At 35.5% G+C, this 72089-nt stretch overlaps 1 protein-coding gene and 2 long non-coding RNA genes across 3 annotated transcripts; 2 read left to right on the top strand and 1 right to left on the bottom strand.

The window, feature by feature from the left end:
• The first annotated feature begins 13837 nt into the window (after positions 1–13837).
• LOC127076366 (protein MAIN-LIKE 2) lies at positions 13838–17718 on the top strand. The gene is made up of 7 exons (XM_051017993.1): positions 13838–14030; positions 15376–15548; positions 15712–15819; positions 15923–16558; positions 16638–16802; positions 16880–17272; positions 17356–17718. Exons 3-7 carry the CDS (start codon positions 15730–15732, stop codon positions 17563–17565), a joined length of 1494 nt encoding a protein of 497 aa, XP_050873950.1. The 5' UTR covers positions 13838–14030; positions 15376–15548; positions 15712–15729; the 3' UTR covers positions 17566–17718.
• Positions 17719–20532: 2814 nt separating this feature from the next.
• LOC127076368 (uncharacterized) lies at positions 20533–22473 on the bottom strand. The gene is made up of 5 exons (XR_007786805.1): positions 22222–22473; positions 21925–22134; positions 21639–21767; positions 20903–21012; positions 20533–20796 (listed from the first exon to the last, which is right to left on the bottom strand). It is a non-coding gene; the product is annotated as an uncharacterized LOC127076368 (long non-coding RNA).
• Positions 22474–24711: 2238 nt separating this feature from the next.
• On the top strand, positions 24712–31929 carry LOC127076367 (uncharacterized). The gene is made up of 11 exons (XR_007786804.1): positions 24712–24825; positions 24946–25165; positions 25580–25679; positions 25773–25831; positions 25920–25983; positions 29260–29575; positions 29749–30950; positions 31054–31137; positions 31220–31380; positions 31483–31589; positions 31676–31929. It is a non-coding gene; the product is annotated as an uncharacterized LOC127076367 (long non-coding RNA).
• Positions 31930–72089: the final 40160 nt, after the last annotated feature.

Below are 72089 nucleotides of genomic sequence, written 5' to 3' on the forward strand. Positions count from 1 at the left end.
GTTGGGAATATTAGGGCTCAAGGTTCAAAGATTCCTTGATTCCTTGGCGCACGTGTGTTCTTGTCACTCAGAGATTCCTTGATTCCTTGGGGCATGTGTATTCTTGTCACTTTTTTCACTGCATGTTAGATTCTTTTTACTACATGCATGGTCAAGTTTGTACAAACAGTGACTAAGTTATCAATGCAACACTATTTATGCTGTGCAGATGAGCAACTTATCAATGCATTCAATTCTAGTAAAGCTATTTACATATTTAATATTTGAACAAAATATCTTCCACACAACATTACATTATCAGTGCCCATGTCGAAGGTGAAATATTTGATCATCAGTTGTTCGATTTTTGTTTTCGAAATACAAAGGTAACTCGGTTTACGACAACGGTCAGCGTTGGGGCCACATGATAACAAATCTTGTGGAATCAATGAACTCTGTCTTCAAAGGCATCTGTAACCTACCAATAACCGTTTTGGTGCATGCTACATATTTCAGGCTAGGGGCGTTGTTTGAAACCAGACGCTCAAAATGGAGTTCAGTGTTGCAATCTGGACAGTTGTTCAGTGATGCTTCAATGAAATTCATCAGACATGAAGCTGCCAAAGCAAACACACACGTGGTTACGGTCTTTGACCGAACTAAAGGTTGGTATAGTGTTGTCGAGTCCATGGATCACAATAAGGGCATGCCGGTAGGGCATTACAGAGTCAAACTAGATAGAGGTTGGTGCGAATGCGGAAAGTTCCAAGCCTTTCGTACCCCCTGCTCCCATGCCATTGTGGCATGCTCAAAGGTTCGAAGGGATCCATCCTACTTGCTATTTGAAGTTTACAAATTCGCCAGCCTTTCAAATGTTTATAAAATTAGTTTTTCCGTAGTGGCAAAAGAGGATTATTGACTAGAATATCAAGGGGACATCGTCTGACACAACGAAGTTACGCGAAGGAAGAAAAAGGGTCGCCCAAAAAGCACCCGGATTCGAACCGAAATGGATATGGCGAACAAAATGGTTAGACTATGTAGTTCATGCCGTCAACCAGGTCACAATCGTAATAACTGTCCTAGTGTTGGAACGAGCACAACCAGATAAATTTACATGTACCTCTATTGCAATATACGAAAAACTAAATTTATTTCATATTAGACGTCTGTGACGAAAGTACAATTACATAAACAGTAACACAAATAATTATAACAAATACAATATAAGAACTATGCAATTACAACCATCAAAACAATTTTGATCATGTAATGCATCATCCTACGAGCGTCTTGGTCGGTCTTAATATCCACTCATACGCGCACTTCTCCGTTTTGGTTGAACGTGGACACAAGCCATTCATTCTTCTAATTCGTTCCCTCTCTCCAATTTCTCCCTCTAACCAATTGTACAATGTCCGATTAAGACGTTCAAACATATCTGTGTTCCAAAGTTGAATTTGTATCGGAGACGCAACAACAGAAAATATTACATCAGCATTTCGTTTCTGAATGTATCAGACATTGTTGAAACAAAGAAAATTGAAATTGATGGTGGTTGAACTAGACAAATTATGGTATTATGAGATGAGTTTGAGTGAAAAAGATTGTATCCAAGGCGTGGTATTTATAGAGACGGAATATATTGTACAAAACACGTGGGCGCCTGAGGAATTGTCGCCCACAATGATATGCAAGTAGACGTCAGATGAATTGACGCCCACATAACCAAGCACACATAGGCGCCGCTAGCATTGGTGCCTCCTCATGAGGGCCAATGGAGACGCCACTAGCATTGTCGCCTCCTCATGAGGAGTCCAATGCATGCGTCAATGCTATTGGCGCCTCCTATTCATGCATTGGGGATGCGTTAATTCATCTGGCGCATCCTCTATAAAATCTGGTTATTTTTGTATTTTTTTTTAATTTATTAGTTATTTTCGATTTTTTTTTGTTTTAAAAATGATTATTTTGAAAAAAATTCTGACATTGATAATGATTTTTAGAAGGTCTCTCTGGCTCTTCCTTTAACATAAATAATTATTCATCATCTAGAGTTACCAAAAGAAAATGAAAAAAGAACAAGAATAAAAAGGCAGCACCTAAGGCTGAAAATGAGGCTCATGTTCCACGAGAACAGCAGATGGAAGAAATGAAGTAAATTCAACAAGAAAGATAACAATTTTTCTGAAGAAAATTATATAAAATGCATACTGAAAATGACCTTTATTTTTTGAAAAATTAATAAATATGAAGACCTTAAGTAGGCTAGATTTAATTGTTGATTCATCAACTTACTATGGAACATATTGTACATGCAAGATTCAACTAAATTAATAAATTTTTTGTTTAGATCCTTTTAGTCATTTTCATAGAAAGAACTGAATCCACTAAGACATTTGGAATTCCTCCATTCACATCCGTGAGCAAGTAATAACCAGAAGGTGGAACAGCATATGCCAGTGGAAGAGTCGCTACATTTTGAACCTTTTCCTAAAATCAGAGGGAACGTCTTGATTACTCTATTGCATCTCAAGTTGAGTAAAATGGAATTGTGGTCGACGAAAACGAACAAGTTTATGTCGGATGAAAGGTGAGTGAAGGGATATAAATTGTTCCCTTATGAGTTTTTGTCATTAGTTTGAAAAGATTTTTCATTAGGAGGTGTATTCTTACAAGTTGAGTGGAGGGCATGTATTCTATGCTTTATGTGTTTCTCACAAGTGTTAGCAATAGCTTTACTCCATGTCAATATTGAAACAATTATGATCTTCTTCTTTTCCCTATTAAACTACTCAAATAAATCATGTGTTATGACCATATATTTTATAACAATTATTTTTTACAAGAGTAGATACCTCGCATATGTATTTTTAGATATCATCATTATACTTGAAAATCTTACTTGTAATTCAAATTCAATTTCATTTGTTTTTAATTTGGTTTGTATATAAACTAAAATTTAGTTTCAGTTTGTAACAAAATTCATCGTAACCATTTTTAGTTTGAGAGTAAAAGTTAGTTAGAATTCTCTCTGTTATTCCATCATCATCATCTTCTTCTTCTTCATTCTTGTGCACAAATAATTGATATCTAGAGTTCCGACTCTGATTCAGAAATGGGAAACACGAGTGTACGTGAGACGTGTGTGATTGATTATGTTCATTCAATTCACAGTGAATTGAAGATCTGAATCGAAACAAAATCACACTTCTTCATTTTGAGGGATTTGGAAACATGAGTGTTGGTGAGATCTGAGTGAATTTGCATAAGAACAAAGATGAACAACGAAAACGGTAGCTTGAACAAAAAGCTCCCAATATTTGATGGAAAAAATTGGAATTGGTGGATGATTCAGATGCGTGTGTTGTTTGGCGCTCAAGATGTTCTTGGTCTCGTCAATGACGGCTACACGGTGGTTGCAGCAAATGCAACTGAAGTGCAGAGAAACGTTCATAGAGAAATGAGGATAAGAGATAAGAAGGTATTTTTCTATACTCATTAGTGTGTAGATATGAATGTGTTTGAGAAGATCGTTGATTCAACGACAGCAAAGACTGTGTGGGACACGTTGGTACGATGCTACGGCGATGATACATCAGTGAAGAAGGTGAAGCTTCAATCTCTATGTAAGTAGTATGAGAATCTCAACATGATGAACAATGAGAAAGTACCTTAGTACATCTCTAGAGTGATTCATAGAAACTTTCTCTAAACAAGTAATCATTGAAAAGTTACTGAGATCACTTACTCCTTAGTTTTATTACATTGTTGTAGCAATTGAACACTCTAAAGACCTCAGCACCATGAGAATTGAAGAGATGTATAATAGTCTAAAGTCACAAGAGCTGCGTTTGACTGAGAGAAACTCCGAAAGAGAGGTAGGACATGATCTGAAAGCGTCTTATGATAAGAAGAATCAGAAGCAGTCTCTGTCAGAAGCCAAGAAGAGACATGGTGGTGGTTATAAGAAGTCAGAAGCGTGTAACTCTAATAAGAAGAAACATCAAAAGGAAAAGGAGAAGTTTGACAAGAAGAAGGTTTAATGCTATTGTTGTAAGAAGTTTGGCCACTTTACTGCTGACTGTTGGTCAAACAAGGAAAGGAAGTCAGAAGAAGCAAACATATCCAAAGGAGAGTTTGATAATGAACTTGTGTTATTGATGGCTTTTGAATTTGATGGTGGATATTTGGTAGACTGGTGGTATATTGGCACTGACTACTCGAATCACCTATATGGAAACAAACAATGGCTGATTGATTTTGATTATAGAAATAGGACAAAGATCTGATGTACTGATGATAAGTACCTTAATGCTGAAGGAATGATAAATGTCAAAGTCAGAGTGAAGAATGGAAAAACTGTTCTGGTCAAGGATGTTTGGTATGTTCTTGGCATGAAGAGCAATATAATAAGTGTAGGTCATCTAATTGAGAAAGGTTTCTCAATTACTATGAAGGACAATCTCTTAAAGTTGTATGATTTTGATCAGAAGCTGATTATGCAATCTAAACGTGGAAGCAACAAAATATTCAAAGTGAATGTGGAAATAGCTGGAACTAAATGCCTTAGTGCAGAAGATGTTGATGGTGACAGTGAGTTGTGGCAGAAGAGATTGGGGGAATCCGAGCTTCAAAAGCTTAGGGAATATGAGTTCTAAGAAGATGGTACATGGTATTCCTAAGATTGTGAAGCCTGAGAAGTCATGTGAGATATGCATGGAAAGCAAGTAATCTAGATTTCCATTTGCATCAGAAGTGGCTCCAAGAGAAAAACATGCTTAGGGAGTAGTGAATTTTGATGTATGTGGACCATTTGAATTACCTTCACTTGGAGGAAACAAGTACTTTATGTAATTTATTGGGTTTTATAAGTTCAAGGCGAAAGCTGAAAAACAGAGTGGTCAGAAGCTGAAAGTTCTCATAACTGATAATGGAGGTGAGTACAACTCATGAGAATTTAGAAGGTTTTATGAAGAGAATGGAGTTTAACATGAGGTGACTACTCTATATACTCCATAACACAATGATATTGCTGAAAGAAGAAACATGACTTTGCTTGATATGACAAGGAGCATGCTGAAGGAGAAGAAGCTCCCTCACACCTTATAGGGAGAAGTTGTTGCCACTGCAACATATGTGCTTAACGGGTGTCCAACAAAGAATTAGAGATAGGCAAAGTGTGAGTCATTTCAGAATATTTGGTTCTGATTATTACAAACACGTTCCAGGTGATACTAGAAATAAGTGGAATGCTATAAGTAAAGTAATGTTACTGATTGGGTACCATAAGACATGTGCTTATAAGATTTATTATCCAATCACTAATAAGGTGGAAGTCAACATAGATGTCATTGTGAAGGAAACAAAATCATGGGATTGGAACAAGTCTCAATCCAACTCTGGTGCAATGTTAACACCTGAGTTAACTTCTGAAGATATTTCAAACTCTGGAGGAGAATCTACCTTTGAAGAAGACTCTGAAGAAGATTTTTCCTCTGAAGATGAGTCTGAAGAAGACTCTGAAGGTGAATCTGATTCTGATCCAGATTTTGATGGTAATAAAGACTTTGCTGGTAGTCATGCTTTTGAAGGTAGTTCAGCCTCTGAAGGTAGTTCAACATCTAATGTTGTTCTAGCATCTAAAGAAGTTTTGAACAAGTTTAGAGGCCACAAAAAATCAGACAAATACCAAGAAGATTTGCAGAGTTTGACATGTTGCAATATACTGAGATAAACTTTGAAGGGGAAGTCATTCAGTGTGCCATGTTGGTAGACTCTGAACTAGTTAGTACTAAAGAAGCTCTCAAGAATAAAGTGTGGCTAAAGGCTATGAAAGAAGAACTTGAGGCTATAGAAAGAAACAAGACTTGGGAGTTGATTGAACTTCCAAAGAACAAGAAAAATGTTAGCGTGTGATGGGTTTACAAGTTGAAACTGAAGCAAGATGGATCAATTGGGAAACAAAAATAATGGTTAGTAGCTAGAGGATTTCTATAAAAATCAGGATTAGATTACTTTGAGGTGTTTGCGCTTGTAGCTAGGCATGAAACAATCAGATTGGTGATTGTTATAATTGTTAATAGAAATTGGCCTATGGTGCATTTAGATGTGAAATATGCATTTCTAAATGGTCATTTATAAGAGGAAGTTTATGCATCACAACCTCCTGGATTTGTGAAAACGAATCAGGAAGGGTGGTGTACAAGTTGCATAGAGCCATGTATGGACTGAAACAAGCTCCTAGAGCTTGAAATCTTAAAATTGATTCATTTTACAAGCTTCAAGGATTCAGAAAATGTGAGATATGGTGTTTATGTTCAACATATATCTGATAGAAATATGATTATAGTGTGTCTCTATGTTGATGACATATTTCTAATAGGGAGATATTCATATGAGATAGTCAAGTTCCAAAATGTGTTGATGAATGAGTTTGAGATGACTGATCTAGGAAATAAGGTATATTTTATAGGGATGGAGATTTTTTATTCTGATAAGGGTATAACTTTGCATCAGCTGAAGTATGAACTTTAGCTTCTGAAGAGATTTGAGCTAATAAATTTTAAGTCTCCAATCACACATGCTGAAACAAATCACAAGTTGGATTCTAATGTTGAAGGTGATGATGTAAATGCTACAACTTTTCAATAATTGGTGGGCTTATTGAGATATATTTGTAACACCAAACTTGACATATGTTATACAGTTGGAATGATGAGTAGGTTTATGGACAAACCAAAGTGGTTACATTACCAAGCTGCTGTCAGGATACTGAGGTATATTAAAGGGACTATGAGGTATGTAGTTTTGTTTCCTTCTGGTGCTAAATCTGATTCATAGCTGATATACTATTCAGACTCTGATTGGTGCAAATACAAAGTTGACATAAGAAGTACTTATGGATATTTCTTCAAGTATCTGAAAGGTCTCATTTCTTAGTGTTTCAAGAAGCAACCAGTGGTTGGATTGTCAACCTGTGAAACTGAGTACATTGCAGGTGCTTTATTTGTGTGTCAAGTTGTTTGGATTATGAACTTATTGCAGGATCTGAATATCAAGGTGAGAAATATTGTGAGGTTGATGATTGATAATAAGTCAACTATAAGTCTTGCCAAAAATCCAATTCTGCATGGAAGGAGTAAGCACATTAACATGAAATTCCATTTTTCTACGTAATCAGGTTCAGAGTGGAGAGCTTGAAGTAGCTCACTGTAGCACTTAGAAGCAACTTACATATGTTCTGATCAAAGTAATCAAGACTGAACACTTTATCCATTTTAGGGATGGAATTGGCGTTGTTGATTTTAACTAGCTGAATATGAATTAAAGGATGGTGTTAGTTGTAATTCAGATTCAGTTTCATTTGCTTTTAATCTGGTTTGCATTTGAATTGCATTTAGCTTGGGCTTGTATATAAGCTAAAGCTTAGTTCTAGTTTGTAACATAATTCATTGTAACCATTTTCAGTTTGAGAGTAAAAGTTAGTTATAACTTTTAAGTGATATGCATTCAAGTGATAATTTTTTTGTGACTGTCTCAGTATTTCAAGATTTACTCTTGATCTTTTATATTTTAATTGATTACTCAAAGAAGCAAAGCGTAAGATCAATGGAGCTTTCACATTTTCATAACTTTTAATCTTCAAGTTCCCTTGATTTATATAACAATGACTTAACCGTTTAACTAGAACTTAAATCTTCTTACTAATGAAACTTGAGATATTTTCTTAATCAAGTGTTATCATTATAAACTTTTACATGATAATTGAAATTAACTTCCATTGTCACAAAAATTTTAACATCCAAAAGTTGTTTGACTTATAGAGTTGTTAATCTCAAAACTACCTCATCAGTTGTCAGCGTCAAAACCAATTAATGGTCATACCTATGAGCACGTGGATCTATAATAGTATCTGCAAAATGCATAAAACAAATCGGTCACAAGAACAAAAAGTTGGCAAAAAAGTATAACAAAAATGTTCATAACTTTTTCTCACTAAAAAACTCCTCTCCTCTCCTCCCTTGTACCTAGCTTATCTAATAGGCGGGTTTCAATGTAACCCTTCTTCTATTTGGGTCGGTTTGCGCCTGAAGGGTCCACTTATTTGACACTCCCAAGGTCTACCTAGAACTTCATAATATTGTTCTTTAATTACTCCTCATTTTCAAACAGGTCATTAATCTTATATATATAGGCCAATGGGCATAATAAAAATGATTTCCCCCCATAAATTTAGGAATCTATCCATGCATGATGAAAAGGGATAAAAGTATGGTGTGGGGAAAAGAAGTACCCCGATAAGTAATCACTACAGTTAACAAATTCGTATAAAATATTGTAGAGGCTCTTGGAGGCGGTGTGATTAAGTGGGGTGACAAAATAATATTTATCCTTAAAGCCCTTAAAGTTTTCCATATAGACATCAAACATATCCCTACCTTTTTTTGGAGTGAGATGCTCTAGGTCAAAAGCACATTTCCTCACAACTATGTATTTCTTTATCTGCATGAATTTTTTTACGCTTGCTTCTGTTGCAAATAGATAAGAGGGGTATGTTGAAGCAACTTGAGATGGTTATGAATCAGATGATTGTGATGAACTAGAGGCACGACTTCTCTTGGGTTCCATAGTTTATGCAAATAAGGTAAAAAAAAAAGAAATTGCAAGAATCCTAGAGAAGGATTAGTGAGAAGAAGAGAGAGTTTAAGTTGGAATGAAAACATAATGGTTGAAAAGCAACTTTTATAGACCTTCCTCGCGCCTAACACGCCCGCGTTGGCCAATGGTAGGGCAAAGAGTCATAATCCAATAGTCAATATCACCAATAGTCAAATGATCTAACACACCTGTGTTAGAAGGCCACATGCCCACGTTAGCATCTTGGCGCACCCATATTGAACCTTAACACACTAGCATTATTTCTAGTGACAAGACTCTTTTTCTGCACACAATTTTGCCCTGTCTCGCTTTCTTCTTGATACTTGCATCTTCCATTGCCATTTTTATCATTCTACACGTTCATTAAACAAATTAAAAATACCAACACAAAAACATTACGAAACACGCAGAATTTTAAAATTAATGGAATTTAAATTTAACTGGTCTGAAATTAAAATAAGTTACCGAATCGTGGGTTGCCTCCCACACAACACTTGTTTAAGGTCACGAGTCTAAATCTAGAGCCTAAGGTTCTGCGAGCACCAGAGATACCATCTGCGATGCTTTATCAGTAACTAGAAAGGCCCTCGGCTCCTTACTTTTAACAACAAAAACTTTTAAGTCTCTAGGATCTTTCACTACCACACTTCCATCTTCATACAATCTTTGAATTATGTAAGGCCAAAACGCCTTACCCATAAGCACACCCAACAATCCTTTTATCCCGGAATTCCTCCAAATAACTCTATGTCCCACTCTCAATTCCGATTTTTATGGCTTCTTCTTCTTAAGTGATTTTAGCATTTTACTTACCTCGTAGAATTGAGGATACTTAGTGGCTTTAAAGACATTGAAAACCACTTGTTCCTTATTGAAACTTAATGCTAACTCACCTAATTAGACATCAATCAAAGCTCTTCCTGTTTCCAGGAATGGTCTTCCCAGAATTAGAGGAGTCTCATCATCTTCAAGCATGTCCAAAATTACAAAGTCTTCCAGAAAAACAAGGTCATCCACCTTTACCAATGCATCACCCAAAATTCCATATGGATATGTTACCGAATGCTCAACCATGGTGAGAGTAATATGAGTAGACTTAGGATCTCTACAACCCAACCTCTTCATCATTGAGAGTGGCATCAGATTAATGCTCGCTCCCAAATCATAAAGAGTTTACTTAACTCTTACAGGTCCAATAGAACATGGGATCGTAAACCTACCAGGGTCAATAAGTTTAGATGGAAACTTCCTTTGGATGATAACACTACACTCTTCACCCATAACAATATTTTCATCATCTCTCAAACAACATTTTCCAAAGAGTAGTTCTTTCATAAACTTAACATATAATGACATTTGGTCTATGGCTTCACAAAAGAGGATGTTGACTTGAATTTCGCATAACATCTCCTTAAACTTGCTGAATTATTATTATTTGTCATACTTATTCTTAGATTTCTCTTTCAAAAAGGGGTAAAGAGCCTTGATATAGTCAGGAAGAACAAGGTTAGGCTCAGTGAGAATCATTTTCTTAGTCCTCCTCAATGGTGAGTTTTTATCTATAAATTGGTCAAGAGTCCAATCCTTAACCTCATCATCACTTTCATTCTCACTTTTTTCTCCCTATTTTTTCTTATCATATTCACTTACCACCTTCTCCTCACTCTTTTCTTCTCATCATTAACTCTTGTGGTTGTCTCTACCACTATACTCCTTAACCTAATAACACAAAAAACTTCATTCTTCGGGTTATCCACAATATTATCGTTGAATCCCCTTCCTGCATTCGCTCGAGTTGCTATTTGCTTTGAAAATTTCCCAATTTGTGCCTATAAATATTTTATGGAGGCCTTTGTATTCTTATTTATTGTTAGCTGACTTTGCATCATTTCTTGTTATACCTAACTTATCTTTTTAAAGCTCTCTTAAGTGGAAGCATGAATCCTTTGAGCGTTTCTTCCAATATTGAGGGCTTTCATTTGGGGCACTTGAGTTTCTTGTTGTGCACCTTGAGTAGGATTTAAATTTTGGATATTGTTGCTCCACTTGAAGTTAGGATGATCTTTACAACCTAGGTTATACATATTTGAGTAAGGATTGTTCCTTTAGAAGTTGGCATACTAAACTTACACACTCTTTACGTTAGGAACACAATTACCATTAGAATGCTCACATCCACAAAAATCACATTTCAAGGTCTGAATCTGACTCACATTACCTTGAGTCAACTGAGAAGAAACTAATTGCTTGGTGAGATTTATTAGTTGGGCAAGTATAGCAGTTTGTATGTCAACAACTAACACACCTTTTCCTTTCACAGGTCACTCATTCGAGCGGTATTTGTTTCGACACATATTTACAATGAGTGTCTTAACTTCTTCATTAGTTTTTTCTCTCTAAAAGTACCTCCAACTGAGACATCAATGAGAAATATGGTGGTGATTGTCAAACCTCTCATAAAGTGTGACAACTGGTCCATTAGACTCAGGTTATGATTCAGGAACTTTATGAGTAACAATTTGAATCTCTTCCATGCATATGACAAATACTCACTATCATCCTGTCTAAAATTCATAATTGTAGCTTTTCTTTCGATAAACCGTGCATTCGAATAGTATCTTTCTGAGAATAACTTATCTTCTAATTCTTTCCATGTTTGTATCGTTCCGTTGGGAATACACTCCAACCAGTCTTTAGCTCTACCAATCAAAGAAAATCCAAACAAATGCAATTTTCACCTAATCATTAGTGATATCTCCTGATGGTTTGCACATGGAACATGTCTCTTAGAACTTGGCAAAATGTTCCCAAGGATCACAAGTAACCTGATTGTCAAATGAATTATCTCTCAGGCCCTGCAACACAGAATTCTTAATATCAAACATCATTGGGTTTGCCGGTTAGAATCTCCTTGAAATTTGACCAGCATCGGTATGCCTACAGTAATCCCCAAATGTCTGACGTGGTGGATTTTCCATTTTAGGTCCCTCCTTATGCTATTATTCTGTTAACAAAACCTTTATTTCCACTTTATGGATTGCTCGTGCAGTTCTCTCAATCTCTAAATCCAACGGTAAAAGCGTCGAATTCGAACTTCACATAAACACATAAAACAATACCTTAGTAGCATTGCTCAATGGAGAACAGAGTAAAAATAAAATTCAAAATGATAAAATACCCAAAAATTAAAATAACTAAAAGTCAATAAAACAAAACAAGTCGCATGTTATGCCTTATTGAAAATATCAACAATCCCCGATAACGGTGCCAAAAACTCGATGAACAAATTTACTAGTAAGTATACACGTGTTGTTATCGAAGTAATAAAAATAAATTTGTCTCCACAGAGATTGCAAACTTAAAACAAGGTACGTTGTGCATTGTAATTAAAAGCAGTAACTGAGGGGTTGCATGTTGTTTTTGTCGAAAACACAAGAAATAAGTTTTGATAACAATAATGAGAAAAACGGCCAGGTCGTATTATCAGAATCCCCTATTTCTACTTGATTGATAAAACACATATTAACATACATGCAATGACTACAAAGTTACACGACAAATTAACTTAACCACTACATCAAATCCCTTGGTCTGTAACTCACTAGCCTAATCGTTAATTCCCTGATCCCCCAGGTCAATTATACCATTAAACCAGACAACACAACACATTAATCCCTAAGTCACAATTCCTAATCACACTATCCCTAGTCAATTATTGAATTCGATAGTTAAAGTAGTTCAGATAGATAACCCTAGGGTCAGTAGTCACTATTTATCAAGATTGATTCGAATGCCATAACAAACAAAAAGCAATGCGCAAAATCAATCACTGAATGATAACAAAGAGTTAGAACAATAACATTAACATCATCCGATCATATGTCCTAGGCTTATGAAGACTCGTGTGTGGTTACATTCTCCGAGGCTTGTGTGCACTTGAGTGTCGTCAAATAACCGAGGCTTCATCTTAGCCGATGGCCGTGGCTTCATCTTAGAACAATAACATTTACATTCTCCTAGGCTTGTGAAGACTCGTGTGTGGTTACATTCTCCGAGGCAAATTTCCTACGACATGATGGGCATTAAATATGAATATTCTCAATGCAAACTACTTCCAATCAACGTCACATTGATCCTATTTCTTCCAGAGGTCATCCTTTCAACGAGCCTATTTCCTCAACAAAATTCACACTTAGATCGGTCTCAAAGATTTCAACACTAATACTTCTCACTACATTACTAATAGCAAGGACTTAAGGGTCAATTGTTATGGGTAGCCAAAGGTCGAATAAAACTTGCCCAACTACATGACCATATCTAACCAAACCTCACCATTAGCTGATGAATAAGTGGACTTTCACTATCGACTCCCATATAAGAGTGTGCTTCAATTTCTCCTATCCACCACTGATCCTCATCCAACAACTCTTTGCATCCCATGTCGAATTACCCAATGATGATTTTAACCGTCAACCCTATATAAATGTGATTATGAGACACACCCATGTATTATTCTCATTCACACTTGCATAGTTCTCTCTCTCTCTCTCTCTCTCTCTCTCTCTCTCTCATGACTTGAGCGTTTGAGAGTTAACTTTCAAGTTACTCATTCTCTGATCACCGAAGACTTCTACCACCATACCAGAACGACAATGTGAGAAGTCACGTAACAATTGAATCTATTCTATTTCCCTATAAATGATCATTACACCTCAATATATGCATAAACCATTAAATGCACACTTCACCCTAAGTCTCATAACAACTCTTCACGCCCTAACAATACACATCATTAAAATTGATTGACGACTGAGATCCATCTAATGAATGACTTAACAAAGTTCACTTATATTTATTTTTGGAGACGAGACATATGTCATCGAGGAAGATTCTAGATCCATTAAACTTTAGAGCACAAATATAATATCTTAAAGCACAGATATAACATCTTAAAAATGATTCAGCATAATGTATATAATATTATAAACCCTAAACCAATTTTTTTTATATCATTAAAAAATTTCTTTTTAATGTGAAATCATTAATAGATAAAATTATTTTTTCTTCTCTTTATGTGATTGAATCATAAACCTCTAGCTCTTTTTAACCAACTATTGTTTTTAAAAAAAATGAAAAAATGAAAAATAATATTAATAGATACCTAAAAATAAGATTTCGCATGTCACATCTCATTTTATTATCCAACTTACAAATCAGCAAAAACAATTTCAATGAAAAATTTGAAAAATCGAATCAGCAAATAGTTGAGAAAACAAATCATTTTAAGCCAACAACAGAAAATTTGACCCCCAAATCGTCGCTCATCTTCTCCGGCAGCAGAGCCACCACTGCTACTCTACTCCGTCCCTAAAACCTCCATTTTCCCTCAGGTTCCTTTTCTATCTCTATAACTATACTGGATCAATCAACGCTCTTTCACACTCTAACCGTTGTTATCAAAACTTTGTATTTTTGACATTTTCTTTATGAGGATTATTTGATTATATCTAATTTTGTAAAGAATCTAGGAACTGTTGATAAGTTCTTAGAAAGAAAATGCTTTGAAATTTATGTCTTATGCAATTTCAAAGCTGTTGTTCTGATTAGAAGACCTTGTGTGGGTAAAAATTTGTGGTCTCCATTTAGGGTTTATATTGCGAGAAATTGCGGTCAAATAAGACTGATGCGGATGCTTTATTAGAATTGCTTTCATAATCAAGATAGAATTTACTAAATGCAGTTTGGAAAATATTTTATCTCTAGTTGAGAAAGTGGCTAGTTGTTAAGATTTCTGATGTCATGTTTGAGCTAATAGTTATAGAAGTTGGATTTAGGAGTTATGGAGATAATGCTTTGAATTTGAAGGGTTTTCTGTTTTACACCGGGGTAAGATAGAGGATATGGAATGTTTGCATTTGGAAAGACATGAATTAGATATGTTTTGGAGGCCAAAATTGGGGACCACGCCATACCATAGGCTTGTTAGGCTGCCCCGTTCACTTTTTTGGGTATACCTTTCAACGGGGCTTAGGCTGAGTGGATTGGATGGATATATTGGATAACTATAAGACTTGTGGTGCTCCATGGTAATGAAGGTTTTTGTAAAAATGGAAAATGGATCCTTGGGGCTTTATGGTTCTTCTGTAGGTGAAAGGAAAGCAATAATGCCCAACAAGAGTTTGAGTTGTTAAATCATAAAATTAAGAGTGAGAAATAAAATAAAGTTGTTAGGGTATAGAATAAATGAGAATTAGAGTAGTTAAGAGTTGTTAGAGGATTTAGTTAGTTTGGTATGTGGTTGTGCAGCCTGTTAATAGTAGTATCCTATTTCTATTGTTATTCGGGTTACTCTTTGCACGTCTTTATAAATAGCGCTCAATTGGTAGGAGAGGAGGATATCTCGGAATAATTGAGTTTTATGACGAGTCAAAGGAGAGTGCTCCTTTGAGAAGCTTGTGTACTTTTCTTTCCCTATTACTGTTGAATAAAGAGAATTCAAGTCATTCTTCTGATTACTCAATAATGTTCTGTTCTGGGAATTCATTCTTGCACAATGAAAGGATCCTAACAACCTTATAGAAATTGTCGTAATTCAAATGCAGTGAAAATTCCATGGTTCATATTTACAGTATAATGTATATTTGCGAAGCATAATTTGTAATTGCTTAAACTTTTAGTGAGTGATACTATTCAAAGGTTTATATCCTAAATGTGAAATTTCTCTTTTTCATCAAGGTGGTGCAAAATAGTGGAATAAGTTGGAAGAACGACCCTGGCTTTAGGTTTTTAAGAGGCAGCTTTAATCATGATTTGACTATAGGTTAAACATGGCTCAGCAGTTTGTGCAAGTGAATGTGATGCAGTTTCGAATTGGCAAAACAAACATCAACCCGACACTTAATCTGAAGGTCAGCTATGAAATAATTAGTTTATGATGTTGAATGCTCTTGTTATTTGTTACTTTATCTTTGCTGGAAGCAGAACAGCAGTGAGTTCAACAAGATTCCTTTCAATCTCAAATTCGGGCTGATCTGTAATTATGTGTTTCTGCGATTCTTGTATTTTGAACAGTTCTCATTACTTACCTAAATGGAGCTCAATGAAGATCCTGGGCCAATTGATAATCATGTACTTTATGATCAAGATAACCATGTTTCTTCAGCAGTTTGGGATGGACAGGTGGGTGCATGCATTTTCCCTACCATTTGTAATTTCTGTTGAGTCGCGTTTCTCATTATTCATACTATTGAATATGATAACATTTTTCATACCAAATCCACAGGAGCGCGGTGTTCTTAGATGCCATGAACACACTTCAATGCTTGATCAGTGGAAGCTCACACCTAAACAGATTAAGTTGGTTGAAAAGGCTGGTTTTGGTTACCTACGATTACTTCCTGCTATGAGTCTTGACAACGCACTGATAGCAGCTTTGGTTGAGAGGTGGAGGAGAGAAACAAATACTTTTCACTTAATCGTTGGAGAATTAACAATAACCCTGGAAGATGTAGCATTGTTACTTGGACTAGCTATTGATGGAGAACCTGTGATAGGACCAATAAGTGCACCAAGTGCAGCCTGTGAGAAACTACTAGGGAGAGTACCGGATGATTTGAATGGTGGAATGGTGAAGCTTACTTGGCTGAAGGAATTCTTTTCTGAGTGTCCTGAAGATGCATTACTGGAGGAAACTGAACGTTGTACCCGTGCTTACCTTCTATACCTAGTAGGCAGTACAATATTTTCTACAACAACTGGGAACAAAGTCCCTGTTATGTACCTTTCTTTGCTTGAAAACTTTGAGGAGGCTGGGAAGTTTGCTTGGGGTGCAGGAGCATTGGCGTTTTTATATCGATCACTTGGCAATGCTTCCCTTAAATCTCAAAGCACAGTTAGTGGCTGTTTAACTCTAGTACAGGTTAAAAAATTACTTCCATTTACTCTTTTTTATAATCTGTTGGTTTCTGTTTGACTGACTGAATAATAGTTTTTTATAGTGTTGGAGTTATTCCCGCCTCAATGTCGGACAGCCTAAATTTAACCAAGACCCTGACAGTAATTGCTTTCCCTTTGTGCTTAAATGGAAAGGGAAAAGTGGTTGTAGGACGAAATGTAATGTAGTTTCCTACCGAAAGGCTTTGGATTCTCTTAATCCTTGTGATGTAAGTGCTGATAATGTGACTTATTTGATGAATTCGGTAAAAGAAATTAATAAATTTGCTTTAGTATTAATACACAGGTCCAGTGGCTTCCTTACAAGGATATGGACTATGCAGCCATACCAGAATATATACAAACTAGTTTGGTTTTACGGGCATCTAGGACTATGCTGTTGTGTTTTGACAAGGCGGAAAGGCACCTTCCCGATCGCTGCTTAAGGCAATTCGGCATGCATCAAACCATCCCAAAATATGTGGAACGGTGGGAGAGGAAGAGTCGTATAGTGGATCATGGGGCAGACTTGATGGGAAAACTGGACACGGCTCTCAAAGAATGGTCAGAGCGTTGGCTTCATATTGTTGAAGGCGGCAACATTTTAGATGAGGATGAGTACATGCAGTGGTACCAGAAGATAACTCGAAAATACATCGGGAGAGTTACATCATCTGTAGAGTCAGAGTATCAGAGAGCAGTACGTCTTCGCCTATTTTTTTATACTTATCTTTCTGTTAGATATGCTATGAATACATACATGACTGCTACATGCTGTTACAGGTTACTGCTATGAGGGAAATTGCGAATCTTGCTGATATATTCTCAACAGAAGGGTTGGATTCTTATAACAGAGGCTTAATTGATGAAGTGAAAAATATTGCACACAAGTGTTTAACAGAACAGTTTGAAGAAATACCGAAGGAGAAAGTGACTAAGAAGGGTAGTAGGAAACGTAAGCAAAAGGATCATCCGAGTACAGAGTACGAATAACAGCAGACTAGAGAACTAACTGAAGCTAATCCTGACTTTACCCCCTGATAGTTATTGTAAGTTTTCTTTATTACTTTCATTGTTCTTGATGTACGATGACCTTGTATTGACATGTTTATGATATTAAATCTAAGGGCTGGTCATCATTTTACATGTCTTGCAACTTGTTTACTTTTTGGTTATAGATTGGAAATTTCGTCTCAGATGACAGAAAAAAGAACAAAAAACAATTATTCATAAGCCCATCAGACACTGAAATTTATCTACCTAAACAATAGTATAAAACAGACTTCAAAAATCTGTTGCAGCAGTTTCAAAAGAACAAAAAACAAATGGAAAAGGTGTTGTTGACAGTCACAAAAAACAAAATCACAACAAACATTTATTTTCCCTATCTTTTTACCAAATTATATAAATGACATGAATGTTAATTTTCGTTACATACTAGAAGAACTCAAAATGAAGTTTCACTATATAATCCATTATTCCACACCTACTTTCTTGCTTATAATTTTCCTTTTCACTGTGCTTTCTTCATGCTCCAAGCATTCAAACTTGTGATTTTGATATCAGTAGATCCATTATTGAAAGCATAAATGAATGCTTTATCATTGATAGCCAATGTGGGATAAACTCTAATCGTAATGCATGCCTTTCCTTCTCCACCAAAACTCTCTACCACAGAGTGATCAATAGGGGTGTGAAAAAAACCCGTTATCCAAATTGGGATCCAAATTGTTCTATTTTTAAAAGACCAAACCAAGTGCTAAAATAAAAATTTGGGTATTCATTTTATTATCCAAATATAAACCTTAATCCAGAAAATTTTACCTTATACCCCTACATTTATCCTTATACCCCTACATTTTATAAAAAATATCAATTTTATCCTTATATATTTTTAAATAATTTATTATTTTATTTTTAAAATATTTTTTAAATTTTATTTTGCATACCGGAAGACTTTGTAAAAGAATTTCGGTAGTCATTTTTCACGTATTTTTTAAACTTTTTTTTATGTACCGGAAGACTTTACAAAAGAGTTCCGGTACACAAAAATTGACTACCGGAACTCTTTTACAAAGTCTTCCGGTATTAAAAAAAAAAATCAAAAAATATTTGAAAAATGAATACCGGAACTCTTTTGTAAAGTCTTCCGGTTCACAAAAATTGACTATCGGAACTCTTTTGCAAAGTCTTCCGGTACACAAAAAAATGTTAAAAAAAAATTTGAAAATGACTACCTAAACTCTTTTGTAAAACTCTTTTGTAAAGTCTTCCGGTACATAAAATTTGACTACCGGAACTCTTTTGCAAAGTCTTCTGGTACACAAAAAAAAATGTTAAAAAAATATTTGAAAAATGACTACCGAAACTCTTTTGCAAAGTCTTCCGGTACACAAAAATTGACTACCGGAACTCTTTTGCAAAGTCTTCCGGTACATAAAAAAAATATTAAAAAAATACTTGAAAAATGACTACCGGAACTCTTTTACAAAGTCTTCCGGTACACAAAAATAAAATTTAAAAAATATTTAAAAAATAAAATAAAAAATTAATTAAAAATATATAAGGATAAAATTGATATTTTTTATAAAATGTAGGGGTGGAAGGATAAATGTAGGGGTATGAGGTAAAATTTTCCTTAATCCATTATAAAAATTTGGTTTTGTTATTGGGTATCCAAATTTTAAGATTCGTTAAATTTTTATATTTGTCTGTTTTTATGTTTTATCACATTAAAAATCAATTTTATATTTTAAATATTTTTAAATTTCATAAAAAATTATTTTAAAAATAAAATTCAGATTTTTTTTTTCTTTTCACGAAAAATATTATATTTGGATGTTTTTTTTTTCAAAAAAATTATATTTGATATTTTTTTTCAAATAAAATTATTATTTTCTTCTAAATGAAAAAGATATTTTTTATCAAAAATATTTTGTATTTTTTTAAATAACTTTTTTGATAATTTTTTTAATTTTCAAAAAGGTTATTTTTTCAAATTTTCAGAATAAAAAAAACTTTTATTTTCAAAAAAAAATAATTTTAAAAAATTTTAATTTTTTATAATTTCAGAATAGAAATTATTATTTTATTTTCAATTTTTTTTTGTTTTCGATTTCCATTTTTTTAAAATATTTTTTTGTCAGTTATTTTTATTTTTTGGAATAATTTTTTTTAAGATTTTTTTTCAGAACATAATTTATTATTTTCATTTTTTTTCTTTTTTCTTAATATTTGGTATTTTTTTCTAAAAAAAAAATTGTTTTTTTTATGTTTTTTAAATTTTTAAAAACAAAATTATTTTAAAACCTCATAAATTTTGTTTATGAACAATTAAGAGAGATTTTAGAAGTTTGAACAATTTTTTTTATGAATTATTTATTTTATTAACAATTATAATTTATAGAGATATGATTCATAATTATTTTATTTTATGACCGTTTTTATGTAACACACCATACTTGAGATTATTTTTAATCAAAGATATTATTTGTGGTAATTATAAAAGTCAAATTTTAAGTAGTTTTTTAAAATAAATATATTTTTTTCATAAAATAGTTTTATAACTAGTGAAAATAAAAAATTTAGTTAAAATAAAATAAAATTATTTTTGATATAAAATTGATTTTTTAAAAATATAGTTTTAAAAACTGTTTTTTTTATAAAATTGATTTTGAAATTGATTTTTTTTAAAAAATAAAAAATTAATTTTAAAGAAATTGATTTAAAACTGTTTTTTTTTTTTTTTGGTGGTTAAAAATCGGTTTAAAACCGAACCGATCTACTTATAAATCGGTTTTAAGAAAATAAAAATGATTTTATAAAAATGGTTTTAAGATCCAAACCGAATCATAGGTTCAATTTGGTTTGGTTTATGATTCATGCTCACCCGATTTAAAATGCCATATTTTTTTATTAAATAAGGTAAGAATAGAATGCAACATGGAATTCACACAAAAGTAGCATAGAACATGAAAGGATTAAGGTAACAAATAATTGTTGCATCTTATGAAATGATGGGCATGGAGTTCATGGACCAAAAAAACAAAAACTGAATACAATTTATTTCATGTAAGAAAAGACACAAACAGCAAAAATAATCACCTCCCCTCTTTCTGTCATAAATGAATCCGCCCCTTCTAATAAAGGCAACAAAATGGAGTGTACATCAGATGGTGCTTTGTTGATATCCTCAAAAACAATCCAAAATCCATTCTGCACAGCCTGCAATAACAAAGATGACAGAGATGAAATTCTTGTTAAGTTGTCTTGGGACAGATATCAAAATATCTGCATGAGTTAGATATGAATGCAATAGTCATATCTAAACCTGAGTAAGTGATCCAGGCTGCCACCTAAACTCTCCAGGCCTATCCGTACAGACATATCCCCCACCCAATGTTCTACCATCAATCTGATCATCCATCTGGATAGACAGAACTGCATAAGAAAATAAGAGCATAAACAATTATTGACATAAACTGATAGGAGAAGAAGAAACTTATTGAGTTGAAGAGAAAGAATTATGAGGACTAAAGAGGATAAGAAATCCTCATAAAAAAGAACAAGACATTAAAGATGAAAACAAGCATTAAAAAGGAGAAAGCAGTGAAAAAATTTCAACTCCTCACGCCCTCAGCATATCTGTTAGAGAAACCCCGTAAGAAAGACCATGAGCATTCCACACCTTTTTATTGCACCGTGAATTCACAAAATGAAGAATAGTTTCCAGAAAGAAAAAAAATACTTAAGGTGGTTAAGAGGATAGCGCATCTGCTTACAACCTTTTTTTTTTTCTGTTACCTGTATTTGAATTTTATTTGACTGAGAATTAAAAAAAAAACGGGTTTGAACCAATTCCACCATAGCATGTGTATAAAGACAGACATTATTATCATTTTGGTGAAAGATATCATGACTAGCTAGCCTTCAAAAATTGAGGAAACAAAAGGAAAAGTAAATCTAAGAGATATGATCTTCCAACTAGACATGCTCAGTCAAATTAAAGCCATGGGCAAACAAGAAATAGAAACTACTAACGTTAAAAGGTAAATTTTATAATGTACCTTGGTTATGACTATCCTCAGCCAGCTTAGCTATAAGAGCAGATTTTCCAGAACCAGAGGCACCGTATAAAAGAACCAGCCACTTCTGACTTGCAGCTAGTAGAACTCCTTCATAACTTTTCTTTACAGCTGATGTCAATACGAATGTATAACTTACAGATATATCATCCCTAAAATTATACTACTGAGTAAAATTATACTACTGAGTAAAATAGTTAAGGTGTACTACTGAGTAAAATTACACAAAGCAGAAATAGACAAAAATAGAGAGTAAAATAAGGTGTACCTTGTGACAGCTCTTTTGGTCCTAAGAGGCGGTTGCACCTCGCGTACCTTTGGCGAACCAACAGGAAGATAATTACGTCTTAAAGAATTTAAACAGTTCTCTTGATTGAAATCCATGTTTCTATTAGGAGAATCAGACATGTAGTCTGCTGTTGCTTCAACCAACCAACCAGCTCTCTCTAGTGTTGTGTCCCCACAAAACTCTTCCTAGCTGAATAAGGCAAGTTGAAAATTGTCATTGAACATGCGTTGCATTTTGAGTACAACATCAAAGCAAAAAGAATTATACAATACTGACCGCGATAAATAGGCAGATGCTTCCTGAGCTTCAATATTCGAGCTTTCACTAGCTCGGGAACCTAATTTGAACACAACTCTTAATATATGAAACCTGCACCATATCAGGTCTGATTCGCAAGGCTTTTTTAAGGGTTCTAGAAAACAAGACCAGTCCCAAAGCTTTGAGAATTTTTCAGGTTTCAAAAGAAGGAAGCGGTGTGATATGCGAGCAACATGCAATCCATGGGGCTCAACCTGAAAAGAGCGAATATTATTGGGTAATACAAAGAAGCATATCCCAACCCTCTTTCTCAAAAAAAAAACATCACTGATGTACTGACCATAACTTGCTCCCCTGAAAATCTTTCAAACGGAGAAGGTGCAAAATTGAAATAGCTTAATACAGAATTGCACAAAGCAAATTAATCACAATTTTGTAAATTATTAACAAATAACAAATTAATTAAGAAATGGTATATTCGGATCATGATCAATATATACACCAGTTCTCTGAGTCTCGTTCTCTCATTTCATGTCAATCATTGTATTCATTCCCTAACCTAAGTCTCAAACGATTCATTTTCCCAAATTCACATCTAAAATAACACATTGTTTTCATTCCCTAACCTAAGTCTCAAACGATTCATTTCCCCAAATTCACATCTAAAATAACAATCTCCTTTTACTTTTACTCTAATAGTTCGTCAAGGATCGATTTTGCAAGTTCATCCGGTTTAGCATTCCACTTCTTCATTTTCACCGCAAAAGTAAGCTTCATATCTTAGTTGCAGGTATCAAAGTAGTGGTGAATTGCAGCGCAAGAGAAAGGGTTTCAAAACGGGTTTCTATATATCAAAGTAGCGGTGAATTGCAGCGCGAGAGAAAGAGTTTTAAAATGGGTTTCTTTGTTTTTTTATTCATAATCACGTTGAATATAGAGAAAGAGTATAATAACCATTAATTTTGAATCTTATTTTAGATCCGAGCTGGGTACCAATTGACAGGGAATCCAACCATTTCTTTAAGGCCGCATCATCAAAACTTGTTTCTTTGTGCACATCATCCAGCACACTTGTCGTAGCTTTCTCCATCTTCAAATCAATTGGTACCCAACTCAGTAATGAATCTAAAATAAGATTTAAGATTAATGGTTATGATACCTTTCTCCATATTCAACCTGATTATAAATAAAAAACAAAGAAACCCGTTTTGAAACCCTTTCTTTCGCGCTGCAATTCACCACTACTTTGATATATCGAAGTTCTCAATTATCACTATCAACAGATTTCATAAACCCTAATCAAGATTTGTTATATTAGATGTGAATTTGGGAAAACAAAGTCACATTAGTCTATCAAACTAAATTCACTAAACACCATGATTTGAAGTCTCCTTTATATACCTTAAAATACCTTTAATGATCTTAAAATACGATGATATAGAGGAAGCTTGGAATTTAGCACAAATACAAACACTAAACATAATATTAGGTGTACATTCATGTAAATAAATAAAGGAAGAACTAGATTAGGACCCGGTAAAGAATTTTTTACAAAAAATAACCCACATTTTAAAGGAAATTTCTAAAATATTTCTGTTTTCAAAAAAAATCTCAAACTACCTCACTTTTAGGAGGAGGCGCCAATTCAATTGGCGACTCCTCTTAAAAATTGAATTTAATCTCAAACTATCCCACTGTTTTTTTTAACGATTTTTTTTTAAAAATCGATTTAAAACCGAACCGATCCATTTATAAACCGATTTTAAGAAAATAAATTAGTTTTATTAAAATGGTTTTAAGATCCAAACTGAACCATATATATGGTTCAATTTGGTTTGATTTATGATCCATGTACACCGATCAATATATTAAAAAAAAAAAAGTAAAAACTCAATTATTAAATGACAAATAAATGAAAACATAACTAAGTAAATAGTTTAATTTTAAAACATTTTTAGTGTAAAAAGCGACAAAAATGTAGCCTTTCCTTCCACATATATCTGTTAAATTTTAGATGATGGTGTTTTTTAACAATATTAATATTTGTCACTTGAAGTAGATTTCACGTACATTTTTTTTATATAAGTTAAACTCATGCATTTTTTTTTTGATATAAGTTAAACACTTCATTGTTGTGTTAAAACAAACTCATGAAAATGATATTTTTCAAATACTAATATTAATAAAAGTTGAATTATTATGTTTCATGAAATGCATCATAACATCCCATCTCATGAGTTTATAAATTATATTCTTTTTTTTCATTTAATATTATAATGTCATGATTAGGGGTGGACATAAACCGCCAACCCGGCCCAACCCGGTAAAACCCGAAAAAAAAAAGAATTTGGGCGAGTTGGATCGGGCCAACGGGTCAACCGGGTTACCAAACCGGGTTACAGGGGGTTCAAACGAACGGGTCGGGCACCAAAAATGGACCCATGGGTACCCAGACCCGCCCATCTACGAAACACAACGTTTTGTCATTTCTCTTCATCTCACTTCTCTCACTCTCGTTTTTCCTTTCCACATTCTCTCACTCTCTCGTTCCTTCACTCCACCGTTCCAGATCTTTCACTCCCCTCACTCCACCCGTTCCAGATCTTTCACTCTTTCATTCCAGTTAGTAACTCTTAGTTTCACACACTCTCCGTTAAATCACTCTTAGTTATGATTTTTTAATTAGGGTTTCTGAATCTAAGGTTTTTAATTTAGGGTTTATGATGATTGTTGTTGTTACAGGTGATTAAAGGCTTTGGACCAGTTCTCTCACTCTACAAGTGATTAGAGTTTGTGTTTTTTTGCTTATATTGTTGTTGTTTCGACGAATCTGTTTGTTCTCTCTAACTCTCTAACTTAAAAACTTGATTTGTGCATAATATTTGATTACTTTGGGTTGATCTTTGGAAACTGGAATGTGACTTTTGCTACCCCTGCATGAACCGTGATTTTTGGAACTTAGGTAAAGACACAACTCATGATTTTGCTCTGTTTTCACTCTGTTCCTTCATCTCTTTCCCGCAACATAAGCTACTATACATTATGCTTTGTTAGTTGTTTGAAATATTGAGTTTTATGTCGGTTTCTTTTTTGGTTTATGTTAGAAATATTGAGTTTTATGTCAGTTTTTTTTTCCTGCTATGTTATCTGATATTGAGTTGAAAATAGATGAATTAAATTAAGAATTTTTCACTTTATTATAACTATATAATAATTTTGATTTAATTGAATAATTAAATTTACATGCTTGTTTAGGCACAAAACTCCAACATCCATGGCCATATTTTGTTATATGCCTTAAGTAATTTTTCCAACATCCATGGCCATATTTTGTTATATGCCTTAGTAATTTTTCATCTTCTTCTGGTGACCATAGTCCCTTCCTTAGCTTGGTCATAATGACATTGGTCGACTTAGCCCATGGCAAGCCTAGACATGTTCCCTACAGAGATTCAAGACTTACATTTCTTCTCTAGGTACAGTTCTACAAAATGTGATGAATGTTGCATACCGTTTAGTGCATTATTCTATGTAGTAACATTACTTTACTCCCAAAAATGTATGTGCAGGATTCTCTAGGTGGGAACTCAAAAACAATGATCATTGCAAATGTCAGCCCATCCATTTGGTTTGTATAATTCATTGCTTGAAATTTTGACCTTCTTTACCATTCTTTGTTTCTTTTATCACTAATATTGGTTATTCTTCCCATGCAGCTCTGCTAACGAAACACTAAGCACTCTGAAATTTGCCCAGCGAGCCAAGCTCATTCAAAACAATGTACTGGCCTGTATAAATGCATACTATGTTTTAAACATTTTTTAATTGACATAATTTATGAATTAATTGATTTTTCCTCTAACTCTTCAAAGGCAGAAGTGAATGAAGATGCTTTTGGTGACATAAGTGCACTGCAGTGGCAAATCCAACAGCTGAAGGCATTGGAATAAGAGTTTCAAAATTATTGATGTTTTCACAATTCATACTAATGATCTTAAAATACGATGTGAATTTGGGAAAACAAAGTCACATTAGTCTATCAAACTAAATTCACTGAACACCATGATTTGAAGTCTCCTTTATATACCTTAAAATACCTTTAATGATCTTAAAATACGATGATATAGAGGAAGCTTGGAATTTAGCACAAATACAGACACTAAACATAATATTAGGTGTACATTCATGTAAACAAATAAAGGAAGAACTAGATTAGGACCCGGTAAAGAATTTTTTACAAAAAATAACCCACATTTTAAAGGAAATTTCTAAAATATTTTTTGTTTTAAAAAAAAATCTCAAACTACCTCACTTTTAGGAGGAGGCGCCAATTCAATTGGCGACTCCTCTTAAAAATTGAATTTAATCTCAAACTATCCCACTGTTTTTTTTAACGATTTTTTTTAAAAATCGATTTAAAACCGAACCGATTCATTTATAAACCGATTTTAAGAAAATAAATTAGTTTAATGAAAATGGTTTTAAGATCCAAACCGAACCATATATATGGTTCAATTTGGTTTGATTTATGATCCATGTACACCGATCAATATATTAAAAAAAAAGAAGTAAAAACTCAATTATTAAATGACAAATAAATGAAAACATAACTAAGTAAATAGTTTAATTTTGAAACATTCTTAGTGTAAAAAGCGACAAAAATGTAGCCTTTCCTTCCACATATATCTGTTAAATTTTAGATGATGGTGTTTTTTAACAATATTAATATTTGTCACTTGAAGTAGATTTCACATACATTTTTTTTATATAAGTTAAACTCATGCATTTTTTTTCTGATATAAGTTAAACACTTCATTGTTGTGTTAAAACAAACTCATGAAAATGATATTTTTCAAATACTAATATTAATAAAAGTTGAATTATTATGTTTCATGAAATGCATCATAACATCCCATCTCATGAGTTTATAAATTATATTCTTTTTTTTCATTTAATATTATAATGTCATGACTAGGGGTGGACATAAACCGCCCACCCGGCCCAACCCGGTAAAACCCGAAAAAAAAAAGAATTTGGGCGAGTTGGATCGGGCCAACGGGTTAACCGGGTTACAGGGGGTTCAAACGAACGGGTCGGGCACCAAAAATGGACCCACGGGTACCCAGACCCGCCCATCTACGAAACACAACGTTTTGTCATTTCTCTTCATCTCACTTCTCTCACTCTCGTTTTTCCTTTCCACATTCTCTCCCTCTCTCGTTCCTTCACTCCACCGTTCCAGATCTTTCACTCCCCTCACTCCACCCGTTCCAGATCTTTCACTCTTTCATTCCAGTTAGTAACTCTTAGTTTCACACACTCTCCGTTAAATAACTCTTAGTTAGGATTTTTTAATTAGGGTTTCTGAATCTAAGGTTTTTAATTTAGGGTTTATGATGATTGTTGTTGTTACAGGTGATTAAAGGCTTTGGACCAGTTCTCTCACTCTACAGGTGATTAGAGTTTGTGTTTTTTTGCTTATATTGTTGTTGTTTCGACGAATCTGTTTGTTCTCTCTAATTCTCTAACTTAAAAACTTGATTTGTGCATAATATTTGATTACTTTGGGTTGATCTTTGGAAACTGGAATGTGACTTTTGCTACCCCTGCATGAACCGTGATTTTTGGAACTTAGGTAAAGACACAACTCATGATTTTGCTCTGTTTTCACTCTGTTCCTTCATCTCTTTCCCGCAACATAAGCTACTATACATTATGCTTTGTTAGTTGTTTGAAATATTGAGTTTTATGTCGGTTTCTTTTTTGGTTTATATTAGAAATATTGAGTTTTATGTCAGTTTTTTTTCCTGCTATGTTATCTGATATTGAGTTGAAAATAGATGAATTAAATTAAGAATTTTTCACTTTATTATAACTATATAATAATTTTGATTTAATTGAATAATTAAATTTACCTGCTTGTTTAGGCACAAAACTCCAACATCCATGGCCATATTTTGTTATATGCCTTAGTAATTTTTCATCTTCTTCTGGTGACCATAGTCCCTTCCTAAGCTTCTACTTGTAGCAGCAAGAGTGTCTTCCCATTTGTGAGTTTTCAAGTTTGTTTAATGAAGCAATGATTTAGTGATAGAGAGAATTGAAGGAAGGAAAATGAAGTGGCAACTAAGAAAATGAGAGAAAGATTCTAATAGTTGCAGGTTGAGTGAAGCATCAGAAAGATTCTACAGTGTTTTCAAGGTTAATATTGAAAGCCAATGGGAGAAAGATTCTATAACTCACATTAGGTTTGCAAGGTTAAATTTGGTAGATCTGGCTGACTCTGAAAGGTAACTACAATGAACATATTCTTTATATATTGCTGTTTTTTTTAAACACGTGTTAACTTGCACATTCATCTAGGCAGAAAAGCTATGGAGCCGACAATGAACGTCTGAAAGAAGCTGCAAATATAAATAAATCATTGTCAACTCTTGGGTAGCTAATTATCAAAGACCTATTCTTTAATTTACTTTCAATCAAATATGTTGCAGTTGAATGTTACTAAACACCAAATGAAGAATACATGATTATTAATGAGTGACTGTTATTTTGTTTTTCCATGTCCTTAGCTTGGTCATAATGACATTGGTCGACTTAGCCCATGGCAAGCCTAGACATGTTCCCTACAGAGATTCAAGGCTTACATTTCTTCTCTAGGTACAGTTCTACAAAATGTGATGAATGTTGCGTACCGTTTAGTGCATTATTCTATGTAGTAACATTACTTTACTCCCAAAAATGTATGTGCAGGATTCTCTAGGTGGGAACTCAAAAACAATGATCATTGCAAATGTCAGCCCATCCATTTGGTTTGTATAATTCATTGCTTGAAATTTTAACCTTCTTTACCATTCTTTGTTTCTTTTATCACTAATATTGGTTATTCTTCCCATGCAGCTCTGCTAACGAAACACTAAGCACTCTGAAATTTGCCCAGCGAGCCAAGCTTATTCAAAACAATGTACTGGCCTATATAAATGCATACTATGTTTTAAACATTTTTTAATTGACATAATTTATGAATTAATTGATTTTTCCTCTAACTCTTCAAAGGCAGAAGTGAATGAAGATGCTTTTGGTGACATAAGTGCACTGCAGTGGCAAATCCAACAGCTGAAGGCATTGGAATAAGAGTTTCAAAATTATTGATGTTTTCACAATTCATACTAAATCATAGGAATGACTTATATATACTGAACTGGAGCAGGGTCAACTATCCTTTCTGACAAAGAATAAAGTTTTTCCACCACTGGTATCAAATTTGGAGCCAAATTCTGATAGTTGCAGGTTGAGCGAAGCATCAGAAGAACACGATTCTATGGGAGAAAGAACGACGGCAGATGGCAAGCTGCATACTCCAAACAAAGAGGTACGTCATATGTCAGTAATGGTGAGGGTATTGTATTATGAGTAGTCATGTGAGATTATCAGGGAACTTTATCCAATCATGAATTGTATAAGATTGTCAAGGGATTTTATGCAATAATTATAATGATCATCACGGTAAGCCTCACTAATAGTTTGAGCTGTTATATCTGGCAGATTAAACGCATGAAAGCTGCTTTGGTTGGAGCCTTGAGGAGAGAAAAAATGCCCGAGACTACAATCCAGAATTTAAACATTGAAATTGATCGCATGAAATGCTTGGTATGCATTGTTTTGGCTGAACAATAGGTTGGTCATGTGAGTAAGTTACAATATTTTCAATATCATGAGCTGGTAATAGTTGTATCACATTCTCTGTAGGCTCAACAAAAGGAAGAAGATGCTCAACATACTTCAATTATGTTGAAAATAATAATAATAATAATAACAATGATGATCCGGGCATTCTTATTCTGCAAGTTCGTCTTCACTCCTTGCATTTGTTTGTTTTCTGTCTTTCCTTTTTTTCATCTTAAAATGCTGTTTATATCTACCTTCTACATGTTGCAGCTTCTAATTGACAACATCAGCAGGCCAGCAGCTCCAAATATCACTCACTACTTAAATTTGATCTAGACACAAATCAAATACATGGTTTTAGTGCTGATTCCACATTAGTGCCACCACAATTTGCCTGCCAAATTTATGTCTAAAGAATTAATTTGTTAGTTATTACCCTATGCACAATTGCAATTATTGATAAATTTAAGCAGGTTGTTTCAAAGATTATAAGCCTGCTTAATTCTCTTTTCTCGTATAGTTTTCTTTGGTATAAACATGCACCAAAGATTAACACATTCAGACCAGTCTATTGTGTTGGCATAAAAGAACTGGCATATTGAACGTAAACTTTACGGATACTGCTGTCATTCTGGAATCTTAGATGATTACAACATGTTTTGTTTTTCATCATGTGCATGAGTACTCTGAACATTCTATGAGTTACATGTTCTGGCTTATCTTTTTGGGGTATTTCTCCATTACAGGTTTGGCTCGAATTGGATCAAGACTGTCCGAGACTGAAGTGAAGCAACTTATGGAAGCTGTAAGTCGTTACAAATCCGTTACAAAAGCATAACTAGTTGAACGCATGACTATTATCTTAAACTCAACAAGAATTGTCTTACTTGTGAGTGGAAATATGTTGCTTTCTAATGGAGAAGACCAGACTCAGCTGCTGCCTTCAGAAACTGAAACTCAGGTTTCAAACTCTGATTTAGTTGAAGGGTTATTACCGGTTTCAAAAGTTTACACTGATGTGGCTGTTGTTCCTAAGCAACAAAACAACGAGATTCAACACTTGATATCCAATTTACAAAGTATAGATAAATTAGAAATCTTTTTATTTCCTTTTTTGGTTTTTGTTGAATTAAATATGTGAAAGTGAAATAAATGTTGCTGATTTTGTTTTGTTTTATGCAGGAGAGGTTGAGGAACTGAGGCTGAAGCAGAGAGTAGTGGATGGAAAGAGGAGACAAGCATTGAGTAAGATATTGGATATCAAAGGTAGAGTCTTAATTGGGGTTTCTATTATATGTTAATATGTTATTTTTATTAGAGGGTTGAAAATTTTCATTTTGTTATTCAGGGAGCATTAACTGTTTTGTAGGATTCGACCGAATCTTTCGAAAGAGAAGAGAAGAAATTATGAACCTGTATCAGCTGAATCAAAGAGAGTTCGAGTTAAGTTTGGTGGGACAAGGAAAGAGTATGCGTTTGATAAGGTTTTTCATCAAGATACAACTCAAGGTTAGTACTCTATCAAATTCCATTTTGTTGTGTTACCTAATTTTAATTATTTGATATTTGTACCAAATTTTACTGTGTTTACCATTGTATGAACATCTGTAGAAAGTGTTTTTGTTGAAGTGGAGCCAATTCTAAGATCTGCAATGGACGGGCACAATGTGTGCATTTTCGCTTATGGTCAAACCGGCACAGGCAAGACATTCACCATGGTCAGTGATGTCAAAATTGTGTTCATCTGCTAATTAATGTTATCCAATGTATGTTGTGGTTTCTGATTGTATATGATTAATTTTAGGATGGCACAAATGAGCAGTTATGGATTATTCCTCGAGCTATTGAAGAACTCTTTCGTCAAGCGTCAATGGATGCTTCGTCCTCTTTTACTTTTTCAATGAGACATCTGAATGAACCAATCATGTGCAGATGTAATATGGACAGTCAACTGTTTGATATACTTTCAAAAGTTCTCTTGTTTCTCATGTATTTTGAGTTTTTGTATATGATACAGTGGTTGTAATTTATTAATTTCTTTTTAAGGTCTGTGTGGAAGTAGCATAACAGTTGTTATTTTGGATTGAAGTTTTTGATACTTTGAATTTATTTTGAATCTAAATTGTAGTAATTTGTAGCTCAAAATATTATCAAAATGTATTATTGGGCTCAAAATAATATCAACCCAATAAAACCGATTAAACTGATTGCATAACCCGCAACCCGTCCTAACCCAACCCGTCCAAACCGATTATAAAAATGGGCGAAAATGGGCTTATATGGCTTAACCGCGGGTTAGGATGGGTGAGGCTTTTAGGCCCGAAACCGCCCAACCCGGTCCGTTGTCCAACCCTAGTCATGACTTTCCTATGCAAGTTTCATATTGGTTGATGGAACGTTTGTGGACCACTACAATTAAAAGAAATTGACATTTATGTTTGAAAAAGTACTATATACTACATAATCTATAGAGTGGAAATTGTCATGGAAAACTTTACCCGTACCCATACAATTGTACCCACATCTCTACATTTAATTTTTTTGGACCAAAATACCCTCATATAAATAGGGTATATTTTTCATTTCTAAGTTTTTTTTACCATTTTCGTCTGAAGACTTCCGGAAACCAAATTTTTCATTTTTTGGCATTGTAAACCGGAACACTCAGAGTAAGTCTTCCGGTTCACGTAATGTATACCAGAACGCATGTCTAAAGAGTTCTGGTTTGTTGCCTTTTGGGGGCATTGAACCGGAAGTCTTTTAGAAAGTCTTCCGGTTTGGTTTGTTGTATACCGGAAGTCTTTCTTAAAGACTTCCGGTTTGGATGATCTAAACCGGAACTCTTTTAAAAAGTGTTCCGGTAGTCATCCTTTTTTTTAATTCACCGGAACTCTTCTTTGAAGTGTCCCGGTGCGTTTTTATTTTATTTTATAATTTTTAATAATTTTTTTAAATTTTATTTTTGCAGTGGTTCGAAGACGAGGTGCAGATGGTAGGATTCCAGTCCGCACGTTAGACCGGGGCATATCTTCATTTGCAGCTGAGCCGGCTGGATATCCAGGAGGGCCGTACGATACGTCTCTTTTGGTGAAGTACGAGCATCATGTTGCTCGACATTTATGGTTCGGTGAGGTAAATAAACGGGACATATTTGAAAATGAATAATAGTTGAATATTTTATATTGTGTTTTCTAATATATGTTTTAATTGTTTTTAGGAAAGAGGTCTAAAGAAAGAGTTGAAGGTTGCTGGACATGGACTGAAGTTGACATCTAGGGTTCCATTGGCTCTTCCACCACAGATGGAAAGTTAGGTATCTAGATCTGGTTTATCTTCACTTCAGAGAACCAGTATGAACAAGATAGACACAAATCTTGTCTCTGCATTTGTGGAAAGATGGCATCTAGAGACATCTTCATTTCACATGTCGTTTGGTGAAATGAGCATTACTTTGGATGATGTCTCATGTCTGCTTCACTTGCCCATCAGGGGTATCTTCTGGAGTCCTCAGGATGTGACGGAAGAGGTAGCTGTTGAACTTGCTGTTGACTACTTAGGAGTGTCACAGGGTGAGGCACAGTCGCATGTCTGTAGCTGCAGGGGTTCGTATTACAAGTTGGAGTGGTTATACGATTTATTCGTACAACATATAGCTGCTTCCAGCTGGGCATATGCGACCAGAGCATATCTGTTGATGTTGGTGGGTTCCACCATATTTGCCGATAAAACCTTTACACTTGTAGAGGCACGATACCTCCTCCTGTTTACAGACTTGGATAGATGTTCAGGATATAGTTGGGGAGCAGCTGCACTAGTTACCCTATACAGATATCTTGGAGATGCGTCCATGTACAGTTGCAAGCAGCTCGGTGGATATCCTACTCTCCTACAGGTATATAATTTAATTTTGTTTATTAGTATTGGATTCATTTTTTAAAATATGTTAACTTAATTTATTTTATTTATTATGTTTGTATTTTGTAACAGTGCTGGATTCACGAATACTTTCCAACTGTTGGAAAAAGAGGGGAGAATTGGAAACTAGCTGATAACTGTGGTCTTCCCCGAGCGATGAGATGGTCGTATAGGCAAGGAGTCCTGAAGGTTGGTGATTTACGACCTATTTTGGACGAGCTGACACCTATCGACGTCATATGGCGTCCATTTGAGGATCATAGAGCATGACATCTATTTGATGAGATATGTCTCTATAGGGGCTGTTTGAAGTGGGGTGAAACAGTTGTTCCATACTTTCCTGATAGATGTTTACGTCAGTTCGGGTATAGGCAGTATGTTCCATCCCCACCTCTTGATTGTATGATGGCGACGAATATTGATGTTGATTGGATTAGTTACCATCAGAGTGTTATCGCTGTGATCGGTCCATCTACCATGGCCACCACTCCATCTGATGTAGAAGATGGTTATCTGGAGTGGTATTATTGTGTTTCGCATCCACGGTTGGTCCCTCCCCATCGTGACGATCCAAGAGAGGTACCAGTTCCTGTATATGATGTCGGACCATCTGATCCTGATTGGGCTCGTGTATCTACATTGATTCATCGCTATCTAAGACAGGTTAATGCCGAAGAGGAAGATCCACAGTTTGCTGATTTATTTGAAGCTTTGCATATTTCTCGTTCACATTGATTTATGTATTAAGTTTTAGAACTGAATATAATAGACATAATATAAAATTCATGTTTTGATTACATATTTATGTTTTGAGTACATATTCATGCTAATACAAGTGTAAGTAATTACCAATGTTGCATACGTCCTGCAAATCCTAACATCCAAGTAGTTGCTGTATGAGAACGATATTTCCTCCAATCTAATGTGACCGGTGGCAATGGAAACCCCTATTTCATGTTAACCTAATAAAGTAAAATAATTAAAATATTTAGTCATATAAAATATTAAGTGAAATAATTAAGTGAAATAATTAAAATATTAAGGCATATAACATAACTTGTCATACAAAATACGTACCTGAACCCAATGATTGTGGTTAACAAAACCAATGCAATAAATAGAGACATTTGGTGAATGTGAACTTGTCATCGGAAAGAAAGTCATGCACAAATTGCCTAAACAAACAAGTACAACATTATAGCGATTCGCTATCAAGTAACCCATATCTGGTAGACTCAACCATTTTTCAGGTGGCTGTGAACCAAAGGATTCTATCATCAAAGACTCTCTCACTTCTGACAACCGATTAGAAAATAACTTGTCATACAAAGTTGACCTATCCTTGTCTATTATTTCCAACCCCAACTCTCTGCGAACCATTGGCCAACCATCTTCACCATATCCATGCAATGATGCAATGACTCTAAATCCACAATTACCATCTGATTCAACATTAACTACATCTTCAATGTATGACCTAATATGATTAGGAAATTGAAGAATGAATTGTGGTTGCTTCTTTGATAATTTTAACTTCTTCGAAGTCTGTGATGGTTGAGATTGCCTTTGTGAAGATTGAGATGCCTTATCAACATACTCATGATACGAAGGGTCCCTATAAACATCATATTCTGCTGGTTTTTTCCCTTTCTTCTTCACTCCTCCTTTGGTTTTTAGTTTCTCAGGTGGTGGACACAATGGAGTCATTGTTGGGTATGCTAGTTCACATACCCTACTCTTTAATGCCTTTTTCTCAATAACATCTAATGACCTAAATCGTCTCCACAATTCATCCATTGCACAAGTCATATCCACCTCTGATCCATCATCTTCACCTACCTCTAACTCAACTTCCATAGTTAGTTTCCTCCAATGAACATGAACAACATCAATGGGTATCAGTATACCAACTAGTGTGTATCTTCCTAACTCACAAGCACAAGGTAACCCATAAGATGTTCTAAGAGTACAACCACATATTTTCCTGTTAGTTCCAACATAATCAACTCTCAATAACTCTTTACCAATACGTCTCAAAGCAGCTCGAGATACGGAACCACGCAAATAACCATAAAAGGGACTTATGTGCGTGTGCTCAACTTCGTAAAAACTCTTTTGAAAAGAAGCTCTAATGTTTCCCAGTTGTAACCTCAAGTTGTTATTCATGGCTTCCCAACATTTGACCATGTCACCTATACTGTTTCCTAACATCTGCTTTAACTTCCAATGAGCAGATTCAACCCTAAAAATATTGAAAATAACACATAAAAAATACATAGAAATAATATCACATATAAAAATAACACTTAAAAAATTATAAGACGTACCGATTAGTCATTGTTACCCAAATGTAGCACTCGATTAATCCATGCTCCAACAAATCTATGCCTATGTGGAGTCAACCATGTGTCTTTCACATAATTAATAAATCCACTATAATCAACACATGCTTGCTCAAGTTGATGCAACCGTTGACCATACTCAACCTCATCACTAGCCCAAACAACTTCCATCCATAATGTGTCTATCGTCTTTTGCAGGTCATTCACCACATGTTGTTTGCATTTGGCACCAACGTTTTTATTAATGTGAAATCTACATAGCAAATTAATCGACCTGGGAAACACAATTTCAATTGCTTTCATCAAAGCAAGATCTCTATCTGTCAAAATCACGTGTGGACACATGTCTTTCTTCACAAGCAACTCTTTTAGTTTCTCCAATACCCAGCAAAAATTCTCTGTCTGCTCAGACTCCATATACGCAAATGCAACAGCAAAAGTCAACTCGGTCGATGTCATGCCAACAATTTCAAACAAAGGTTGTCTATATTTGTTTGTCTTGTAGGTGCTATCCATAACTAACACAATCGGAAAAATATTCAACAACTTAACTGAATCAGGATGTGCCCAAAATATCCCTCTCACCACTTCCGAGTCATCCCTTTTTCTACTCCAATAGACATAGCCTGCATCCTCAATAAGCTTAAACAAATGTTGTATCTCACTCCTAGGACCTCTTATCTCTTTTTGTATCACACTCTTATGCTTGTATACTTTCGTAATCCGAGTGACATTCTCAGGATCTCGGTCTTGCAAGGAAAGCAATATGTGTCTAGGTGGTACATGTCTCTTTGTCAAATCAGCGACATGTTGCTTCTCATTTGTGGTCAACCTACCAATAAACGAATGACCTTCTAATATATCAGGTAAACCATGATTATGTAACCCATATTTTACATCAATCTTCCAACCAGATCCATCTTTCGCCGGAGTCGACCTGATTTTAAATGGGCATCCACATTTCTTGGACGCACTTTGGGTACCACTATCAGTCCTCTTGTGTTTCCCACCTTTATCACAACCAAATATTAATTTGTTACTTCTCCCTCTCTTCCTTGTTTCAGTATCTGAACGACTGATAATAACAATTACTTTATTATCGATTCCAACCTCTTTAATCCATCTGATAACCTCTTCTCGTGTACCAAATCTTTCAGTCGTTATAAACGCATCAGTAGTATCTACACATATTTGGGGAAGATTTTCCATTCCTGCAAAATAAAAAACAGATTAAAAAAAAAAAGCAAACCGGAACACTTCTTGAAAGAGTTCCGGAACACATATTACACAAACCGGAACACTTCTTCAAAGAGTTCCGGTATGTGTAAATTTGTTTACCGGAACTCTTTCAAGAAGTGTTCCGGTTTGTAACTTCTTTCTGATTGAACCGGAACTCTTTCGTGAAGTCTTCCGGTTCATTGCTTTGTGTGTTCTGGATGTCATTTTTGAAGTCTTCCGGTTTGGGAAAAATACATACCGAAAGTCTTTTTGCAGGAGTTCCGGTGCGAGGGGTGTGAAACGTGTAATTTCTGAAATTTTCAACTGAATGGTAAAAATGAAATGGTAAATTGGTTAAAACCAATTAAGGGTAGAATGAGAATTTTTAAAAAATTATAGGGGTATGAGGCTAACTGTAGGGGTACAAGATAATATTTTCCTTCTCTCGAAGAACATCCACGTCTAAAAAAGTCCCATAACTAGTCAAATCATTATCTTTATTCAAAGAAGACCTGTTAAATAAAAAAAAGCATTTTTCTAAGATAGGGTTGGAACTTGAAGCTCAATATTGAATATAACATAAGAACTTTCACTAATCTAATGTGTAAATAATCATAAAAATCAATATCTATGAAATATATATACACGTTGAAATAGATAATAATTAAAAAAAATTGAACATTATAACATACACATTTTTTTTCAAAAAATCTCGTGATGATACGTATATAATTCTAGTAATTAAGAAAGTAATGTAAAAGGAAAATTTATTGAACAATTATATGAAAATAGAACATAAATATTTATTTGTTGTAGATATGACTTAAGAATAAGGATTGTTGAATTTGTCATCTTGATTCGAAATCCTGAAAAAATGAATTATCAGATCTTCCTCTATATCTCACATTCCGTTCACAATTCTCAACGGGACAAGCTGCAGAGCCGTCCGTTTTGTTTCTGAATTTTAAATTACATATGAGACTTAACCATATAATATATATAACCTTAGTCCCTACCTATTATGAGACAAAGTTTAAAGATCACACTTTTTCCCACACCAATCAGGTTTCAGATACTAAGCTTTTAATTAAAAAGATCACTTAATCAATAAAATGACTTATTTATGCACCTCTATCAGAATCACTATTAATCTATTTTTTTGCAAACTAAATAACAATTGATTGTAGCCCATAAAATATTAGATAAATCTAACATTCTCCCACTTGGGCAAAATCAATCGTGTGATTTTAATTTTTAAAACACATTTTGAAAATGACTCTCGGCTTAATGACTAATTTCCTTAAAATGCGGCTTAAAATGCGGCCGCATTTTAAGGAAATGCATGATTTCAGGTTCATTGTCTGAATATGACTCCATCAAACAAAAGTCAAGCAGTATTGAATCACGACAATTGTTATATCCTTCATTGACATAAAATCTTATGTGGTTACAAATACTACAGAACCTGTCAACTAGTCATCAGTGTAGAGTGTGACAAGAAAATAACATGTCAATGTGATCCAATAGCCAACTGCTATTTTCTTTGTCAGTCCTTAACAATTTCTCTCAAATGCATTAAAGTCAAAGAAATTGCATGATTTTACAAACCATAACACCTCAACTCAAATATGGTGTCGACCACCGGCATAGTGGTCTCAACAACGCCAAATTTAAAATCATACCCCAACTTCAATATGGCATCGATCATCGGTATAGTGGTCCCGAAGAGGCCGAGCTCAAAATTATAATCATGTCTCGAACTCCAAACTTATGTCAATCATAGGCACGATGGTCCCAATGACATTGAGTCCCAATTTTAACAATTGACATATAAATAAACAATGACAAATAATAATAACAATATTCATTGCAATATCAATTACTTAAAATAGAAAGTACTTGACAATTCAACACTGAAAGTGTCCAAAATAAAATACAACATGATAAGAAAATGACATAAAGAACAAACTCACACTAACCAAGTACATCAAAAGAACTCACAATGCCCATGCTCTCAACATGTTTTTTGGACACAATGGGCCTAAGTCCCTTAGTTAGGTGATCAACTAGAATGAAACTAGTACCAATGTACTCAACAACAATGTCATTTTTCTTTACAAGATCTCTAACTATCAATGGCAGAATAAGTAACTATTTTGACGTGCTTTGATCCAATGGTGGGATCGAGAGCGAGTAGCCAACTCTCGTATAATAAGAGTGGTGAAGTGTTGCTTATTTAATGGTTAAATCAGTAACACTTTGCTATGCTCTGGTCCATCAATGGGATCAGGAAAAAGTGGGAGATATCAATGACATACCTCTAATGTACAATTATTCGGTACCGCATTTGCATGTAGAGTTGAGGTCGTGTCACACTGCATATATACATGCATTGTGAATGAACTTATATTAATGATGTGATGTGTAATATCTGTGAAGTGTGTTGGATTTGATGATTGTATGAGTAATCGATGATGAATAAATGATTGTTGATGCATGGGGAATGATGAATACATAATGTTGTTGTGATTTAATGATGTAGATGTTTGTGATCTGCCCTTTTTATGTATTGCACCGTTATATTATTTGAGCATATTATCATCCCTTTTGTTGTTATGGCATATGTGCTCATTTGGAGTACATACAATCAGATACAAGAGTAGTTGCTTGAGTTAGAGGACATAGTAGATGTCTCTTTAGCTATTTATCTTTGAGTCTTAGAAGAGTCGCTCTGATATGTAGAATCAAGGATGGGTTGTTTGCTTTTTACTTGTTTTATGCCTTGCCTATGTTGAAGTTTTGTTGTTCGTCTGATGCATAAGCTTATATGTCAAACTTAATTATTTTTCGCTACTGAGTTTTACTGACTATGTTATTTTGATATTCTTATGCTATGATGAAGCATGTGTGACACTCTGATCATGGAGTTTTATTTAATTTATTTTATTAATTGTCGAGTCGGGGATTAATGTGCTACACCTCTCACCCCATGGGTTAGACGGAGGATCTGGTAACGATCACTAGTGTTAACTTCGACTACCCCACCTCTGTTGAGAAGAAGGTGGTTCATTTTCTGGATGAATTCAAAGTCACGAGTTCTGGCACTATGATTGCTCTAGACCCAGGAGACGAAAGCTAGATAGATAAATACACGATTAAGTTTATGGTCATGGAAACCTTTATTTTGAAAGTATTCACTCGCCGTGTTGCTTATGCTTATCTTAAACTCTTTTGTAGATAAAATGTATTCCATTCCTTTTCCTGAAAGAAAGGAACACCTGACTAGGAAAATATATGAGTGCGAGATAGAAGATAACCCTAAGAGTCGCCCAAGCGGCCTAGTGACCAAAGAGGAAAAAAGCATGTTGAGGACCATGCCCATGATGACACCCACACCCAATATCCAAAAGAAAGTTTGGAGTTTTTATCAAGTTTCGAAAGATGATCAGATAGTGATCTCTAGAAAAAATAAGGTAGATGGGCACTCTTTGCTAACAAAGGATGATTTTCGCTCAATGTTCTTTGTGGATCTACCCAACCTTTGATGATATAAAATTTACTGGAGCTCGCCTTCCATTCTCTGAGGACCTCCCTAGAGACTACAAGGCTATCAATAGCATGTTGCCTATGTTGAAGTTTTGTTGTTCGTCTGATGCATAAGCTTATATGTCAAACTTAATTATTTTTCGCTACTGAGTTTTACTGACTATGTTATTTTGATATTCTTATTCTATGATGAAGCATGTGTGACACTCTGATCATGGAGTTTTATTTAATTTATTTTATTAATTGTCGAGTCGGGGATTAAGGTGCTACACCTCTCACCCCATGGGTTAGACGGAGGATCTGGTAACAATCACTAGTGTTAACTTCGACTACCTCACCTCTGTTGAGAAGAAGGTGGTTCATTTTCTGGATGAATTCAAAGTCACGAGTTCTGGCACTATGATTGCTCTAGACCCAGGAGACGAAAGCTAGATAGATAAATACACGATTAAGTTTATGGTCATGGAAACCTTTATTTTGAAAGTATTCACTCGCCATGTTGCTTATGCTTATCTTAAACTATTTTGTAGATAAAATGTATTCCATTCCTTTTCCTGAAAGAAAGGAACACCTGACTAGGAAAATATATGAGTGCGAGATAGAAGATAACCCTAATAGTCGCCCAAGCGGCCTAGTGACCAAAGAGGAAAAAGGCATGTTGAGGACCATGCCCATGATGACACCCACACCCAATATCCAAAAGAGAGTTTGGAGTTTTTATCAAGTTTCAAAAGATGATCAGATAGTGATCTCTAGAAAAAATAAGGTAGATGGGCACTCTTTGCTAACAAAGGATGATTTTCGCTCAATGTTATTTGTGGATCTACCCAACCTTTGATGATATAAAATTTACTGGAGCTCGCCTTCCATTCTCTGAGGACCTCCCTAGAGACTACAAGGCTATCAATAGCATGTTGCCCCTCAAGCTGTCAAACTTGTCAGAGATTCACCTGCTAAGAGGCCTACTAGTAGGCGAGTTGAAATCCCAGCTCTCTCCGACCAAGGGAAGTATCTCGATGGGCCAAGAGAGAGAGAGAGAGTAATAACTTTTCTCAAAGAGAAGGAGGATTTGAAATCAACACTTAAAAAGGCGGCACTAGGATTTCAATGCATCATAGAAAAGCTTGAAGGGGTCTCTATAGGAGGTCCTGAATTCTCATAAGAAACTAGAAGGGGAGTTATTCACACCGAAGGACGAATTAGTGGAAACTTCTAACCAATATTTAGAATGGGTAAATTAGAAAATATCCTTCCTTTACCCTTGGTTGGACCTAAGCCAAACTAACTTGTTCAAAGTGGTCCACGATGGCCAGTTAGTGGATGGGGAGGAGGTCCCACCTTTTATAGAGCGTGGAGCTTCCCACGAAGCGGCCGTCTGGACTGAGCACATGGCTAACAAGGTGATGAAGGAAATTCCCAAGAGGAACATTAATCATCTAAGAATATTCTCGAGGAATGATGGGTTCCAAAAGGGTCAATAAGTTTAGGGCTTAATTATGCCCTCTGTGTCTTTTTTTTTGCATGTGTGCCCCAAAGGGGTCTCTCTGTAATTATCTTCAGCACCCTTAAGGGATCCTTGAACTTTTTACCCCTTGGGGGCTGTCTTAATGACATTGTGGCCTAAGGTGCTTAAGATTGTTGCCTTTCTCAAATCCATAGACAAAAAAACTTGAAAGGTTGTGATTAAAGGTGGAAAACATCATGTGATTACTTCTCAAGATGGTACAACAAGTTTGAAGCCTGAAGCTGATTGGTCCAAAGATGAAGACGATAAATCTCTTATAAACAACAAAGCCTTGAATGATATATTTAATGGTGTTGACAAGACCATATACAGAATCATCAAAACATGTACTGAAGATAAAGAAGCTTGGGATATTCTCAAGACTTCTCATGAAGGCACATCCAAAGTGTGCATGTCAAGGCTGCAACTTCTCACAACACAGTTTGAGAATTTGAGAATGAAAGAAGATGAATCCATCTTTGATTTTAACATTAGACTTCGTGACATTACCAACACCTCATTTATCTTATGAGAGAAGATGTATGAAGAAAATCTAGTCAGAAAAATCCTAAGATCTCTTCCTAGGAAGTTTGACATGAACATTACATCTATTAAAGAACCCCAAGACTTAACCATCATGAAAGTTGCTGAACTCATTAGTTATTTGCAAAAACTTAAGTTTTCTATAAGTGATAAATCCGAAAAGAAGAACAAGAGCATTTCTTTTAGTTCCAACACTAAAGAGGATAAAGATAAAAATGAAATCATATTAGAGGCTATATCACTTATTGGAAGAAAGTTTAACAAATCCTTGAGAAGGATGGATAGACAATAAAGGTCAAATATCCAAGACAAGAGGCCAGACATCAGTTCTTAGAGCAAAAGCAAATATGAAGACAAATCAAACCAAGGCAAACGAGTTTAATGTCATGAATGTGAAGGGTTTGGTCACATTAAAGCTGAATTTCCTACTTTTCTAAAGAAAAAAAAAGGGATTGTCAATCACTTTGTCTGAATATGATGATGAGAATGAAGAAGAAACAACTAACAAAGTAATGACCTTCATTGGGAAATATGAGTCTGAAGAAGACTCTAGTGATGAAGACATGACTGAAGAAAAACTAGATGCAACATTCAGGCTCTTATAAAGAAAATGGGAGAAACTTGCTTGATTGGGGGAAATAGAAGAAAACCATAAATGCTCTTCTTTAAGAAAAGGAGAAACTTCTTTCAACCATCACTAGGATGAAAGAGGAAGTAGCCTTGCTAAATTCCAAACTTGAGAATTTGACAACGTCTAATAGTATATTGAACAATGATTTACATATGGTGAATGTTATGACAGAGAACATGAAGGGGTAGGGTTTGACTACAATTCCATGAACAAAAAGGAGTACCCTTACAACAGAGGCAACAAGAAATCATTTTGGAGGCGTCACCACTGTGGAATATATGGCCATATAATACCTTTTTGCTATAGAATATATGGTTATCCCCAGTCTCATAGTCATTCAAGGTTTAACAGAAAGAAAGGGAAGAAAACTCAAGCAAAGAAAGTATGGAAACTTAAGGAAATTGTCACTTGTCTCATAGCTCATACACCTATTAGAGTTTCCTCAAAAGAATATTGGTACCTTGACAGTGGATGTTCAAGGCACATGACTGGAAATGAGAACTATATTTTATTTCTACATGTAGTTGATAACTACAATAGATTTTGTTGGGTTTATCTCATGAAATATAAATTTTCAAATTCAAATTTAGTTCAATCTTTTGCTAATTATGTGCACGCTCAGTTCAATAAAAAAGTTAAAACAATCAGATCTGTTAATAGTCCCAAATTCACCATAAAATAGTTTTACCTCAAACAAGAGATCTATCATTAGACCTGTTGTATTGACACTCCCTAACAAAACGATATTGTCGAACAAAATCACCAACACCTCTTAGGGGTGACTTATGCTCTCCTCTTTCAATTTCATCTCCCCAAATTTTTTTGGGCCTATACCCTCTCTCATGATACTTTCATCATGAATATATCACCTTCAAAATTGCCGCATTACAAATCTCCTTTACTTTATTTTACAATATTACTCTTGATTCTCTCTCTATGAAAGTATTTGGATGTCCTATTTTTTCCTCTAGTTCTAAGCATAATTGAACCAAACTTGATCCTAGATCAAGGAAATGTGTATATTTAGGATACAAACCAGGCGTCAAAGGCCACATTTTATATTACCTTAATACCAAACAAGTCTTTCTAGCCCTGGACACTTACTGTTATGAAACCGTATTGCCATGCCTCACCATCACACCTATTACCAACCACACCAGTTCACCTATAAACCATCCATATCAGGACCACACTTTAGAATACTTAGACCAAAATTCTCCCAACACTTCTCCTCCCATATCGGATAATAACATCACATCACCTGATACTTATCATATTATATCAAAACATCATCCAACCAACCCAAACTCCTCCCCTAAACTTCCCTTAGACAACAACACAGATTCCCCAACATGTCTACCAATAACCAACCTCTTAGAAAATCCACCGGGGTTTCTAAACCCCTACCTATCTTCTGGACTATCAGTGATCCTTTTTACAAGGTAATTCATCATTTTCTTCTACAAGTAACACTTCTTTAGAGATAAACCATCTCCAATGAGCTTTAGTCACTAACTGATAATAACAGATGGGTCTTAACAACCCTTCCCCCCAATAAGAAATCTATAGAATGAAAATGGATTTTTAAATTAAAATTTCTTACTAATGGTTCCATAGAAAGGTACAAGGCATTCGCCATGTTTCCGAATGTTACAAACTAAAGACTTATACTACCATGAAACTTTTAGTCCATTTATTAAAATGAAAACCATTAGACTGATCCTCTATATTACATCATCTAACAATTGGTTTTTACATCAACTCGATATCAACACTATTTTTCTTCATGGCAATCTAGATGAGTAAGTCTACCTGAAATGTCCCCTTGGATTATAAGTCTCATCTAAAAATATTGTTTGTAACCTAACCAAATCAATTTATGGCCTCAAGCAAGCTTCCAGGCAATAGAATCACAAATTAAACAGCTCTCTTGTTACCTTGACTTTACTTAATTTAAATTTGATTATTTCTTATTTATTAAATATAATAACTCTTATTTCACTTCGTATAGTTTATATGGATGATTTACTGCTTGAGGAAATAATATATCTGAAAATTACAAGATCAAAGAATTTCTGAACACCACATTTACCATCAAAGACTTAAGAAATCTTAAATATTTTCATGGCTTTTAAATTGCAAGATCATCTCAAGGAATTTCCTTATGCAAAAGGAAATACACTTTGGACCTTCTCCAAAACTACAAGCTCTTAGCTTCTAAACCAACCTCCACTCCCATAGAACCAGGCTAAAGTCTCCAATTTGCACACAACCAATTTTTTCTTAATCCCTCAATTTTTTTGAGTTTGATTGGTATGCTTCTTTTCTTAACTCATTCTCGGCCTTATATATGTTTTGTTGTCTGTAGGTTGAGTCAACACTTATCCAAGCCCATTGAAATGCATCTAAAGGCAACACTCTGAATTATGAGATATCTCAAAACGACACGTGCACTTGGACTTTTGTTAAAAAATGAATCCAACCTCACTATCACAAGTTTTAGTGACTTTGATTAAGGTGGTTGCAAGGAAACCAGAAGAATAACGGTCAAATTTTACTTCTATTTAGAATCATCTCTCATCTTCTTGTGAGGCACAATGGTATCTTAAGGTGGTTGCAAGGAAAAGTAAGAACCAACAAATTGTATCAAGATCATTGTCTGAAGCTGAGTACATGGCCGTAGCCAATTCTTCTTGTGAGGCACAATGGTTGCTTAATTTACTATTAGATCTAGGAATCAATTATCAACCATCCATCTCAATTGTGTTTTTTTTTAATATGGTATAGTTGTTTATTTTTTTTATTTATGTTATTTTTAGTTTGTTAGAATTAATATACCTAATTCTGTTGGACAACTACTATTTATAAAATAATATACCTATTGTCCAAACTAAGATTAATATATAAAAGAAATTCTTCTACACTACCCTCTTACACCTAGACCATAAACAACACTCCCTCCGTTCCTTTTTAAGTGTCATTTTTGACTTTTTACACATATCAATAAAACTAATCATTATTGTTACTTTCCAAACAATAATTCTCATATTACCTATAATACCCTTAATTATTTATTACATTCATTTTATTTTTTCTCTCTCTATAATAATTACCTAGGGGTAAATTTGACAAAAGTGCAATTATACTAAATTGAAGTTTGCAAGTGACAATTAAAAAGAAACAATTTTTTTTTTAAAAAAAATGACACTTAAAAAGGAACAGAGGGAGTGCGGATATAAATGTATTTGAAATATTATAGTAATAAATATTTTTTTTATAAAAATATAAAAATTATTATTATCATTTTAAAAATTAATATGATTAATCAATTTTATATTTTATTAACCAACTTTGTTTTATAATAAAAAATATTTTTAATATCTGAATGTTTATTAACCATTTTCATCACTGTTTATAACACTGTTCATAAAATATATTTTTTTTATCAAAAAATAATGTTCATCGTATAAATACGGTGAACAATATATACGATGTAAGTATTGGTGTACAAAATAGGTATAAAAATATCTTTTATATATATATATTATATATATATATATATATATATATATATATATTATATATATATATATATATATATATAAACATTGTTCTGTATCCAATAACATATAATAAAAAATATGACTAATTTATACATGAGAGTTGCACATAATCTATAATATGACTAAACCAATTTAGTATATATAGACCAATTAAAAAATATTAACTGACATAAACCAAGATAAAGCCATACAGAAAGGAGTAGTTACACTTATCATACTTGAATGAGTTGCACTAATAGATTTCCAGTACAGTGTATCCATGTTCACACAAAAACAAGGTATTGCACCACCTATAGTTTTAATCAAATAATTAAGATGTCAAACAATTAATCTAAATAAAACTAGTAGAATATGGATTTCACATACTATTCGCAATGCAATGAAATCAGCTTACAACTTCAAATCAAAGTATCAAACATCTCTTGAGCATTTCAAACCATGAATTCTGCTATAAGAGAAAATAAGTAGTGAGTATAAGTTTTAACGAGAGCATATAAGTAGTTAGTGATCAAGAAAAATAAGTAGTTTCGTATAGTGTTTCCACAACCTAGTGCAGTCATATAAGTTAACTCATTAGTCATCAAAAATTGAATTCATTGGCTCATAAATAACATTAGAGATGAAAGTATAACTAAAATCAAATATATGCTGGAAACATGCTATGGTACTCCATGATATTGCTGAGAACTAAAACCAGACTCTGAGTACCTATGTAGTATACCGGGAAACATAGCTGCTATGCCGGAGCAGTTGACAAAGAAACTAGAGTGTTAGTGTGAAGCCATGCTTCATAGTAGCCCTCGTCAATGTCCTCGATCTTTGTAAATTGTTTGGTCTTCACATCGTAAGCAAAATGTAGGTATGTAATTCTTTTTTCTGTTAGATCGACCGTAAAGATAATTTGATCATTGATCCATAACCGGAATTTCACTTTTGGAGCAATAAGATTATGACCACAAGCAGTGGTATAATCAAATGGTCCCGTCTCATGATAAAGGGACCATTTTCCAGAATCAAAATCCAGAATGTGGATTTCATATGCTTTGTAAGAACGTTTAGTCAAGATGCAAGAAATGTGAGTTCCCGTCCATAAATAGTTTGGTGTCCGTCTATGATGAGACACGTAAAGTGGATATTCTCGTACAATAATTTCCTTGTCAACACTGAACACAATAATATGGCTTCCATGATATATGGCCATCACGGGGAGCTTCTTTTCTGGCTATCTCTTTCCATGAGTTATCTGTTCCAACTCTTAGCACATAGAAAACATAGAAAATAGCACCCGCCACGATAACGATGTCTTGAAAGAACAACTTGAATTTGGCAGTATGAGGAACACATGCTATAGCACACCGATTCATAATATATAGAGGTGATTGACATTGAGAGACAGAGAAACGAGGAAGTCTAAGCCAGCACTTGAGGATGGGGTTTGCGAGGAAAATGTGTCCATCGGGAGCCAAAAGCATCAAAATGCCATGACAAGTACCCACTAAAAATCTCATATTTGGAGGTGTTGGTAAGTAAATGCAGCCAATCAAACATCTACAAACTCCCCCTTTGGCAAATTTTTGGTTAAAACAACTTGGCATCACAACAGAGTTCACAGCAGCGGAAAAACACACATCTAGCAGGGAAATTAACCTAGCTAATACACTCAGAGCAGCAACACACTCAACATACATAGAAGTTAAATAAAAACTTCTAACAGCAGCACATACACAGAAGTTAAATAAAAACTTCTAACAGCAGCACACATACAGAATGCACACATCAACACACTCACACTCATTGAACATCAAGCTGCAGCACAACCTCTGGATTAGAGGATCTTCAATATCTGTTTAAGCACATAGCAAATAATTTGTTGTCCTGGGGCACCACAGGTGTTACTCCCTCTTTTTGTCAAAAATGTTGCCAAAGCAACACTTTAAATTACAGACCAAAATAAAACAGAATTACACACAAATGACAGAAACACAGGAAATGATTTAATCATCTGACTCAGAGTCAGCCTCATCATCAGTGCCATCATCAGGATTGACATCCTCTTCACCCTCTACACTTTGCCTTACAGCTCCTTCTGTAGCATCAACAGCTTCACCAAGCACACCACCATCAGACATCTCCAATTTGATAATCAAATTTTCCAAAGTGAGCTTCCTTGCCTCTAGCTCTTTGCAAGTCTCTCTGAGTATGGCAATGACAGCAACTTTACCTGGTTGGTTGCCAACACTTGATGTCTCTCCTGTTGTCATGGCAATGTCAGGGACATGCTTACCTAGGAATAGTTTATAATTGAAGGCCAAAGGACTCTCTCTTCTTTTCACAAAATCATTCTCTGTCAATATGTTTGGAAATTGATTCAACACAATGCCACATATGAGGGAAGGAAAGGCTATAGGCCCCTTCACACAGAAGCTTCCAGCATGTTTCATGGTTTGATCAAAAATGTAGGTTCCATAGTCAAACTTTGATTTGGTTCCAACAGCATATATGAACTTTCCAAGCATCACAGCCACAGTAGATTTGTGATTAGTGGGCACTCAGTTGGCAACTCCAATTTTGTGTAGCATAGCATACTTGACACTGAGTTTGCTGGCCACCAACTTACATTTCAGAGGCCACTTCTTGACTTGATTAGCAGTGATGACTTGACAGATTGTGTTGTCAATCACCTCCAGCTCAGGTTGAGCTACATCAGGTCTTCCCAAATACATGTTGATTACAGAGGGAGAGAAGTTCACACACTTGCCTCGCACATAAACTTTTCTGAATTCCCTAGACTTACCATCAGCACATTCCTCAGACACATTGACAATGAACTCCTTTACTAAAGTCTCATAGCACTTTGAGAGCTGAGTCACAGTTTTCATTAATCCTGCCTCTTGAATGAGGTCTACAATCTCCTTACACTCCAGGACATTCTGAGCCAGTTCCCTCTCCAAGGCCAGCCTCTTGTGATAGACATACTTCCACCTGTTCACACTAGAAGCAAAATGGAATGATACGTTGTCAATCGGTACCTCAGGGACACTAGCTGCCAACTTGCTAGTGGTTGGCTTCTTCTTTGATAGAGATGTTGTGACATCATATGGGATATCTGAATCAGACTCCACAATAACAGACTTGGTCTTCATTTTCTTGGGCACCTCTTTGCTCCAAGATTTTGTAGGACCATGCCCTTTCCTCTTAAGGGAACTCGCTGTCACATTTGGATTGGGAGAAGTTGCCACATCAATCTTCCTTTTTAGGGACCTCTGCACCACTGTCTTCTTTTCTCTCCTAGTCCTAACCCTTTTGTCTATGCTAGGGACAACTGAGGTCAATAGTTCATTATCAGAGAATTCTTCCAGATTAACTGTGTCAGCTTTAGGGTTGTCACTGACATCATGAGTGACACAGACTGCCTCACTACCCACATTCTCTAAGCGTTTGTCACTATTTGACCCCTCATGAACATCATTTTGCTCAGCCTCATCAGACACATTCTTTGCTAAGGAAACTGTATTTTCTTGACATGCAGCATTTTCTGGTACAATCGTGTTTAGGGGAACTGAGACCCCAAGAACCTTATGATTACCAGACAAAATTCCAGTTACCAAAGTTGCAATGGAATTGTGAACATACCTGGAGCCTTCTCTGGTTTGTTCATCAAGCGCGAGTGCTGAGGAGAAGCCTGAGACCGTTTCTTTAGGTCTTCTTGCATGTGAGGTATTTGCAGAGTCAGTCACAGGATATTCCCTGTTAGGGTTGCATGATTCGGAGCTAGAGGAATCAGACATGGTCGTGTAGGAAGATGAGTCAGATTGGTGCGACATGATGAATATCTCAGAGGAGAGATGAACATTTTCTTTGAGAGAAAGCTTGCAAGACTGAAAGTTGAAACGATGGAATAGGTAACGCTTGTTGTACGAGCAATATCTATTATTTGTTGACCAATAAGAGTGCACTATCAAGTGTTTAATAAGTTGACTTATTAAACAGTAAATAACTAACATTATTAGTTGCTATAATTTCTCAGAAGGACACATTCCCACTTTGCCCCTAACTTTGTCAAACTGAGTAGCATCCATTGTCATGACATTCTGAGTGACATTGTACTCAGTCTGCATCTGGTTCATCCATACCAGTGGAGAACACCTGCTACCAAATGCTAGGTACTTAGCTTCTGCAGTGGACAATGATGCACAATTCTGTTTCTCCCATGCTACTACACCATTTTGATGAGGTCTAATCGGTGAGGATAACTCATGACTTTCAACCTGCATAGGTACCATTAAGTGCATGGGCACCAGTTCCATAAGTTTGGCAGATTTTGAATTTCCCATCTTGGAATATGGCATCTTGGTTAGTTTGTCCACCTGACATTTTCCACAGCCTTTTCTTTCATCCATAAGCATATTTGGGATTCCTCTAACTGCTTCCTTGGATATGATCTTCTTCATTCCTCTTAAATGAAGTTGTCCAAGTCTTCCATGCCACAGCTTCACTTCCTGCTCTTCCTTGGCTAAAGAGCACTTTGAGGAGTAGAGTGAGACTTTAGATTCCCATAGATAACATTTATCTTTGGACCTGGCTCCTCTCATAACTTCCTGATTGCAACCATTCATCACCACACATCCTTCCTTAGTGAACTGTACATTGAACCCTTGGTCACATAGTTGGCTTATGCTGATGAGGTTAGCAGTTAGTCCTTTTACTAACAACACATTACTCAGTTTTGGGACTCCAGGACAGTCCAGCTTACCAACACCTTTGATTTCTCCTTTAGCTCCATCACCAAATGTCACATACCTAGTAGCATGAGGTTGTAGATCCACCAATAAGTTGCTCATCCCAGTCATATGTCTTGAGCATCCACTATCAAAATACCAGTCTTGTCTAGAAGATGCCCTTAGAGATGTGTGAGCTAGTTTAGCCACCCATTGTTGTTTCTTAATGAGGGCATTATGCTTAGATGACTTCTGCTTAGGTCTGACTTGATGTGTCTGGTTAGCAACCCATTTTTGTTTCTTAATGGGGGCATTATGCTTAGATGCCTTCTGCTTAGGTCTGACTTGAGGGGACTGGTTAGGATAACCATGCAGCCTGTAGCAGAAGGGTTTTATGTGACCAAATCTCCCACAGTAGTGACATCTCCATCTCTGAAATTTCTTCTTCTGATGGTTACTCCTCCTGGTTCCCTAATGTTGAGACATTGGTTGTGACTTCTGCTTGAACTTCTGAACTTCAGCCTTTGAGCTTTTGAGTTCAGTTGAGGATTTCTCAACAAAGCCTAAACCAGACATGGTTCCTGACTTCTGTCCCACCTTTAGGATCTCTTCCAAGGTGTCAGTTCCTTTATTCAACATTCTGATGGATTTTGTCATTTGTTCTAGCTTAGATGTCAGCAATGCTATCTCACCATTTAGGCCATCTATGACTGTCAGATGCTTCTGTTTCTCAGCTTCCAGCTCCCTGATGAGTTTCTTCTGCTTTTCTCCTTGAATGCATACTTCTGCACTTTTGACACACAACTCTTTATATGAAGCAGCAAGTTCATCTCCACCTGAGTCATCATCAGAGGCACAAACACTAGTTAGTGCAGTGACATGTTTAGCAGATTCTTCTTCAGATTCACTCCCAAAATCTCCTTCAGACCAGGTGACAGACAACCTCTTCTTTTGCATCTTGAGGAAGGTAGGGCATTCAGCTCTAATGTGACCAAAACCTTCACATCCATGGCACTGGATTCCCTTGCCTTGGGTGACCTTTTCTTCATATTTTGATCTTCTACTGATGTCAGATGAGGAGTTCTTGACATTAGGTCTGCCCTGTTGATCAACCTTCTTTATGAACTTGTTGAATTGTCTACCAAGCATGGCTATAACTTCTAAAAGGCCATCATTACCTTCAATATTTCCTTCTTCTGAATCTTCTTCAGTATTTGATACAAAAGCTATGCTTTTGTTCTTCTTTTCAACATCCTCACATAAGCCCATTTCAAAGGTTTGGAGTGAACCAACAAGCTCATCAACCTTCATATTGCTGATATCTTGAGCCTCTTCTATGGCTGTGACCTTCATGGCAAATCTCTTTGGCAATGATCTGAGAATCTTTCTTACAAGTTTCTCTTCAGCCATTTTCTCACCTAAGCCACCAGAAGTGTTAGCAATTTCAAGAATATTCATGTGGAAGTCATGAATAGTCTCATCCTCTTTCATCCTCAGATTTTCAAACTTGGTGGTCAGCATCTGAAGTTTAGACATCCTCACCTTGGAGATACCTTCATGAGTTATCTTGAGGGTATCCCAAACTTCTTTAGCCAGCTCACAGTGATGCACCAGTCTGAAGATGTTCTTACTTATTCCATTGAACAGTGCATTCAAGGCCTTAGAGTTTCCAAGAGCTAATGCCTCTTGCTCCTTGTCCCACTCTTCTTCAGGAATTTGCATACTGACTCCATCTTTACCTGTCTTCGTTGGATGTTCCCATCCTTTGTTGACAGCTCTCCTGACTTTGCTATCTAGAGACCTCAAGAAGGCTATCATACGAGGTTTCCAGTCATCATAGTTAGAACCATCCAGCATGGGTGGTCTATTTGAGTATCCTACATCCTTGTCCATGGTACTAGAAAGTAACTTCCCTAGATCTCACCCAAAAATTAACAGGTAGGGTGCCTGCTCTGATGCCAATTGAAATTCTAGTTAACAGACTATCGATGTCACACAGGATGTTATGACATCCGATTCTGCACACACAGGAATGTAAACAGCAAATAAATGTAAGTGCAGTAAATAACACAAGGAATTGTTTACCCAGTTCGGTGTCACACACACCTACGTCTGGGGGCTACCAAGCCATGGAGGAAATCCACTATCAGTAGTATTAATTCAGACCTTAAACCAACTGTTTAATCCTATCACTTAATACCTACCCAATGCAATTTCAATCTTACACTAAGATCAGAGTTCCTACTCACTCCCCCTCAATCACCTCAGTGATTACAACCTTTAATTAAGTTTAAAGATAATGGTGAAGTCACACTTCAAACAACTCTTGATTGTGCTTAACAGCTTTAATCAAGATACACAGCACTCACGCTTAAAAGCTTAGAGTGACACAACACTTACAACTCAATGAACACCCTAGTCCAATACAATCATCTAGGTGATAATTGCTTGGCTCACAAGATAAACCTAATACAAGACACAAACAAAAATACAGCAGTGAAGTATGATGGAACAATAAAATCTTCACGCCTAAAACCCCTGAGTTCTGAAAGAAGGATTGCCATCCTTTTATATTGCAGCACTTGGGCCTTGTACTTGTATTTCCTAAAATTAAGGTTAAAATTAAGGTTAAGCAAGTTAACCTAATTTCCACATATTAGGGTACTAACAAATAGGCTATTTGTTAGGTTCATTAATTGTAGCTCAGTTGTTAGTTTCCTGGATTTTAGCTCAGCTGTTGGACTCCTGAAGAATAGCCTGAGAAAAAGACTGAAACAGAAAAACTAACCATCCTACACTTTAGCATATGCTGTCAGGAATGAATGTCACAACATTCAGTTTGACGTCCAGAACATATACCATATGCTAAGTCTGTTATTTTCCTGAAAAAAGACTGTGCTAAATGTTGTACTGTAAAAGACCAACCAGTCTATACTTCAGTATCAGCTTACAGTAATAAATGTCAAAACATCCAGTTTGACATTTTGACAATGAGCCTTATGCCAGGTCTGTTATCCTCCTGAAGAACAGACTGAAATAAATACTGAACTGAAGCAGAAAAACCAACCTGCCTATTATTCAGTATATGTTGTCACTGATGAATGTCATAACATCCAGTTTGACATTTAGACAGTAGGCCTTATGCCAGGTCTGTTATTCCCTTGATAAACAGACTGAAATAAATACTGAGTTATAACAGACAACCAACTATTCTATACCTCAGTATCTGCTGACAGGGATGAATGTCACAACATTTAGTTTGACATTCAGTAAATCCTGTATTAGCTAAACCTGCAGCATACTACTCAAGTATGTCATGACATCAATCAAGACATCAGAGTACAGTTAGATGTTCTAACACAAAATGTAGCCAATCCAAAGCATGTCATGACATCAGTCAAGACATTATAGTCCAGTTAGTGTTTTACCACAAAATGCAGCCAATCAAACATCTACAACATTCATTGAACGTTGCAGCCTTATCCAGCGTAGCCGGCTACCAAATCCCTATGGTCGGACCGACAAGGTAACTGGGATTCTTTAGCTACGCGTTGGGAAACGACCTTAGACTATGGTAGCAAGGAAACTAAATCTCCTCCAAAAGCATTCCTGGTTGACAATTATCTCAGGTCCTTCTCCCAACATCATTGGTTCTTAGAAAGATTACCAGATAAATAGAGCAGATTGAGTTTACTTCGTAAATATTATGAGACATGCATCTAAAGGAGCTTTCCTTCATCCAACCACACTCTTGGCCCACATGGGAAACTGGCCGCAAGCCTCGAGACAAGCTAAAACGGTGTTATAGTTAGAGGTTTACTACCTAGTCATCCCATTGTCTCACTATAACAATTTTACTTCATTATGAATACGAATATTTGTCTATTCTCTCTTTTGTTGCATGCTTTCTTGCCTATCTTTCTTTTAGAGCACTGAAGGCATGAAAGGAAAAGATTACACAAACTTATGTGTGTCACATATAGATTACACACATTTCTGCATTTGATCATGTGACGATTTAAATGAAGAAGAAAGATTAAATTATTGATAAGTTTATGACGATTGACCTTAAATAATCAAATACTAAATAATAACATCAAGAATTGGTCTTATTTGGTAAAGCTAGCCATTTGATCATGTGCTTATCTATCTTATCTTTCTAGGATCAAAAATTGCAAAATTAAATGTTTTTAGTACTAAAGTCATTCCGTAAAAAAAAAGTATTAAATTCATTCACACATTCACTAATCTTATTCAAAACTTCATTTATTTTCAAAAACTCTTTAGAAAATTAGTTTGGATTGAACCAAAACATTTTAAACGAAATCATAATCGATTACAAAGTCTTTATAATCAATTATGTAGCGAAACTCGGCTTATGATCTATTATACTTTTTGTGTAATTGATTATGAGGCATAATTCGCTTAGTAACTGATTATACAAACCTGATAATCGATTATGCATCTGATTCATCAACTTTTTTCTTATTTTCTAAGTAAAAATCGACTATGGTTATAGCCTAATTGATTATGATTCAAATACGAGTCTTCCAAAGTTTCTCTATTTGTCTAAATGTTTTACTATAAAATGAGAACTTGTGTTTATTAAAAAATACACAAAATTTTAGAAAATCATTTTTTCATCTTATTTCAAATTGACCCAAATCCTCGCTCATTTTCTCTGGCCCCGGCCGTAAAGGCACTATATATATATATATATAGATATATATATAATAATAATATATATATATATATATATATATAGATATATATATATATATATATATATATATATATATATATATATAGATATATAATATATATATATATATATATATATATATATATATATATATATATATATATATATATATATATATATATATATATATATATATATATAGATATAGATATATATATATATATACATATATCTATATACATATCTATATATAATATATATATATATATATATATATATATATATATATATCTATATATATATATATATATATATATATATATATATATATATATATATATCTATATATATATATATATATATTATATATATATATATATATATATAGATATATATCTCAATGGTCTTTCGGTTTGTGTTTTTCAATTTTTTCAAACTCTCAATACCATTTCTTGATAACTTTCATACTCTAATTGTTGTTATCAAAACTTTGTATTTTAGATATTTTATTTATGAGGATTATTTAATTATATCTAATTTTGTAAATAATTTGGAACTGTTAATAAGTTATTAGAAAGAAAATGCTTTGAAATTCATGTCTTATGGAGGTAATGCTTTGAATTTGAAGGGTGTTTTGTTTTACACATGGATAAGATAGAGGATATGAAATGTATGCATTTGGCAAGACATGAATTAACTATGTTTTAGAGGTGAAAATTGGGGATCACACCATACCATAGGTTTATTAGGTTGCCCTGTTCTTTTTTTCGGGTATACCTTTCAATGGGACTTAGGCTGAGTGGATTGGATAGATTGGAGAAATGCTTCATTTATGTTATTATTTATTATTACTAAATGATTGTTTATTATACTCGAAGCAAAACCTATTGGACAACTATAAGACAAGTGGTGCTTCATTTCTTGGAATAATTGAGTTTTATGACGAGTCAAATGAGAATGCTCATTTGAGAAGCTTGTGTAGCTTCCTACCGAAAGGATTTGGATTCTCTTAATCATTATGATGTAAGTGCTGATAATGTGACTTATTTGATGAATTTTATTGAAGAAATTAATAAATTTGCTTTAGTATCGCTACACGGGTCCAGTGTCTTCCTTACAAGGATATGGACTATGCAGCCATACTAGAATATATACAAACTAGTTTGATTTTACGGGCATCTAGGACTATGTTGTTGTGCTTTGACAAGGAGGAAAGGCATCATCGGTCCTTGCTTAAGGCAATTCGGCATGCATCAAACCATCCCAAAAGATGTGGAATGGTTGGACTTAAGGCAATTCAGCATGCATCAAACCATCCCAAAAGATGTGGAATGGTTGGAGAGGAAGAGTCGTATAGTGGATCATGGGGCAAACTTGATGGGAAAAATGGACACGGCTCCCAAAGAATGGTCAGAGCGTTGGCTTCATATTATTAATGTTAGATACTTTGGTAAGATTAAATGGATTCAAGTCTGAATCGTGAATGAAGTAACTTTCCTTAAGAGTATTTTAAGAACTCTCTTTGTTGTCTTAGAGTTGGAAATCAAGAATACCCAGGATAATTCATCCTCTTAATCGAGTCTGCACAAGACTGGTGAAGAACTCAAATGCAAGGAAGTGTTCCTGGAATATTTAAGAGGATGTGGAATTTTGAGTGATTGATTTTCGAATTCAGAATCATGTATTTATAGGTCATGCATGTGTTGTTTCATAAATTTGCAACTCTTGATGAAACAACACCTTTTCAGCAAATGTTTATTTTATGGTAGGTTCCCTGCCATACTAGAAGGATATACCGCTACTAGCGCCTCTACACCCATGCCCTCTGACCCGGTCTCAGAGTCGGAGTCGGTTTCACCGATGGCGACATTGGCGAGGGGTTTTTTGGATGTGACAAGTGGCATAGTGCTTGGGACCACCACATATGTCCATGTGGCACCTTATCCTCTTTGACTCCTTTGGTGAGTTTAATGTTTCAAGGTCTTTATAAATACTTCTAAAATTAGCTCCACTTTTTATGTGGGACTATTTGCAAGCGTTTATTATCGTTAACTCAATTGCCCATTTTTGTCATATTGGAACACACACCCATGGCAGTTATTGTTCATAATTTCCAACAATCCCCCACTTGTTCTAATAATGACAAAATTAATTCCAAAAAATGAGATATAAAGAGTGTTAATATAGTTAGGTATCTTTCGATTTAAAACTTAACCTTAGTGAGGATAACACAAAGTTTAATTAGAATATTAGGTAGCAATGTTTTTAAACCATTAATCCATATGATTAGACCGACGTTACCTTACACACACTCTTTAAAGGTTCTTCCTTTACATATCTCGCTTAGCACTTATTTATGGCCATGTGCTATCCTATTTCATGAATTTTTCATGAGAAAAACTCCAACTCTCACTTTGAGACGACACAATCTCGAAATTCACATAGGTGAAGTTCATGTTGTATCTTTTTCTATGAGATACTTTTCCTCGGTTATGAACTTCATTAAGAGGTTTTAAAAACCTCAACCCTCTATTTAAAATAGTCAACATTATTACCCAATGCCTGACTTACATCCAAATCAACAACTTGTTGTTACCCATTGAATCTTGAAGTTAGTGTTATGTTAACATAAGATTGGGTTGTTGCCGCTGTTGGAACTCTTATTCAAGGAGTTTCAATCCCATGCCTCTCGAGGTTGGTTTTACTAAGTCTTTGGCCAGTGTCTTAGTTAATGGATCGGCCAAATTATAGCTTGTTCGTATATAAGTGAGTGAAATGATTCCATCCTTAATCAATTTTCTCACGAATGAATGTCTAAGTCATATATGCCTAGACTTTCCATTATACACTTCGCTGAATGCTCTTGCTAAAATGGATTATCGTAGTGTATAATCACCTTTGAAACATTTTATTTATCCAATGGAACTTCCAACAGAAGATCCCTCAACCATTCTGCTTCTTGACCAGCGAAAGCGAGAGCCACAAACTCTGATTCCATGGTCAAAAGAGTAATGCATGTTTGTTCTTTCTCTTCCAAGAAGTTTCTCCTCCAGCTGGTGTAAATATCCACCCAGTTGTAGATTTATGATCTCCAATGTTAGATATCCAACTCGCATAAGTATATCCTTCTAGTATGGCAGGGAATCTACCATAATGAAGGCCAAGATCTTTGGTTTTCAGTAGATAGCCAAAAAGCCTTGTGATTGCCTTTCAATGCTCTTTACTTGGATTACTAGTAAATAAACTCATTTTACTAACTGCAATGATATATCGGGTCTGGTACACTGCATTAAGTACATAAGACACCCTATTGCACTTGCATATTCCAATTGAGCCACTGCTCTTCCATTGTTCTTTTGAAGTTTGACGACATGATCAAATGGAGTGGTTACTTCCTTAAATTTTAGGGTGTTTGAACTTATCAATAATTTTCTCAATATAGTGTGTTTGACTAAGTTCATAACTCCCACTATTCCGCTTAGCTTTAATCCCTAAAATAGTGTCAATAAGTCCAAGATCTTTCATCTTGAAAGTGGAAGTTAGAAACCTCATTGTCTCTAAAATTCCATTCAAATCATTGTTAATTATTAGCATGTCATCAACATAGAGACAAAGAAATGTTACGGTGTTTTTGCACACCTTTATGTATAAATATTTGTCATAACAATTAGGAATAAATCCATTTGAGAGTATCACAAAATCAAATTTTTGATGTCATTGTTTTGGTGCTTGCTTTAATCCATATAAGGATTTGACAAGCTTGCACACCTTTAGTTCATTTCCAGGAAGCACGTAGCCTTCTGGTTGTTTGATGTAGATTTCGTCATCGAGATCTCCATTTAGGAATGTTATTTTAACATCCATCTGATGAACTATAAGGTCATTCAAAGAGGCTAAGGCAAACAACAATCTAATTGTGATTGTCCTTGCTACTGGTGCATATGTGTCAAAGTAATTTATACCTTTATTTTGTCTAAATCTTTTTGCCACTAATCTGACCTTATAAGTGTTTAAGGTACCATCACTATGACATTTCCTTTTAAACACCCACTTGCATCCAATGGGCCTTGATCCCTTTAGTAAGTCAACAAACTCCCAACTGTGGTTTGACACAATTGAATTTGTTTCATCTTGGATAACGTCCTTCCAAAAAGAGGAGTCCCTTGAAGTTATTGCTTCCTTGTAAGTTTTAGGATCATCCTCTAGTTGAATAATGATCAAAATACTTTGAAGGAAATTCTCGCAATTTCCTTCAACTAAATGAAAGGAAATAAATTGAGGATCAATTTCGTATGGTCCTAGATTCTTTGTTTTTCGAACTCTCTTGCTTATCCTAGGCTCGGGTTGTGATTCAATGATTCGAGAAGTTCATTCAGGTTGCATTTCTACAATTCGAGAAGAATCTTCCTCACAAGATTCTTTATTTGTGGCCGGCTCTAATACTTTATCCTTGGTGATAAGATTTTCAAAGAATTCTACATCCCAGGATTCTATAATTACATTAGATTCTAAATTTAAAAGTTTATATGCTTTACTATTTTGTGCATATCCTACAAAGGCACATCTTATCCCTCGAGGACCCAACTTGGTTCTTTTAGGATCCATGTTTTTGTAGTAAGCCACACCCCCCACACTTTAAAGTAACTGATATTTTGTGCTCTGCCTTTCCGTGCCTCATATGCAGAAATACCGATTTCTTTAAATAAATTCTATTATTATGTGGCAAGCGGATAGTAAGCCCTCACCCCATAAATTGGGGGGTAATTCAGATGCATCAACATGACATTCATCATCTCTTGATATGTCTGATTGTTTCTTTCGGCCATGCCATTTTATTGCGGTGTGCGAGGTGCTGAACATTCATGTATTATGTAGTGTTCTTCACAAAATGCATCAAATTCAGTAGAAAAATATTCACCGTCCCTATCACTCCTAAGGACTTTTGTACTTCTACTTAATTGATTTTCCTCTTTTTCTTTATAAATCTTAAAGGCATTAAAAGCATCATATTTATGCTTTAAGAGATATACATGTGTGTGTCTAGAAGAATCGTCGATGAATATAATAAAATATCTATTTCCCCCACGGATAACATGCCATTAAATTCGCACAAATCTGAATGTACAAGATCAAGTAGATTTGTGTTTCTTTCAACACTTTTAAAAGGTTTCTTAATCATCTTTGATATAACACATAATTAACATTTTGTGAAATCATTTATATTACATGAAATCAATCCAGATTTAATTAGTCTCTTCATAGAACTAATACTGGAATATGCTAATCCATTGTGCCATAAAGAAACAGATTCAAGCATGTAAGCAGAATTAGAAATTTCATTAATAATATTGTCGGTAGTACATAGTTTGATCATTCCCTCAGAGGAATATCATTTTCCAAGAAATACACCATTACAGGTCAATATAAGTTTGCCTGATTCATAAACAGATTTAATACCCGATTTTCCCAATAAATCCCCACTAACAAGATTCTTATTCATGTCGGGGCATGAAGCACATTGACAAGAGTGACTTTCTTTTTGGAAGTGAAGTTGAGTTCGTCTGATCCGGTTTTCTACAAACAAAACACCCGTTTTTTAGACCCTTCTGACCGCCAAAATTCTTGAAATTGTTATGTTCCTTTTTTGGTCCAAGATGACTATTCATGCCATCATGTTTCTTCTTTCCTTTGGTGATCACGACATTGGCTTTAGAAAGATCTGCAGATTCTGATTTCTCCCTCTCCTCCGATTCCTCCCCGATTCGAAGATGTTTCTGGATTTTCTCCAAAAGGTGGTAATTTTGCAATGATTGCACCGACTTAAAAAGTAGATTCTGATTTCTCCCTCTCCTCCGATTCCTCCCCGATTCGAAGATGTTTCTAGATTTTCTCCAAAGAGAAGTCATTTGAACTATGCAACATTTTTTTTCTATAGCCTTTCCACGAAGGTGGTAATTTTGCAATGATTTGGTGGTGATTTTGCAATGATTGCACCGACCTTTCCACGAAGGTGGTGATTTTGCAATGATTTGGTATTAATTTTGCAATGATTGCACCGACTTGAAAAGTCTCCAATTTTTTTCTATAACCTTTCCACGAAGGTGGTAATTTTGCAATGATTGCACCGACTTGAAAAGTCTCCACTAAGACATAGTGAACCTTCAGGGTAGTCAGTAGGAATGTCATCTTATCTTGCCACCTGATAAGTGCTCAAGTGCCGCCTACAATCTGACAACGACACCGACGAGGGGTTGTTTGGACGTGACAAGTGGCATAGCGTTCAACACCACCACATATGTTCATGTGGCACCTTATCCTCTCTGGCTTCTTTGGTGAATTTAATGTTTCAAGATCTTTATAAATGCTTTTAAAGTTATCTCCATTTTCCATGTGATTTACAAGCATTTATTGCCATTAACTCAATTGCCCATTTTTGTTATATTGGAACACACACCTATGACAATTATTGTTCATAGGGCAACATTTTAGATGAGGATAAGTACATGCAGTGGTACCAGGAGATAACTCGAAAATACATCGGGAGAGTTACATCATCTGTAGAGTCAGAGTATCAAAGAGCAATACATCTTTGCTTATTTTTTTGTTACTTATCTTTCTCTTGGATATGCTATGAAAACATACATGACTGCTACATGCTGTTACATGTTACCGCTATGAGAGAATCTGCAAATCTTGCTGATATATTCTCAACCGAAGGGTTGGATTCTTATAATAGAGGCTTGATTGATGAAGTGAAAAATATTTCACATAAGTGTTTAACTAAACAATTCGAAGAAATACCGAAGGAGAAAGTGACTAAGAAGGGTTGTAGAAAACGTATGCAAAAGGATCATCCTAGTATGGAGTACGAATAACAGTAGACTAGAGAAATAACTGAAGCTAATCTTAACTTTACCCCCTGATAGTTATGATTTAAGGTTGGTCAAGGACGTAAGGTATATAACCGAATGTTCAAGATCGCTAAAAGAACATATCTTATAAAACAGGTTAGTCGATTTATCAACGGCCGAGAAACTTAAGACTTTTGGATGCAAGTAGTTAGTAAATTTATGCTTCAAAGCTCCATTTGATATTCTTGTTGTAGGAATTTATTGTAAGTTTTCTTTATTACTTTCATTGTTCTTGATATACGACGACCTTGTATTGACATGTTCATGATATTAAATCTAAGGGTTAGTCATCATTTTACATGTCTTGCAACTTGTTTACTTTTTGGTTATGATTAAGTACAATTATCTCACTCAATATAGATTGGAATTTTCATCTCAGATGACAGAATGAAAAAAAAACAATTTCATATACTTATCAGACATTAACATTTATCTACTTAAACAATAGTATAAAACAGACTTAAAAAATATGTTGTTGACAGTCATAAAGACAAAATTAGATTTTTTTTTAAATAACCAGTTTTTTTTAAAAAACTTCGAAAAAAACAAATAATTAAAAAAAATACAAAAATAACCACTTTTAGAAGAGGATGCGTCAGATGAACTGGCGCATCCCCTAAGCACGAGGAGGAGGCGCCAATAACATTGACGCATGCATTGGGCTCCTCATGAGGAGGCGCCAATGCTATTGGCGCATGCATTGGCCCTCATGAGGAGGCGCCAATGCCCTTGGAGCCTTAGTGTTATTTGTGGTGTGGGTGCCAATGCCTCTGGCGCCTGCATGTCATGTCATGTGGGCGCTAACACTCTTGGCGCATACATTTTATGTCCACTCTGTATAAATGTCACGCCTTGGATGCAATATTTTTCACACAAAATCATCTCCTAATACCATATTTTCTCTAGTTCAAACCCACTCACCTTCAAGTTTCTCTGTTTTAACAATGTCTACATACATTAAGAAATGAAATGCTGATGCAATATTTGTTAAACTGATATAAAACTTTCATATTATTTCAATCGTATATTACAAGGAGGGAATAAGTTATATTTATATACACAGAAAAGATATTTCTAATTATAACTAAATCAGAATAATTATAGCCAAATCATGGTAATTAACAATTAATAACTATATTCCTATTATAGTTCCTAAAATCTTGTTGACAGCTAACGCCAACACTCCCCCTCAAGTTGGTGCATAGAGATCTCGAATGGCCAACTTGTCAAGTGTGTTATAGAAGTCTCTGCTACATACATCTTTTGTGAGTATATCTGCTAATTGATCTTCAGATTTAACAAACGGGAATTGAATTATCTTCGTCTCCAAATTTTGCTTAATGAAGTGTCGATCTATTTCCACGTGTTTTGTTCGATCATGTTGAACCGGATTATGAGCAATTTCAATTGCAGACTTGTTGTCACAAAAAAGGTTCATCGCATTGTTTGGAGCAAAGCTAATTTCAATTAACAATCTTCGAAGCCAAAGAAGCTCACAAAGACCTTTAGCCATCCCTCGAAACTCTGCTTCAGCACTTGATAATGCTACAACCTTTTGTTTCTTACTTTTCCATGTAACCAAATTTCCTCCAACAAAGGTAAAATAGTCTGAGGTGGATTTTCTGTTGGTGATATCTCCAGCCCAGTCATCGTCTATATAACCTTCAACTTTGTACATGATTATTCTTTGTGAACATCAAGCCTTTTCCAGGCGAGGACTTCAAGTACCGCATGATTCGAATTACCGCGTCCATGTGATCTTTACTCGGGTTGTGCATAAATTGACTTACTACACTTACCACATACGCTATATCATGTCGTGTGTGAGATAAGTAAATAAGTTTTCCAACCAATCTCTGGTACCTTCCTTTGTTTGTTGGCACTTGGTCTGGATATTCTCCAAGTTGGTGGTTCTGGACAATTGGAGTATCTACAGGTTTACAGTCTAGTAGCCCAACTTCTGATAAAAGATCTAGGATATATTTTCGTTGAGATAAAAAGATGCCTTTCTTCGACCTAGCAACTTCAATACCTAGAAAATATTTGAGCTCACCTAGATTTTTCATCTCAAATTCGGTTGCAAGTTGTTTTTGAAGTTTTGCTATTTCCTCAGAGTCATCTCCTTTAATAATCATATCATCTACATACACAATCAAAGTTGTGACCTTACCTTGACGATGTTTCAGAAACAACGTATGATCTACGTTGCTTTGTTGGAAGCCATATTTTTCATTGTCAGGTTCAATCTCCCAAACCACGCTCTAAGAGATTGCTTCAAGCCGTACAAACTGCGTTGCAATTTACACACCACCTTAGTCTCATAATTTGTCCTGTATCCCGGAGGGATATCCATATATATTTCTTCTTTCAATTGCCCATGGAGAAATGCATTTTTCACGTCTAACTGATGCAATGGCCAATCCAGATTTACTGCAAGAGATAAAAGAACTCTGACAGTGCTCAACTTGGCAACAGGTGAAAAAGTTTCTTGATAGTCTACGCCATATGTTTGTGTAAAGCCTTTAGCCACTAATCTTGCTTTGTACCTTTCAATAGACCCATCAAATTTGTACTTGATAGAGAAAACCCACTTACACCCTACTGGTTTCTTTCCTTTTGGTAAAGGGACAAGAGTCCATGTCGCGTTCTTGTTTAATGCCTCCATTTCTTCATTCATAGCTTGAACCCATCTAGGGTCTTCAATGGCCTCTTCAACGTTGCTAGGTACACTGTATGAAGACAACTCATCTGCAAATTTCTTAAGGGGGTTCAGACAAGTCCTTCATAGAGACATAATTAGCAATTGGATACCTTGATCTATGATCCTCTTCTTTAGGAGAGTAACGCTTCGGTGGTTTTCCCCGATTATGCCTGTGAGGCAATTCATAGCTAACAGAGATATCACCATTATTATTATTATTATTATTATTATGAGATATAGGAGAGTTTACCTCAATGATATTCTCAGGAGATGGATCGTTGAGTACTGGAGAGGGGGGGAATTCCGATACTTCAACTTCAGGACTCATATGGTCTGTTTGAGTTTGACAAGAATCACCAAAAACTTCAGTTGAAGGTATATCAATATCTTTGAACCAGTCAAATGTCGATCAATTCGACTCTTCTTCTGGTGTCTCCCCCTGAAGAGAAGAATTGGGTGATACAGATGAGTAGAAATGGTCAAATTCCAAGAATGTAAATCCATAGTTACATAAATGCGTCGAGTAATAGGGTCATAGCAACGATACCCTTTCTGGTGTACACCATATCCCAAAAACAGGCAGCGAATGGCACACGGATCAAGCTTTGTACGCTGGTTTTTATGTAGGTGAACAAACGCAACACACCCAAAGACTCGAGGTGGCATCATTTGTATTGTAGGCAGCGGTACAAATGTGGACAAGGTCTGCAGCGGAGTTTTAAATTCAAGGACCTTCGATGACATCCGATTGATGAGATATACTGTTGTAGTAACAACGTCAGTCCAATGGTGGTGAGGCACATGTGCTCCATGTAAAAGGGCACGGGCAGTTTCAAGAATATGGCGGTTTTTTCGTTCGGCAACACCATTTTGTTGTGGGGTTTGTGGACACGTGGTTTCGTGAATAAGTCCGTGTTTTTTGAAATACTCATGGAATTGATGATTTACAAACTCCCCACCATTATCAGAGCGAAAGATCTTAATTTTCTTTGAATATTGAGTTTGAATCGTTTTATGGAATTGTTGAAATATGTGCATCACTTCATTTTTTTGTTTCAGCAAATAAATCCAAGTCATTCGAGTGCAATCATCAACAAATATCACAAACCACCGATAACCAGAGATAGAAGATTTTGGGGATGGACCCCATACATCAGAATGGATTAAAGCAAACAGAGCATTACTTTTATTCATACTTGATGGAAAAGTAACTCGATGACTCTTGGCTAAAATATAAGCTTCACATTTGAAGTTCAACAAAGATGTATCTGAAAATAAGCTTGGGAACACATGTTTCAGGTAGCCAAACGAAGGATGGCCTAATCGGCGATGCCAAAGTAAGACTTGCTCCATTTTATTGTTTCTTGGATAATGCATGTGATGCGCTCGGCCTACACTAAAATCCTCCATATAGTAAATTCCCCCTCTCTTAGTACCACGCCCAATGATCTCCTTCGTGAGAATATCCTGAAGGAAACAAAAAAATGGATAAATCAGCACAACACAATTCAAGTCTTTTGTAACTTGACTCACAGATAACAACTTATGAGACAGAGAGGGAACAAGTAGTGTATTTGAAAGCGAAAGGGCTGGTGATAACATCACAGTTCCAACCCCTGTCACCGCCGATAAACCATAATTTGCGTTGGCAATACTTGAGCACCGAGGGGTTGAACGTTTAGAAAAATCAGCAGCATCGAACGTCATATGATCGGTAGCTCCGAAATCAAGTATCCATGCATTAGAGTCATCATCATGATTAGAGCAAATCAGAACATTACCTTCAGTGGTGTGGGAACTTGATTTTGGAATGAGGGAAAGATGGGGTTCGACAGTAGCTACTGCAGCTTTTCCCGGGTTGCTATCAGTTGTATCGCGACGCTTTCGAGCCTGAAAGTCTGTCCACCAGTCTGGATATCCATGAAGCTTAAAACAGGTCTCGCTAGTATGTTTGTTACCTCCACAATGAGAGCACTTAGTGCCATTAGATGGTTCTTTATGTTTGGATTGAGAAAGTATCTTACTGTTATGTAATTTGAGACCCTTAGATGCAAGAACTGCTCCAGATAATTCATTGGAGTTGTCTGTCATCACTGCCTGACGAAGAGCTTCCCTCCTAACATGTGCATATGCTTGCTCCACTGTTGGAAGCAGTTTCATTTGTAAAACATCGCTTCTGATATTATCTAAGCGGTCATCAAGTCCATCCAAAAACACATACACTCGTTCTTCTTGGATAAGTGTATTGTAGTGTTGGATATCAACTTGACATGTCATCGGATTTGGACGACGAAAATCTATCTCACGCCAAAGTCCTTGGAGATCGTTATAATATTTTTCAAGAGAACCACCAGCTTGTTTAAGACGTGTGACCCGTCGCCGAAGGTCATACGCCTGGGAGGTGTCACTGCCATCAAATTACGTGGTCGCAATTGCATCCCACACCAGCTTGGCAGTGGAGAAGCGAATAAAGTTGCTGATTAGAGAAGAGTCCATTGAGTTGATTATCCATCCCTTAACAATCGCATTGTTAGTCCGCCAACATCGAAACGTAGGATCTGTTTGAGGGGGTTGCGGGAGATCTCCATTGATATATCCTAGTTTGTCTTTGCCCGAGATATACATCTCGACCAACTGGGACCAAAGGGGATAGTTGTTGCCATCTAACTTGATGCCAATCGGTGCCACCGTATGGTCAGAGCCAATTTGTGATGGGGCTGACGCACGGTTCAGAACTTTCGTCATTTTCGTCGTCAATTCAGCAAGAATGGAAGACGAGGTAACCTCGTCGGAGTTTGAATCCGAGTCGGCCATGAAAGAAGGATGGAAAGTGTTACCGTAGGTCAGGATTAAGACCTAGCGGCTGATACCATGTTAAACTGATATAAAACTTTCATATTATTTCAATCGTATATTACAAGGAGGGAATATGTTATATTTATATACACAAAAAACCTATTTCTAATTATAACTAAATCAGAATAATTATAGCCAAATCATGGTAATTAACAATTAATAACTATATTCCTATTATAGTTCCTAAAATCTTATTGACAACTAACGCCAACAATATTTTCCGCCGTTGCGGCTCCGGTACAGATTCGGCTTTGGAACACAGATACGTTTGAACGTCTTAATAGAACATTGTATAGTTGGTTAGAGGGAGAAATTGGAGAGGGTGAAAGGATTAGAAGAATACAATGGCTTGTGTCCACGTTCAACTAAAACGGAGAACTGTGCGAATGGGTGGAAATTAAGACCGACCAAGACACTCGTAGGATGATGCATTACATGTTCAAAATTATTTTGATGGTTGTAATCGCATAGTTCTTGTATTCTAGTTGTTATAATTATTTGTGTTACTGTTTATGTAATGGTACTTTCGTCACATACGTCTAATATGAAATAAATTTAGTTTTTCATATATTGCAATAGAGGTACATGTGAATTTATCTGGCTGTGCTCGTTCCAACACTAGGATAGTTATTACGATTGTGACCTGGCTGACGGTATGAACTATATAGTCTAACCATTTTGTTCGCCATATCAATTTCGGTTCGAATCCGGGTGCTGTTTGGGCGACCCTTTTTCTTCCTTCGCATAACTTCGTTGTGCCAGACAATGTCCCCTTGATATTCTGGCCAATAATCCTCTTTTTTCATTACAGAAAAATTAATTTTATAAACATTTGAAAGGCTGGAGACTTTGTAAACTTTAGATAGGAAGTATGATGGATCCCTTCGAACCTTTGAGCATACCGCAATTACATGGGAGCAGGGGGTACGAAAGGCTTGGAACTTTCCGCAGTCGCACCAACCTCTATCTAGTTTGACTCTGTATTGTCCTATCGGCATGCCCTCATTGTGATCCATGGACTCGGCAACATTATACCAACCTTTAGTGCCGTCAAATACCATAACCACGTGTGTGTTTGCTTTGGAAGCTTCATGTCTAATAAATTTCATTGAAACATCACTGAACAACTATCCAGATTGCAACACCGAACTCCATTTTGAGCATCTGGTTTCAAACAACGCCCCTAGCCTGAAGTATGTTGCCTGCACCAAAGAGGTTATAGGTAGGTTACAGATGCCTTTGAAGACAGAGTTCATTGATTCCACAAGATTTGTTGTCATACGGCCCCAACATTGACCGTTGTCGTATGCCCTAGTCCACTTCTCTAATGGAATACTATCGATCCACCGTACTGCATCTTCGTTTGACAATCTTATTTCTTCACGGTAGTGTTTGAAAGAAGGTTTTAATAATGCATAAGCTGCATTGACAACCTTCTTCCGCGACGTCTTATCTTTGAATTCCCGCATGAAATTATGAGCAATATGTCTAATACAGAACACATGCGTCGAAGGAGTATTTTGCCAGCCATTATCAATGTTATTATATGCACTGATGATTGAAGGGTGTTTTTCGGAGATCAAACATAAGTTAGGCTGAGGTGTAACGTGCAATCGGAGATTTCTTATAACAAAACTCCATCCCTCAGCAGTCTCCCCTTCAACTAGGGTAAAGGCGATTAGAAAAATGTTGATGTTTCCCGTACAACCATGTACCATCAATTTCCACTGTCATCAGTCATCAGTAACGTCCCTTTGCAGTCTCCCCTTCAACTAGGGTAAAGGCGATTAGAAAAATGTTGATGCTTCAATGAAATTTATTAGACATGAAGCTTCCAAAGCAAACACACACGTGGTTATGGTATTTGACGGCACTAAAGGTTGGTATAATGTTGCCGAGTCCATGGATCACAATGAGGGCATGCCAATAGGACAATACAGAGTCGAACTAGATAGAGGTTGGTGCGACTGCGGAAAGTTCCAAGCCTTTCGTACCCCCTGCTTCCATGTAATTGTAGCATGCTCAAAGGTTCGAAGGGATTCATCCTACTTGCCATCTGAAGTTTACAAAGTCGCCATCCTTTCAAATGTTTATAAATTTTTTTTTTCCGTAGTGGCAAAAGAAGATTATTGGCCAGAATATCAAGGGGACATCGTCTGACACAACGAAGTTATGCGAAGGAAGAAAAAGGGTCGCCCAAACAACACCTAGATTCAAACCGAAATGGATACGGCGAACAAAATGGTTAGACTATGTAGTTCATGCCGTCAGACAGTTCACAATCGTAGTAATTGTCCTAGTGTTGGAACGAGCACAATCAGATAAATTCACATGTACCTCTATTGCAATATATGAAAAACTAAATTTATTTCATATTAGACGTCTGTGACCAAAGTACCATTACATAAACAGTAACACAAATAATTATAACAACTAGAATACAAGAACTATGCGATTACAACCATTTAAACAATTTTGAACATGTAATGCATCATCCTACGAGCGTTTTGGTCGGTCTTAATATTCACTCATTCGCGCACTTCTCCGTTTTGGTTGAACGTGGACACAAGCCATTGGATTCTTATAATCCTTTCACCCTCTCCAATTTCTCCCTCTAACCAACTGTACAACGTCCGATTAAGACGTTTAAACGTATTTGTGTTCCAAAGCCGAATCTATACCGGAGCCGCAACGACGAAAATATTACATCAGCATTTTGTTTCTGAATGTATGCAGACATTGTTAAAACAGAGAAACTTGAAGGTGAGTGGGGTTGAACTAGAGAAAATATGGTATTAGGAGATGATTTTGTGTGAAAAATATTGTATCCAAGGCGTGACATTTATACAGAGTGGACATAAAATGTATGCGCCAAGAGTGTTGGCGCCCACATGACATGACATGCAGGTGCCAGAGACATTGACGCCCACACCACAAATAACACTAAGGTGTCAGGGGCATTGGCGCCTCCTCATGAGGATCAATGCATGCGCCAATAGCATTGGCTCCTCCTCATGAGGAGCCCAATGCATGCGTCAATGTTATTGGCGTCTCCTCTTCATGCTTAG

The sequence above is a fragment of the Lathyrus oleraceus genome, chromosome 4 (assembly GCF_024323335.1).
Source record: "Lathyrus oleraceus cultivar Zhongwan6 chromosome 4, CAAS_Psat_ZW6_1.0, whole genome shotgun sequence".
NCBI classification, from domain to species: Eukaryota; Viridiplantae; Streptophyta; class Magnoliopsida; order Fabales; family Fabaceae; genus Lathyrus; species Lathyrus oleraceus.

What these genes read in the sequence shown, in the direction of transcription:
- LOC127076366 (XM_051017993.1), top strand. Translation starts at nt 15,730, where the DNA reads ATGGAGCTCAATGAAGATCCTGGGCCAATTGATAATCATGTACTTTAT. An exon ending in CAGCAGTTTGGGATGGACAG is followed by an intron (nt 15,820 to 15,922) that starts GTGGGTGCATGC and finishes CCAAATCCACAG; the next exon opens with GAGCGCGGTGTTCTTAGATG. An exon ending in AGTCAGAGTATCAGAGAGCA is followed by an intron (nt 17,273 to 17,355) that starts GTACGTCTTCGC and finishes ATGCTGTTACAG; the next exon opens with GTTACTGCTATGAGGGAAAT.